The following is a 72,089-nucleotide window of genomic DNA, read 5'->3' on the forward strand; positions in this document are numbered from 1 at the left end:
GTCAAGCAAAATCAAAAAAAAATTAAAAATTAAAAAAAATTGTAACATACCTAATTGCAAAAACAACTGACTTGGAAAATAGATCTAGGAGAGACAATTTAAAGATTATTGGACTCCCTGAAAACCATGATGAAAAAAAGGGCCTCGACACCATTTTTCAGAAAATCATCAAAGAGAACTGCCAGGATGTCATATAATCAGAAGATAAAATAACCATTGAAAGAATTCACCAAACACTTCCTGTAAGAGACCCCAAAATGAAAATTCCAAGGAATATCGTGGCTAAATTTCAAAACTATGAGACCAAGAAAAAAATATTACATGCAGCCAGAAAGAAACAATTCAAATACCAAGAAGCCACAATAAGGATTGCTCAGGACCTGGCAGCTTCCACTTTAAAGGATCGAAGGCCCTGGAATCTGATGTTCCAAAAGGTGAAAAAACTTGGAAGGCAGCCAAGAATAAATTACCCTACTAAACTGAGCATTTTCATTGAGAAAAGAAGATGGACATTTAATGAAATTAGTGAATTCCATTTATTTTTTATGAAAAGACCAGAACTAAACAAAAAATTTGACCTCCAAATGCAGAACTCAAAAGAAGCATAAAAAGGTAGAATAAAAATCCCTTGAGAATTATATTTCTGTTACATAATGTTAGATAAAAACCATGTTATAATAACATATCATGTTATAATAACATGTTACATAGAGAGTACACATATAATCTAATTTTGCTGTTATAATATAAACAAGAAACTAGAGCAGAAAAGGAATTGTATCAGAAAAAAAAGTGGAAGTAAAGTGGAAGTAAAATGAGGGAAGTTACATTTGAGGAAAAAGCAAAGAAAACCTATTATAAATGTGAGAAAGAAAGGTGGATGATGAATATTGTTGTAAATCCTACTCTCATCAGATTTTGCTCAAAGAAATAATATTAGATATATTTAGTTTCAATGAGAAACTTCTATCATCTTTTAGAAAAGTGGGAGGGGAAAGTGGAAAGGGGAAGATATGGGCTAAATAGAAGGGAAAACAGGAACAGTAAAAAAAAAAAAAGGTACAAAAAGAGGGAGGGACTCTAAAGGAGGAGGAGTACTTGAGGCAAGTAGTGCTCAAAAGTAAAATGTGGCAGAGGAGGGAAAGAGGAAAAGGAAAGAGAAAAATACACTTTGGAATTAAAAAGATATCAGGATTTATAAAATTAGTAGGGATTTTTATTATAGCTTTTAATTTGCAAGATATATGCATGGGTAATTTTTCAGCAGTAACAATGGCAAAACCTGTTGTTCTATTTTTTCCCCTCTTTCACCCCACCCTCTCCCCTAGATAGCAGGTTGAACAATATATGTTAAGTATGTTAAAGTATAAGTTAAATACAATATATTACTGTTATTACAATATATGTATATATGTCCATACATTTATTTGCTGTACAAAAAGAATTGGACTTTTTAAAATATTTTTATTATAATAACTTTTTATTGATAGAACCCATGCCAGGGTAATTTTTTTTACATCATCCGTTGCACTCACTTCTGTTCCAATTTTTCCCCTCTCTCCCTCCAGCCCCATCCTAGATGGCAAACAGTCCTATATATGTTGAATATGTCGCATTATATCCTAGATACAATATATATGTGCAGAACCAAACAGTTCTCTTGTTGCCGAGGGAGAATTGGATTCAGAAGGTAAAAATAACCTGGGAAGAAAAAGAAAAATGCAAACAGTTTACATTCATTTCCCGGTTTTCTTTTTTTTTTTGGTGTAGCTGCTTCTGTCCATCATGGATCAATTGAAACTGAATTAGGTCTCTTTGTCAAAGAAATCCACTTCCATCAGAATACATCTTCACACAGTATCGTTGTTGAAGTATATAATGATCTCTTGTTTCTGCTCATTTCACTTAGCTTCAGTTCATGTAAGTCTCTCCAGGTCTCTCTGTATTCATCCTGCTGGTCATTTCTTACAGAACAATAATATTCCAAAATTCATATACCACAATTTATCCAACCATTTTCCAACTGATGGGCATCCATTCATTTTCCATTTCACCACTAAAAAGGGCTGGCACAAACATTTTGGCACAAACAGGTCCCTTTCCTTCTTTTACCTCCTTAGGTATAAGATATGCCTACAAAAGGATCACAATTTGATTACTTTTTTTTGGGCATAATTCAGATTGCTCTAGTGGTTGGTTTTCACAACTCCCCAAAAATGCAGCAGTAAGTTTTCCCCTTTCTCCTCAACATTCCTCATTATTTTTTTCCTTCTTAGCCAATCTGACTGGTGTGGTGGTATCTCAAGTTGTCTTCATTTGCATTTCTGTGATTAATAGTGATTTGGAAACTCTTTCATATGAGTGGTAATGATTTCAATTTCATCATCTGAAAATTATCTTTTTCATATCCTTTGACCATTTTCAATTAGAAATGGCTTGGTTTTCTTATAAATTAGAAGTGTACTTTATATATTTTGGAAATGACCTTTATAGAACCTTTAACTGTAAGATGTTTTCCCAGTCTTTGCTTCCTTCTAATCTTGTTTGTTTACTTTGTTTGTATAGAAGCTTTTTAATTTGATGTAATCAAAATTTTCTATTTGTGATCAATAATGGTCTCTAGTTCCTTTGTTCACAAATTTTTTTTCCTCCACAAGTCTGAGGGTAAACCTCCTTGTTCCTCCAATTTTTTATAATTCTTCTTTTCCTAAATTGGACCCATTTTTTGTCTTATTTGGTATACTGTGTTAATTTGGGTCCATCCTAATTTCTATACTAATTTAGTTATCCCAAGTTTTTAAATAATAATTATCCCAAAGTTGGGTCTTTGTGTTTGTCAAAATAGGTTGCAATAGGTGACTATTTTTTGTGAACCCTAACTTGTTCCACTGATCAATTAATCACTTAGCCAATACCAAATGGTTTTTACTGCTGCTTTGTAATGTAGCTTTTTGATCAGGTCCAGCAGGCCACCTTCATTTGATTTTTTTCATTAATTTTGATTCTTGACCTTTTATTATTCCATATGAATTTTGTTTTTATTTTTCTAGATCATTAAAATATTTTCTTGGAAGTCTGATTGGTATAGCACTAAATAAATAGATTAGTTTAGGGAGTATTGTCATCTTTATTATATTCACTCAGTCTATCCAAGAGCACTTAATATTTTTCCAATTATTTAAGTCTGGCTTTATTTGTGTGGAAAGTTTTTTTTTTTTTTGTAATTTTGCTCAAATAGTTCCTGACTTTCCTTTGGTAGATGGATTCCCAAATATTTTATGCTGTCAACAGTTATTTTGAATGAAATTTCTCTTTGTATCCCTTGCTGTTGGATTTTGTTGGTGATATATAAAAATGCTGAGGATTTATAGGGATTTATTTTATATCCTGCCACTTTGCTAAAGTTATGAATTATTTCTAATAGCGTTTTAATAGAATCTCTGGGGTTCTCTAAGTATACCATCATATCATCTACAAACAATGATAGTTTGGTTTCCTCATTGCCTACTCTAATTCCTTTAATCTCTTTCTGGACTCTTGTTGCCAAGGCTAGTGCTTCTATTACAATATTGAATAATAATGGTGATAGTGGGCAACCTTGCTTCACTGAAGATCTTACTGGGAAAGGTTCCAGTTTTTGCCATTGCAAATGATGATTACTGATGGTTTTAAATATATGCTCCTGATTATTTTATGAAAAAGTCCATTTATTCCTATACTCTCAAGTGTTTTTATTAGGAATGGATGTTGGATTTTATCAAATGCTTTTTCTGCATCTATTGAGATGATCATATGGTTTTTGTTAGCTTGGTTATTAATATCGTCGATTATGCTAATAGTTATCTTAATATTAAACCAGCCCTGCATTCCTGGTGTAAATCCTACTTGGTCATAGTGTATTATCCTGGGGATGATTTTCTGCAGTCTTTGAGCTAATATTTTATTTAAGATTTTTAGCATCAATATACATTAGGGAGATTGGTCTATAATTTTCTTTCTCTGTTTTCAGCCTAACTGGTTTAGGTATCAGTACCATGTCTGTGTTGTAAAAGGAGTTTGGTAGGACTCTTCCCATCCCTATTTTTCAAATAGTTTATATAGCATTGGAGGTAATTGTTCTTTAAATGTTTGGTAGAATTCATATGTAAATCCATAAGATGCTGGGGATTTTTTCTTAGGGAGATGGTTAATAGCTTGTTCTATTTCTTTTTCCAATATGGGACAGTTTAGGATATTTACTTCTTCCTATGTTAATTTGGACAAGCTATATTTTTGAAGATATTCTTCCATTTCATTTACATTATCAAATTTATTGGCATAAAGTAGGGAAAAGTAATTCCTAAGGATTGCTCTAATTTCCTCTTCGTTAGTGGAGAATTCTCCCTTTTCATTTTTAAGACTAACAATTTGATTTTCCTTTTTCCTTTTTTTAATCAGATTTACTAAGTGTTTGTCTATTTTGTTGGGTTTTTTCATAGAACCAACTCTTAGTTTTATTAATTAATTTAATAGTTTTTTTTTTACTTTCAGTTTTATTGATCTCTCCTTTTATTTTTACATTTTCAAGTTTAGTGTTTGACTAGGGTTTTTTAATTTGTTCTTTTTTCTAGCATTTTTAGTTTCAAGCCCAATTCCATGACCTTCTCTTTCTCTATTTTATGTAAGTATGTGTCTAGAGATATGAAATTTCCCCTTATTACTGCTTTGGCTACATCCCACACATTTTGGTATGATATCTCATTATTTTCGTTTTCTTGGGTGAAGTTATTAATTATGTCTATGATTTGCTGTTTTAACCAATAATTCTTTACTATGAAATTATTTAGTTTCCAATCATTTTTTGGTCTAATTTCCCCTGGCTTTTTATTGATTGTAATTTTCACTGCATTGTGGTTTGAAAAGGATGCATTTACTATTTCTGTGTTACTGCATTTGAGTTTGAGGTTTTTATGTACTAATATATGGTCTATTTTTGGTTCCATGAACTGCCAAAGAAAGTGTACTCCTTTTGTTCCATTTCATTTTCTCCAGGATTATCATATCTAACTTGTCTATTCTTTACCTCTTGCTTTTTCTTATTTATTTTTGGGATTTGATTTTAATTTGACAGTGCAAGGTTAGATCTCCCACTATTAGTTTTTTTTCATTTCCTCCTGCAACTCTCTTAATTTCTTAAGATTTGATGCTCCCACTTGGGAATATAGTTCAATTTGTTTGCTTCATTATCTATGCCACCCTTGAGATAATCCCTTCCTTATCTCAATTAGTTAATTTTGCTTTTGTTTGATCTGAGATCAGGATGGCTACCCTTTTTACTTCACCTAACATAGCAGATTTTCCCATCCGTTTCTTTTACTATGCATGTATCTCCTGCTTTGGTTGTTTCCTGTAAACAACATTTTGGTTCTGGCAATAAATTCTGCTAACTCTTCCTTTTTGGGGGTTTACCCCATTCACATTTAGGTTAAAAGCCAACTGTATTACGCCATCTTGTTAACCCGTTTTGCTTTTTCCTTTCCCCCCTTCCCTCCCCATATTAAACTTTGGGCTTGCTTCTCACAGCCCTCCTTTTGTATTCTTCCCCCCATGGTTCCTCCCCATCTTCCCTTTTCCTCCAGCTTCCATATTCCTTCTGTAACTTATTCCCTCCCTTTTCACTTTTCCCTTCTCACTTTTCAATGACTTGGAAGTTTAAATAAATTAATATTTAAATTTTTTTCTTAAAAATTTGATGGCAAAGATACCCATATTTTCCTCCTCCATTCTTTCTCTCAGATATAAAGGTTTCCTTTGCCTCTTTGTGAGATTTTTTAAACACCCTTTTTCTGGTCAATGTCCTTTCCACCCAATTTCTAGAACAAGGATAATGTATTCTTTTACATCTTATGAAAAATGTTTCAAGATTTCTATTTATCTTTTTAGATTTCTCTTGAGTTCTATATTTGTAATCAAATTTTTTGTTAATTTCTGTTTTTTTTTCATCAAAAATAGGTGAAATTCACTTATTTCATTGAATGACCATCTTCTTCCTTGGAAAAAAGATGTTCATTCTGGCTGGGTAAGTTATTTTTGGTTGCATACCAAGTTCCTTAGCCTTTCAGAATATCATATTCCAGGCCCTTCGATCTTTTAATGTGGATGTTGCTAGATACTGAGTTATCCTTATTGTGGCTCCTCTATATTTGAATTGGGTTTTTCTAGCTGCTTGCAGTATTTTTTCCTTCATTTGAGGGTTCTGGTATTTGGCCACTATTTTTCTTGGTGTTTTGATTTTAGGATCCCTTTAGTAGGTGATCGATGAATTCTTTCAATATCTATTTTACCCTTGTTTTCTATGACTTCTGGGCAGTTCTCTTTGATAATTTCCTGGAAAATAGTGTGCAGGATCTTTTTTTTTTTATCATATTTCTGCGAATCCAATAATTCTGAGATTGTCTTGCCTTGACCTATTTTCCAGGTCTATTGTTTTCCCAGGAAGATATTTCACATTTTTCTCCATTGTTTGATTTTTTTTTTTTATTTTGCTTGACTGATTCTTGTTGTCTCCTCAAGTCATTCAATTCCATTTGTTAGATTCTGATTTTCTATGAAGTATTTTCTTCTCTCACTTTTTTTATATATTTTTCTAATGTCCAATTGAGTTGTTTTGTTCTATGGAATTTTTTTCCTTTTTGTCAATTTTATTTTTTTAACGAGCTATTTTCTGTTTCCAGTTCACTAATCCTATTTTTCAAGGATTTGCTTTCTTAATCCACTTTGTCTTTAAATGAGTGGGATGACTTCTCCAGACTCTTTTGCCAAGCCTCCCTTGCCTTTTCCCATTTTTCTTCTAGCTCTCTTGTGAGGACCTTTTGAATTTCTTCTATGAGATTCATCTGTGCTGAGGAACAGATGATCTCCTCCTTCGGAGATTCACCTGGAGACTGTTTGTTTTTAGTCTCCTCAAGGTTTGGAGTCTGCTCTCTATCCATATAAAAGCTGTCATTGGTTAAGGTCCTTTTCATTTCTTTGCTCATTTTGTCAGAGAAGAATCAGAGACAAACTAGCAAAGAAAAAAAGAAAAAAACTCCAAATGGAATCTGCTTTTTTTGTGGGAGCGACTGCGTGGTGTTACCAAGCTTCCTCTACAGACTGAGGGGGGGGGGCAGCAGCGAGGCACTAGCCGGACTCTGCTGTGCCTGCACTCTGAGACTCTGAGAATGTGCTGGGACACTGTGGGGGAGGGGGTGGTCAGGTCCCAAGAAACTCCAGCTGTTTGGGGTTGTATTCTTTACCCCCAGTGTTTTTACCTTCTCTGCTGGGCTACTGACTTGCTGCCAGAGCAAAGTATTCAATCCTGTAGCAGAGCTCTCCCTGCAGAGATGGATGAGATCACACCCCATCCCACTCCAGTCTACTTGGCTGTGAGCTGCCTCCCGTGCTCTTGCTGCTGCTGCCCTCAGCCTGTGCCCGATCTAAAACTGTCCCTGCCCTCTAGCAAAAACAGAACTTTCCTGTTGAATCTCAAGGATGTCTTCTCTTGGTAAGTATTTGTGTTTTTTTTCCAGTCAAGCATTTATTCAGAGGCTTGTCATAAAATGAATTCTGAGAGAAAATGCGGAGCTTACACAGTTGTGTGCCTACTCTCTGCCATCTTGGCCAGAAGTCCAAGAATTGGACTTTGAAATAGTGTAAAATTAACCTGCGAAGGAAATCAAAAATGCAGGTGGACAAAAATAGAAGGATTTGTTATTCTATGTAGTGGTTCATAGTTCTTTCACTGGGTGTAGCTTCATTACTGCTCTATTGGGACTGATTTGTTTCATCTCATTGTTGAAGAGGGACATGTCCATTTGAATTGATCATCATGTAGTATTGTTGTTGAAGTATATAATGATCTCCTGGTCCTGCTCATTTCACTAAGCATGAGTTCATGTAAATCCCTCCAGGCCTTTCTGAAATCATTCTGCTGGTCATTTCTTACAGAACAATAATATTCCATAATATTCATATACCACAATTTATTCAGCCATTCTCTAATTGAAGGCCATCCACTCAATTTCCAGTTTCTGGCCACTATAAAGAGGGCTGTTACAAACATTCTTGCACATACAGGTGCCTTTCCCTTCTTTAAAATCTATTTGGGATATGAGCCTGGTAGTAACACTGCTGGATCAAAGGATATGCATATATATATATATATATATATATACACAATGAGTGGACTTTTCTTTATATATGACTATTTTAAGTCTCTCTCTCTCTCTCTCTCTCTCTCTGTATATATATATATATATATATATATATATATATATGAGCAAATATAATAAAAATGATAAAACAACCTAAACTAATCTATTTATTTATTTCTATACCAATCAAACTTCCAAGAAATTATTTTAGTGACCTATAAAAAATAATAAGAAAATGCTTCTGGAAGAACAAAAGATCAAGAATTTCCAGGGAATTGGCAAATGAGGGTGGCCTAGCTATACCATATCTAAAACTACATTATAAAACAACAATCTTCAAAACCATTTGGTACTGGCTAAAGAATAGAACAATCAATCAGTGGAATAGGTAAGGTTCACAGGACCAAATATTCAATGATTAGGGTAATTAATGTTTGACCAACCCAAAGACTCCAGTTTTTGGAATAAGAACTCATTATTTGACAAAAACTGCTGGGAAAATTGGAAACTAATATGGCAGAAACTAGGCATTGGCCTACACTTAACACCATATGCCAAGATAAAGTTGAAATGGGTTCATGATCTAGAAATAGATCATGATATTATAAAGAAATCAGAAGAACATAGGATAGTTTACCCCTCAGATCTGTGGAGGAAGAAGGAATTTGTGAACAAAGAAGAATTGGAGATTATTATTGGTCAGAGAATAGTTAATTTTCATTAAGTTAAAAAGTGTTTGTACAAACAAAATTAATGCAGACAATTTTAGAAGGGAAGGAATGAACTGGGAAAATATTTTTACTTTTAAACTTCTGGTAAAAACTTCATTTCTAAAATATATAGATAACTGCATCAGACTTATAAGAATTCAAGCCATCATCCAATTGATAAATGGTAAAAGGATATGAACAGACAATTTTCAGATGAAGAAATTGAAACTATATTAATCATATGACAAGGTCCTCTAAATCACTATTGATCAGAGAAATGCAAATTCAGACAAATCTGCGATACCACTAAACACCTCTCAGAGTGGCTAAAATGACAGGAAAAGATAATGGCAAATGTTGGAAGGGATGTGGGAAGAATGGGACATTAATACCTGCTTAGTGGAATTGTGAATGCATCCAGCCATTCTGAAGAGCCATTTGGACCTATGTTCAAAAAATTTTCAAACTGTGCATACCCTTTGATCCAGCAGTGTCTTACTGGACTTATATACCAAAGATATCTTAAAGCAGTGAAAGGGACCCACGTGTTCAAAAATGTTTGTGACAGCCCTTTTTGTAGTATCAAGAAACTGGAAATTGAAAGAATACCCAATCAATTGGAGAAAGTCTGAATAGATTATGATATATGAATGTTATGGAATATTATTGTTCTTTAAGAAATGACCAGCAGCATGATTTTAGAGGGCCTAGAGAAACTTATATGAATTGATGCTTAGTGAAATGTGCAGAAGCAGGAGATCATTATCTAAGGCAACAATAAGATTATGTGATGATTAATTCTGATGGATGTGGCTCTCTTCAACAATGAGATACTTCAAACCAGTTCAATCATTCAGTCATCAAGAGAGCTATCTACACCCAGAAAGAGGACTGGGGGAACTGAGTATGATTCACAACATAGCATTTTCACTTTTTTGTTTTAATTTGATTCCATTTTATTTTGCTTCTCTTTTTTTAAAACTGATTTGATTTCCTTTTTCTTGTGTGGCATAATAATTGTATAAATATGTCTGCATATATTGGATTTTGCATATATTTCTATCATGTTTGATATGTATTCAACTACTTGCCATCTCGGGGTGGGGGAAAAGGGTAGAAGTTTTGCAAGGGCTAATGTTGAAGAATTGTCCACACAAATGTTTTGAAAAATAAAAAGTTTTAATAAAAAAAAAGTCTCCTTAATCAGATACTTATGATGGTCATTGGCCATTGTTCTTAGCTGTAACTCCCCATCCAATTGCCATGATGTGAGATGTAGGGGAAAATGTAAAAAAAAAAAACAAAAGATACTGTTTGTAACAGTCTTTTTATCAAAGTCCGATTTATCACTGCTAGGATCCCATATTCATTGAATGGACTTTTGGTCCTAAAGGATATCCAGCTCCCAGAACATTCCCTAGAAATTATATTAAATGATATGTTTAAAAATACTCTAAACTAAAAAATACTACATCATAACCAAACATGCTTCATCTCACTTATAGACATCTAGTCATAGAAAGGAGTTGAGAGTAGGAGAGGTGATATCTTTAGTTAATAAGTCACAGAATTATAACTCAAACATATCTTCTGGTGGCTAATTTTGGCTTCCTCTCTATCATGAAAAAAAAAGAATCAAAAATGTTTTCCTACCCTAAAACAACATAAAGATAAATATGTAAACAAAATAGGTGATTTTGGAGAAGAATTAATATCAGTACATTTAGCTACTTTAACAGCCAATTTGGATTACAGAATAATCAATCTAATTGATTGTTCCATTTAAGGTAGCCAAGAAAGCCAAATTGACAGGGGAAAAAAGTTAATTAGGTGGCTATTTTGTAGGCATATTGCTAATGATTAATTCTATTGATTTTACTTCCGTAAGTAAGCCATCAAAGTTGAAACAGGTCAACACCAACTCAAATAGTGCAATACTGTTGATTCAAAAAGTCAAAGTGAGAAAGTGAAAAATTAACCAAATACCAATTACTTTATTGTCTATTAAGTACTCTAAACTATAGGAATTTTTTTCAAATTACTGAATATAACCAGAAATTATTTTTCCAGGTATAAGAAATATATATATATATATATATATATATATATATATATATATATTTCATGTATACACACATGTACATATATGTTTGTGTATGCTTGTGTACATAGAACTCACCCTTTAAAATTTAGAAATTCCATTCATAGAAAAAACCCTGAGGTTGTCATTCAGAAGCTATTTAATACTCTTTTTAAAAATTGTGTTTGTAAATTTTTCTATCTAATTTCTTGGCCTTCAGTAGATTAAAAACTACAATCAGAAGCAGGAAAAAGTTGTGTTGTGTTAATGGTATTCAAACTAAAAACAACAAAATTTTAAAAGGGAAATAAATGTTCAGTTGCTTTTAGTTATGTCTGACTCTTTGTGACTTCGTCTTAAGGTCTCTTGGTAAGTCACTGGAGTAGTTTGCCAGTTCCTTCTCTAGTTCATTTTTCAGAAAAGGAAATTAAGGAATATACATTTAAGTGAGTGGTCTGGGGTCATATAGTTCAAATGCCTTGAGACCAGATTTGAACTCAGGAATATGAGTTTTCCTAACTGCAGGTCCCTAACTCTATCCACTGTGTCATCTACTTGTACTAAAAGTTAAATAGGAAAGAAAGAAAAACCACCCATGTAAAGAAAACTATACCCCCCTCCAAAAAAAAAAAAAAAAAAAACACATGCAGGCATTTTATTTAAGAGCAACAATGTCACTAGAAAAGGTTGTACTATTGAAATTCAGACAAAAAACTTCTTGATAGAAGATTAAACACATTAAATGCCAATACTGATAAGGTCCCATTCAGGTAATCATAAATAAGCTATGTATTCTGACGTCTTCAAGACAAATCTTATTCCCAAATAGAAGTTGAGATTTTTTATATTTCCTTTTTAGAAGTCACAAGTCTTTGATAGCCTAGGATGTTACATTACTTTTTGGATAATGATAGAAACTAAACTCAGTGCTTTGGGACCTTGTATAGATTTTTTTCAACATCATAAGGAGCCCTGAATGAATAGAGGTATCAAACAGTGAACTGAATACATGGTAAGGAAGCTAAGTAAAGAAGTTACCCATAACTTTAAAATATGTCAGGGTAAACTTTGTGAAGGAGAGTTTAAAGTTTTCAAACTCTGTTTTTGTTTTTCATTTATTTAATTATATATGATTTTCCTTTTAAATTTTGAACTTCAAATTCTCTCTTTCCCTCCTAAATGTCATCCTTACCACTAAGAAGGCAAGCAATATATCAATTACATATGTGAAATCATGCAAAACATATTTCCATATTAGCAATATTTCTGAAAAAACAAGAAAAAGAAAGTGAGAAAATGGTACCTCAGTTTAAACTCAAAAACAACAATTTCTCTCTGTAAGGTACACGTGATTTTTTTATTTTTATAAAGTGTTCTTTGGAATTGTTTTGCATCATTATATTGGTCAAAGTAGTCAAGTCTTCCACAGGTAGTCATCATTATAACATTGCCGTATCTATGAAAAATTATCTGATTCTTCTTACTTCAATTTGAATAAGTTCATAAAGGGTTTGCCATGATTATCTGAAGTCACATTCCTTCTATTTTTTATAGCACAATAGCACTCCATCACAATCTTATGCCTTCAATCATTCCCTGATTAATAAGTATCCTATTAATTTTCTTTCTTTCTTTCTTTTTTATTATTATATCTTTTTATTTACAAAACATATGCATGGATAATTTTTTCAACATTGACCCTTGCAAAGCCTTCTATTCCAAATTTTCCCCTCCTTCTCCCTATTCACTCTCCTAGATGGCAGGTATTCCAATACATATTAAATATGTTAAATTATATGTTAAATCCAGTATACATACATATATATATATATATGTATATATATATATATATATATATATATATATATATATATGCGGTTATCTTACTGCACAAGAAAAATCAGATCTAGAAAGAAAAAAAAAAACCTGAGAAGGAAAGCAAAAATGAAAGAAAACAATATCAAAAAGCGTGAAAATGCTATGTTGTGGTCCACATTCAGTTCCCAGAGTCCTCTCCCTGGTAATAGACGGCCCTTTTCATTATTGGACAATTGGAATTGGTTTGAATTATTTGAATTATACACTGGTATAATGATCTTCTGGTTCTGCTCATTTATTTCACTTAGCATCAGTTCATATAAGTTTCTCCAGGCCTCTCTGAAATCATCCTATTTGTCATTTCTTAGAGAAAATAATGTTCCATAACACTTATATACCATAATTTATTCAACTATTGTCCAATTGATAGGCATCCATTCAATTTTCTCTTTCTGGACACAACAAAAAGGGCTCTCACAAATATTTTTGCACAGGTGGGTCCCTTTCCCTCTTAAAATCTTTTTGGGCTATAAGCCCAGTAGTAACACTGCTGGATCAAAGGGTATGCACAGTTTGATAACTTTTTGAGCATAGTTCATAATTCCTCTGCAGAATGATTGGATTCGTTCACAGTTCCATCAACAATATATCAGTGCCCCCGTTTTCCCACATCGCCTCCAACAGTCATCATTATCTTTCCTTATATTCTTAGCCAATCTGAAAAGTATGTAGTGGTATCTCAGAGTTGTCTGAATTTGCATTTCTCTGATCAATAGTGATTTGGATCATCGTTTTATATAACTATAAATAGTTTCAATTTCTTCATCTGAAAATTGTCTGTTCATATCCTTTGACCATTTATCAATTGTAGAATGGCTTGAACTATTATAAATTTGAGTCAATTTCTATATATTTTGGAAATGAGGCCTTTATCAGAACCTCTGGATGTAAAACTGTTTTCCCAATTTGCTGCTTCCCTTCTAATGTTGTCTGCATTAGTTTTCTTTGTACAAAAACGTCTTTAACTTAATATAAACAAAATTACCTATTTTGTGATCAATAATGATCTCTGGTTCTTCTTTGGTCACAAATTCCTTCCTCCTCATGAGTTCTGAGAGGTAAACTATCCTATGTTCTTCTACTTTATTTATGATATCATTCTTTATGTATTTATGAACTCTTTTTGACCTTATCTTGGTATATAGTGTTAAGTGTGGGTCAATATCCAGTTTCTGCCATACTTGTTAACAATTTTTCCAGGAGTTTAAGCTGGGTTCTTTAGGTTTCTCAAACACTAGATTACTATATTTATTGACTATTTCATCCTGTGAACCTAACCTATTACACTGATCAACTACCCTGTGTCTTAGCCAGTACCAAATGATTTTGATGATTGCTGTTTTATAATATAGTTTTAGATCTGATATAGCTAGGCCACCTTCATTTTATTTTTTCATTAATTATCTTAAAATTCTTGACTTTTTATTCTTCCAGATGAATTTTGTTATTTTTCTAGGTCACTAAAATAGTTTCTTGGGACTTTGATTGTTATAACACTAAATAAATAGGTTAGTTTAGTTAAATAGATTAGTTTAGTAAGTATTGTCAACTTTATTATATTTGCTTGACCAATCCAAGAGCATGTGATATTTTTCCAAATGTTTAGATATGACTTTATTTGTGTGGAAAGTAGTTTGTAGTTTTTCTCATAGAGTTCCTGACTTTTCCTTGGCAGATAGATTCCCAAATATTTTATACTATCAACAGTTATTTTAAATGGAATTTCTTTTTGTATCTCTTGCTGTTGGATTTTGTTAGTGATATATGCAAATGATGTTGATTTATGTGGATTTTATTTTGTATCATGCAACTTTCTTAAACTTGTGGATTATTTCTAATAGCTTTTTAGTTGATTCTCTTGGTGTACCATCATATCATCTGCAAAGAGTGACAATTTGGTTTCCTCATTACCTACTCCAATTCCTTTAATCTGTTTTTCATCTCTTATTGCTAACACTAACATTTCTACTATAATATTGAATAGTAATGGTGATAGTTTCACCCCTGATCTTATTGGGAATGGTTCCAGTTAATCCCCATTATATATGATGCTTGCTGATGATTTTAAATAGATGCTAATGATTATTGTAAGGAAAAGTCCATTTATTCCTATACTCTCTAGTGTTTTTAATAGTAATGGGTGTTGGACTTTCATCAAATGATTTTTCTTTATCTATTGAGACAATCATATCATTTTTGTTAATTTGGTTATTGATACAGAAAATTATGCTTACAGTGTTCCTAATATTGAGCCATCCCTGCTTTGCTGGTATAAATGTTACTTGGTCATAGTGTATTATCCTGGGGATGATTTTTCTGTAATCTCTTTGCTAATATTTTATTTAATATTTTTGCAGCAATATTCACTAGGGAAATTGGTCTATAATTTTCTTTCTCTATTTTCATCCTGCATGTTTTAGATATCAATATCATGTTTTTGTCATAAAAGTAATTTGGTAAGAGTCCTTCATTCCCTATTTTTTAAAATAGTTTATATAGTATTGGAGTTAATTGTTCTTTAAATGTTTGGTAGAATTTACATGTAAATCTATTTGGTCCTTGTTTCTTTTTTTTTCCTTAGGGATTGATTGATAGCTTGTTCTATTTCTTTGTTTCTGAAATAGGAATATTTAAGCAATTTCCTTTCTCCTCTGCAAACCTGGATAGTCTATATTTTTGTAGTTATTCCTTCATTTCACTTATGTTATCAAATTTATTGGCATCAAGTTGGGCAAAATAATTCCTATTTATTGGGCTAATTTCCTTGTCATTGGTGGAAAGTTCTCACTTTTCTTTTTTAAGACTAACAATTTGATTTTCCTCTTACCTTTGTCTAATCAAACTTACAAAAGTTTATCTATTTTGTTGTTGTTTTTCATAAAACCAAAAACAATTATTAATTCAACATATTTATTTTAGTTTCAATTTTATTGATCTCTTCTTTTATTTTTAGAATTTCTAATTTGGAAGTTTGGGATTTGATTAAGGTTTATTAATTTCTTCTTTTTCTAGTTTTTTGTTTTTGTTATTGTTAGGGTTGCAAACCCAATCCATTGATCTATTCTTTCTCTTTTTTATGCTAAGGAGAATCTAAAAATATAAAATTTTCCCTTATTGCCACTTTGGTTGCATGCCACTCATTTTGGTATGTTGTCTCATTATTGTCATTCTCTTGCATGAAATTATTTATTGTGTCTATGATTTGCTGTTTCACTCACTCGTTCTAGGTTGAGATTGTTTAGTTTAAATTATTTTTTGATCTATTTTCCCCTGGCTGTTTACTGAATGCAATTTTTATTGCATTGTGATTTGAACAAAAAGCATTTACTATTTCTGCCATTGTGCATTTGATTTTGAGGTCTTTATGTGCTAATATATGGTCCATTTTTTTATAGCTTCTATGAACTGAGAAGAAAGTGTACTCTTTTCTGTTTCCATTTAGTTTTCTCCAAAGATTTATCATATCTAACTTTTCTAGTATTCTATTTGTCTCTTTAATTTCTTTCTTATTTAATTTCTGTTTTTATTTATTTAGTTCTGAGAGAGCAAGGTTGAGATCTCCCTCTATAATACTTTTGCTATCTTTCTTCTTGCAACTCTCTTAACTTCTCCTTTAGGAATTTCCATGCTATACCACTTAGTGCATATATATTTAGTATTTAGTATTTATATTGCTTTATTATCTATGGTATCCTTTAGTAAGATATATTTTCTTTCCTTATCTCTTTTAATTAGATCACCATGGGCTTTTGCTTGATCTGAGATTAGGATAGCTACCCCTGATTTTTTTTTTTTTTTTTACTTTACCTGAATCATAATAGTTTAGGCTCCAGCCTTTTACCTTTATTTGAATGCATCACTCTGCTTTAAATGTGTTTCTTGTAAACAACATATTGTAGGATTCTGGCTTTTAATCCATTCTGTAATCTGTTTATGTTTTACAGGAAAGTTCACCCCATTCACATTTACAATTAAAACTACTAATTCTGTATTTCCTACCATCTTATTATCTCTAGATAATACTTTTCTCTTTCCTTTTCCCCTTCCCCTTTTTCCCAGTATTTAACTTATAAATACCACTTGCCTCAAACAGCCCTCCCCTTTTAGAATCCCTCCCCCTTTATAGCACTTCCCCCTTTCTTATACCTTTCTCATACTATTTCTGTTTTCCCTTCTATTTAGCCTCCCCTTCCCTTTTTGTCTCTCCTATCCCACTTATTAATAAGGTGACACAAGTTTCTTTGTAAACCAAATATGTCTAATATTTCCTCTTTGAACCAAATCTGATGAAAGTAAGATTCACACAAGGTTCATCCCCCTCCCTTCTCTCCCTCAAATGTAATAGGTTCTTTTTCCTCTTCATGAGATGTAATTTCTCTCATTTTACCTCCACTTTTCCTTTTTTCTGGTTCAATCCCCTTTCCACCTCTAGTTCCTTTCTTATATTATAACAGTAAAATCAAATTATACATGCACTCTCTCTATATACCTATAACAGAAATACAATTCTCAAGATTTCTTTTTACTTTTTTATGCTTCCCTTGAGTCTAATATTTGGAGGTCATTGTTTTTTTTTTTTTTTTTTTTTGTTTAGCTCTAGTCTTTTCATCAGAAATAAATGGAATTTACCTGTTTCATTGAATGCTCATCTTCTTCATTGAAAAAAAATGCTCAGTTTAACAGAGTAGTTTATTCTTGCCTGCATTCCAAGTTCCTTTGCCTTTCAGAATATCAGATTTCAGTTTCTTTGACCTTTTATGGAAAAATCTTCTATATCCTCAGTGATTTTTATTGTGCCTCCTCAGTATTTAATTTTTTGTTTGTTTGTTTGATTGTTTGTTTGTTTTTCTGGTTGCTTGTAATATTTTATTCCCTTGGTACGATAATTATGAAATTTAGTCATGATATTCCTTGGAGTTTTAATTTTGGGGTCTCTTTCAGGAGGTGATTAGTGAATTCTTTCACTGGCTATTTTACCTTCTGATTCGAAGATATCAGGGCAGTTCTTGTTGATGATTTCCTGAAAAAATAGTGTTTAGGATCTTTTTGTCATCATGGTTTCAGAGAATCTAATAATCCTTGGATTGTCTCTTCTAAATCTATTTTCCAGCTCAGTTTTTTCCCAAATAAGTATTTTACATTTTTTTTTCCTTTTTTCACTTTTTTGGTTTTGCTTGACTGATTCTTGATGTCTCATCAAATAATTAATTCCCATTCGTTCCATTCTTGTTTTTAGTGAATTATTTTCTTCATTTACCTTTTTTTACTTCTTTTTGTTTTTGTCCAATTAAATTTCGAATTTTTGTTTTGTTCTATGGAATTTTTTTCCATTTAACATATTTTGTTTTTTAAGGAGTTATTTTCTTTTTCCACTTCACAAATTCTGTTTTACTGGGAGTTATTTACATTTTGCAATTCACAAATTTTGTTTTCCTGGGAGTTATTTGGCTTTTCCATTTCACCAATTCTGTTTTTAGGGAGTTATTTTCTTTTTCCATTTTGTCAAATCTATCTTGTAATGAGTTATATGCCTTTTCCAAACCCTGTTGCTAAGTTTTTCTTTCCTTTCCCCATTTTTCTTCTAGTTCTCTTTTGAGATCCTTTTTGATTTCTTCTAGGAGAACCTTATGTGATGGGGACTAAGTTATATCACCTTTGGGGGCTTCAAAAGGAGACAATCTGTTTTTAGTCTCCTCAGGGTTTGAAATCTGTTCTCTTTCATTATAGAAAATATCTACTGTTAGAGTTCTTTTTGCCTTTTTACTCACTTTTTCTTTTAAATAAAAGTTGGGATCTGCTTTTTGGGCAAGGGAGACTTTCTAAGCTTCCTCTATAAGCCACAGAGACTTGGCAACAGCTGTGCTGGGATTTTGCTGACTCACTCCTGCTGTTGAGTGAGCATGGTCAGGTCCAGTGAGATTCTGGAATTTTGTGGTTCACTATTTACCTTTGTGTTTGTGTTCAATGTTTTATAACTTTTCTGCTGATCTACTGGCTTGCAACCAGGGCAAAGTAGCCAACACTTTGGTAGAGTCCTCCCCACAGATTCTCCACTGCATGGAGATTGCATCCCACCCCAGGTCTGCACAGCATGTGCTGTTGTTCTGTGCTTGACCATCTCCCTCCGTGCCCAACTGAAAAAGACCTTTTATGGTTATTTTTGAAATTATCTGCTACTGGTAATTTGCTGCACTCCCAATATTCGTGACTTCTGCCAGTCCAGAACTAATGCAGAAGCTGAATTTGTTAATCAGTTGAAGGTCATTGGAGAAGGTCGGAAAGAAACGTGTGTCTGTGGAATCTTTTAGCAAATGTAGATTTCTCATTATTTTATTTTGGTCTTTTTGCTTTTGCTTTTTCTATGATCATAATTGCTTAACCAATCTTTTTTTTTTTTTTAACTTTTTCAGCCAAAACATATTAGCTTCTTCTCTGCCCCCTTATTTTAACTCATTTATTGTTAGGATCTGGTTTCACATTCACTTTTCTGTTTCCATTTTATGGGTAAAGTAATCACATTCACATTTACAATTAGGAATACTGTGTACAATACACCTTGTTTTATTGTGTTTCACTTTACTGTGATTTTCTCTCTCTCTCTCTCTCTCTCTCTCTCTCTCTCTCTCTCTCTTTCTCTCTCTCTTTCTCTCTCTCTCAATAAATTTAAGGAGCAATCCTGAATCAAGGAAATCTATTGATGTCAAATAGCATTAATTGACAATATGTTCCTCTGCAATTCGAATAATATTTCACACTTTTCCATTACCATTTTCTTTGTTATGATAGTTTGTTACAAATGTAATTTTTCTGGAACACCAAAAACCATAATAAATTAATGTTCTCTGTGTTCTTTCTTACTTCTTAGTACTCCATCTACTAGCCATTCTTCCTTCTCTCTTCTCAGGTTTCCCTAGTTTCTGAGATATACTATTGAAATTAGATCAATTAACAAATACCCCTACAATCACCTCAAAATATGTAAGTGAAGAGAAGAGAGTGTGTCCATTTTCATTGCTGTGCTACTCTTAGATATTACTATAGCCACCCAAACCTTCAGTAATCACTGCCAAAGATCATGCTTCTAAAATTTTCATCCTGACTTAAGTTTTGACTCCATGTCTGTGTCTGTGTCTGTGTACACACACACACGCAAGTTTGTGTCTGCTCTTTGTCTCAAATATTTTTTTCTTCTTAAGTGAGTAATGCTGCAACAAAATGTCATAGCTGGTGTAGGTGAATAAGAGGGAAAATCTGTTCTTATGTGTTGTCTTCTCATACAGTTCTAGGGCCTATGTTCCCCATAGCTTCTCCTTACTTTAAATTGCTTCATTTTTTTTCTTTTTTCTAGAGTTTATAATATATGGCTACTTAAAAACTATTTGTGGCAGATAAATCTTCACTCAAACAATGTCACATTTTCTTTACATATCCATACCAGGACACAAAACCAGTTTTTGTAGTCTTCTGTAAATTACTTCATATTTTACTTTCTATCACTGCATGAACTAATTGGAGGGAAAAGAGGAAAACCCACCTCAACTACTTTATCCTTCTAATCAAACATTTGTTATCCATTGAAATCAACCATTTACTATGGGAGCAAATTCCTTATTCCTAAAAGCAGATAGTTCCCTAGGTATTGTTATATCTGGACTCAGGCAGAGTTTTTATAGGACCAGGATTCAATGGTCAATATCCTAGATGTAAAATTTGAAATCCATTTTATTTAAAAGGAATTAATAAATCAGAGCAATGACTAGAATGTGAGAGCTTCTTCTAGGATATATTTGGCCTCTCTGCTAGTGGCTTTTCTTTGAGATTACATTCTATTTACTCTGCATATATTTAGAATGTGCATAGCTCTATAAAAAGTGTCTTTTAGATTATAGAGTAATGTTCTGGAAGGTTTTCTTTGTATCCTCAGGATTTAGCATAATGCTTAGCATAGTAAGAACTTAATGCTTTTTGACTGATTGATAACTAATCTTCTAACAGAAGATCAGAGTATGCTGAACGGATTTAAATGTTTATTAATCAATGAGATAATATCTGGGGACAGATTATCAGAACTAATATAGAAAGAAAAGCCAATTAAAAGGCCAGAAACAGCTGTAGTCACTGATTAATCTTCATCCTCCCCAGTATTAGATACTAAGCCAGGATCTCAGTGGATCCTAATATAAGAGATTCAATAAGAAAAACTACAGTACTTTTAAAGGAAGAAATTCTTCTGGAAAAAAATGAAAGTTACTTTGGATCCCATGATAAATATGCTGCTAGTATGATACAGAGGTGATAAAAGACTCAGGTAAAAGTAAATGCAATTATCAGAAAATATCTAGTTGTACATTCATTGAGGTAGTACATGCTGAAAATATAATTCTCAGAGATTGCAGCATTTAAATATTTGCTGTATTAGAGAGTCAATTTAGTAAGACAGAAAGAACTTACATTCCTGTCTAACTTCTAGTAAGAGGGAAATATTATTTCTAGTTTTTGTGAAAATTATACAAGTGATGCACAGGGCTATGATCAAGAGTGCAGAATATTGATACACATGGGTCAAGCCATATTGACTCAAATTCTTAGAAGGATATTGCATGTTATCTTACTATTAATTCTATTATAGCTCTAAGAACAAATGAAATAGATTGTCATGCTCTTACATTCAGTATGGGGAATTGATATAATTGATTTTGCCTAAAGATGAAGCTAAGTGATACAGTGGATAAAACACTGGGCTTGTAATTTGGAAGACACATCTTCATTAATACAAATCCAGTTTCAGACACTGATGAGCTGTGAGACCATGTGCAAATCACTTAATTCTTTGTGCCTCAGTTTCCTTATTTGTAAAATGCCCTGGAGAAAAATATCGCAAATTACTCTAGTATCTTTACCAAAAAAATCTCAAATATAGTTACAGAATGTCAGAAACAATTAAAGGGATTAAATTACATGAGATGAAGAGTTATCTTCAGGTTGGTCCTGTAACACCATTTACAAAGAAGTCTAAGATACCTTTAGAGATAAGAGCCATTGAAATCAAATAGTAGCCCAGGGTCAGCCATATTCCACTACACTACAAGGGAGGTCTATTAGAATATGGCCTAATGGCATAACTGCTCTTCATAGAATAAACATTTCTCTTGGTAGTGAAGTGAAAATAGCCTCAGGAAATAAAAGCTGTAACACAATTCCCAATATTGAGATGATTCATATTACAACTGTTCTTGAATGAACATATGTGTAATAAGAGAGAATAATGGAGAAATGCTGTGCAACACTTTAAATTCAAAAACTAAAGAGCATTTGAAAACAGTTGGTGGCATATATGGAGATTTTTCTGGATACCCCCAGATGATAAATTTGACCAATTGTGATAAATTTGATCAATTATTTATTAATCCAGCTTAATTGAGTTTCTAGTGAAAGGGACAATGAAAATTGAGAACGTAAGATCTATCAGTACATTTTACTGCTATCTTATGTATAATAGATATCAAGGGACCAATGTATTTAGTTCTGTTATAAAATACATTTAAGGAAAATTTCTATTCAGACTCTAAAAGGGCTAGGATTGTATGGTTTAAATGAAATAGGGTATTCATATATGGCTCACAATAGAATGAATTAGAGTTTAAAAACTCTTGGTCTGGTGTTAAAGGGAAGCAGACATTTTGGACCAAAATATCCAAATTTGGATACTAAATTCTGTATGTCAGCACTGATGGGGATTGACACTAGTTTATTCAATATACTAGCAATGTATTGCAAATAAAAAACAAGAATTTCATATTTGAACATTAACCCATGGAGTTTAGACTGTTTTATATAACCATGATTGTTGATAGTAAGACACTATATGTTATTCACTAACTGAAATTCTTAGCTCCAAGAGGAGCTGTCAAAGGAAGGAAACTACATTTTGCTAAAAGATTACATAAAGAATGAAGTAATAATAATACTAAACAAATATGTTTAGTGCAACATGTGCAAATAAATATGCACCAGGTGGTATAAACATCTAAATTCTTAGAAAATAAGTTTAGTCTGTTACAGGAAGAAATAAACAATAAAAGTCTACTAGTGGGGGAACTTAAACTCCCCCTTTCAGAATTAGATAAATCCAAAAACAAAATAATAATGAAATTAAGAAGGGAATCTTAGAAAACATAAATATGATGAATCTCTGGAGAAAACTGAATGGGATTAGAAAAAAATAAATCATTTTTCCTGGTGGTATATAGCAGCTATACAAAGAGTGACAGTGTATTACAACTTGAAACACAAACTAAAATGCAGAAAAGCATCAGATTATAATGCAATAAAAATTGCATGTACTAAAGAGCCATAAAAATAGACCAAAATTATTTTGAAATAAAACATTCTGGGAGGGGAAAAGTCGGAACAGAAGTGAGTGCAAGGGATAATGTCAAATAAGTACCCAGGCATGGGTTCTGTCAATAAAAAGTTATACTTTAAAAAAAAATTATGATAGCATAGAACAAGATTTGTCAGATCCTATTGAATTGAAAAAGCCCAGTGATAGACTAAATATTTTTGATACTTGATTCATCCTTATTTGATTTTCCCTTCCTATACGGAATGGCATATGAAAATGGTATGTTATGACATAGGCACATTGAAGTCTGAATTAATGGTAGAAATTTCATTAATAAAAATAAATATACCTTAAAAAAAGAAATAAAACAATACAATCCCAATGAATGAATGGATCCAACAACAAATAGTAGAAACAATCGGTATTTTTATCCAAGAGAATAATGATAAAAATACAACATATCAAAACTTATTGGATGAAGCTAAAGCAGTTCTTCTGAAAAAATGTATATCTCTTAATTCTTACATGGATAAAATAGAGAAAGAACACATATATGAATTTTACATGAAGCAAATAAAAACCTAGAAAAAGACCAAATTAAAAACCTCCAATGAAATACCAACTTATAATTTCTGAAAATCAATGGAGGTATTAATAAAAATTGAAAGTAAGAAAAGTTTTGAATTAATAACTAAAACTAAGAGTTGGTTTTATAGGAAGAATGAACATCAGTAAAATAAATAAATGTTTTGTTTAATTTGATTAGAAAAAAATGAAGGCAGCAGCTAACTAGTGTACTGGATAGAGCACTAGGCCTGAAATCCAACTTGCGTTCATATCTGGCCTCAGAGACTTAATACTTCCTGGCTGTGGGACTTGAGCAAGTCATTTAACCTCAATCACTTCAGCATACAAAGAAGAAGAAAGCCAAATTACCAGTATCCAAGATAAAAAGAATGTATTTAACAGCAATGGAGAGGAAATTAAATCAATAATTAGGAGTTACTTTGTCTGCCTCTATAATAAAAAATCTGACAAGTTAATTCAAATGGATTTATATTTATAAGAATATAAATTGCAAAGATTAACAAAAAAGAAGTAAAATACTTAAATAATGCTGCTTTTGAAAAAAAAATTGAACAAATTATCAATGGCTTCCTCCCAAAAAATCTTCAGAAACAGATGAATTTACAAGTGAATGCTATCAAATGGATAAAGAACAATTAATGCCAATACTATATAATATATGTAGAAAAATAGGCAAAGAAAGAGTCCTGCCAAATTCTTTGGGGGGGGGGGGGAAGTGAAGCCAAGATGGCAGAGAGCAGACATGATTTTCTGTGATTTCCTCTGATCTTCCCTCACAACAGCAGAAGGTTAAGTCTCTAAACTGGTTTTGGAGTCAAAGAACCCACAAATATTTGGAATATAATGCATTTCTGGAAGAAGGTAACCTTATAAGAACTTCAGAACATCTCTATTTCAAATGGGCAGAGAGACAGTCTGCTAAGCCCAGATAGCACAGAGAGAATGGGGCAAAGAACTGGGGTGGGGAGTCAGAGCTTTGCAGCTTCCACACACCTGGGAATCTTCTGTAAGCCTATTAGGTTACACTGTTCTGGTTACAAGCATGTGGTTTGGCAGATTTGCTACAAAAGTCAAGTTGTAAACCACTGAGCCTTGGAAGAAGAAGGGACCCAGCTGATTACCCAGAATTAGAAATCAATCAGCAGAACTTCCCCAGGGGAAACTAAAGTAGCTCTCTCTCCTTTTCCTTAAAAGCAGACCAAAAGCTTCTAAAATGAGTAAAAAAACAAACAAAAAAAATAACTCTCACCATAGACAGCTTTTATGGGAAGAGAGAGAAGAATAAAGCCCAAATCCTGAAGTTCCTAAAGACAAATCAACTCTAGATAAAGCCTGAAATGGAGATAGGAGCTGGTCCCCCTTTCACAAGGCTTTTTTGCAAGATTGCATAAAGGACCTTAAAATGAGATCTTTGAGAAAAGAATTGGAAAAGCATATAACTAATTAAAACTACAAGGAATATCATGATTAAATTTGAGAATTATTACACTAAGGAAAAGGTATTGCAAACAGCAAGAAATAAATAATTTAAATAGTGAGGAGCCACAATTAGGATTACCCAGGATTTAGCAGCTTCCATTTTAAAAGACTGAAAAGCCTATAATCTGATATCTCAAAAGGCTAAAACTCTAGCTAAAATGAACATTATCTTTCTTTTTTTCATAGCTTTTTATTTACAAGTTATATGTATGGGTAATTTTACAGCATTGAAAATCACCAAACATTTTGTTCCATTTTTCCTGTCCTTCCCCAGACCCCTTCCCCTAGATGGCAGGATGACCAGTAGATGTTAAATATATTAAAGTATAAATTAGATACACAATAAGTATACATGACCAAACTGTATTTTGCTGTACAAAAGAATTGGACTTTAAAATAGTGTACAATTAGCCTGTGAAAGAAATCCAAAATGCAGGCAGGGAAAAAAATAGAGGTTAGTTTGTAATGGTTCAGTCATCTCCCAAGGTTCTTTCCTGGGAGTAGCTGTTCGTTCATTACTGCTCCTTCAAACTATTTTGGTTCATCTCATTGATGAAGATGGAGTCCATCAGAATTGATCATCATATAGTATTGTTTTGAAGTATATAATGATGATCTGGCCCTTTTCCTCAGCATCAGTTCATTAAGTCTCTCAGGCCTTTCTGAAATCTTCCTGTTGGTCATTTCTTACAGAACAATAATATTCCATATTCATATACCAAATTTTTAGCCATTCTCAATTGTGGGCATCTATTCAGTTTCAGTTTCTAGCCACTACAAAGGGGCTGCCCACAAACATTCTTGCAAACAGCCTTTCCCTTCTTTTATCTCTTTGGGATATAAGCCCAATAATAACACAGCTGGATCAAAGGTATCACAATTTGTCTTTTTAGCCTAGTTCCAAATTGCTCTCCAGAATGGTTGGATGTATTCACAATTAGACCAACAAGGTATTAGTGTCCCTGTTTTCCCACATACTCTCCAACATTCTGCATTATCTTTCTCTATCATTCTAGCCAGTCTGACAGGCATGTAGTGGTATCTCAGAGTTGTCTTAATTTGCATTTCTCTGATTAATAATGACTTGGAGCATCTTTTCATATGGCTAGAAATAATTTCACTTTCTTCATCTGGAATTGTCTGTTCATATCCCTTGACCATTTATCAATTGGAGAATGGCATGATTTCTTATAAATTAGAGTCAATTCTCTATATATTTTGGAAATGAGGTCTTTATCAGAACCTTTGACTGTAAAAATATTTTCCCAGTTTATTGCTTCCCTTCTAATCTTGTCTGCATTAGTTTTGTTTGTACAAAAACTTTTCAATTTGATGGAATCAAAATTTTCTATTTTGTGATCGATAAAGATCTTTAGTTCTTCTTTGATCATAAATTCCTACCTCTTCCACAAGTCTGAGGGATAAACTATATTATGTTCCTCTAATTTATTTATAATTTCATTCTTTATGCCTAGGCCATGAACCCGTTTGTACCTTATCTTGGTGTACAGTGTTAAGTGTGGGTCGATGCCTAGTTTCTGCCATACTAGTTTCCAATTTTCCCAGAAGAAAAGAAAAGGGAAAAAAAGAAAATCATTTGGAAAAATTTAAAAAAAGAAAATATTTTGTTTCTATGTAGTTTGTGTTTTATTTGTACTAATAACTTTTATAAGAAACTCAATTGATGTAAATGATGGATGCTATTTTCCAACCTGTTGTCATTTTTTCTCAAAGAGGACAAAAATGGCATGACTGTTCAAGCCAGGTTTACAGTGTGTCTGAGAAAATTGGGGGGGGGGTGGAATCAAGATAGTTGAGAGTATATGCAGCATTAATGAACTCTTCTGACTTTTTCTCAAAGCAATAAGAAATTAAGCTTCTGAACTGGTTTTATAGTGACAGAACCCATAAATATTTGGAGTATAACAAATTTCCAGAATAAGATTTTTTTTGTTTCTTGTTTTATTTATTAAAGCTTTTTATTCACAAGATATATGCATGGGTAAATTTTCAGCATTGACAATTGCAAAACCTTTTGTTCCAACTTTTCCCCTCCTTCCCCCCACGCCTTCCCCTAGATGACAGGCTGAACAATATATGTTAAATATTTTAAAGTATAAATTAAATACAATATATGTATACATATCCTAACCGTTATTTTGCTGTACAAAAAGAATTGGACTTTGAAATAGTGTACAATTAGAATGTGAAGGAAATCCAAAATGCAGGCAAACAAAAGTATAAGGATTGGGAATTCTATGTAGTGGTTCACAGTCATCTCCCAAAATTCTTTGGCTGGGATTAGGTGGTTCAGTTCATTACAGCTCTATTGGAACTGATTTGGTTCATCTCATTGATAGAGATGGCCACATTCATCAGAATTGATTATCATCTTGTATTGTTGTTGAAGTATATAATGATCTCCTGGTCCTGCTCATTTCACTCAGCATCAGTTCATGTAAGTCTCTCCAGGCCTTTCTGAAATCATCCTGCTGGTCATTTCTTACAGAAAAATAATATTCCATAATATTCATATACCACAAATTATTCAGCCATTCTCCAATTGATGGGCATCCACTCAATTTCCAGGTTTTGGCCATTACAAGAAAGGCTACCACAAACATTCTTGCACATACAGGTCCCTTTACCTTCTTTAAAATCTCTTTGGGATATAAGCCCAGTAGAAGCACTGCTGGATCAAAGAATATGCCAGTTTGATAACTTTTTGAGCATAGCTCCAAATTGCCCTCCAGAATGGCTGGATGTATTCATAATTCCACCAAAAATGTATCAGTGTCCCTGTTTTCCCACATCCCCTCCAACATTCTGCATTATCTTTCCTTGTCATTCTAGCCAATCTGAGAGGTGTGTAGTGGTATGCCAGAGTTGTCTTAATTTGCATTTCTCTGATTAATAATGACTTGGAGCATATTTTCTTATGGCTAGAAATAGTTTTAATTTCTTCATCTGAGAATTATCTGTTTATATCCTTTGACCATTTATCAATTGGAGAATAGCTTGATTTCGTATAGATTAGAGTTAATTATCTATATATTTTGGAAATGAGGCCTTTATCAGAACCTTTAGCTGTGAAGATGTTTTCCTAGTTTGTTGCTTCCTTTCTAATCTTCTTTGCATTAGTTTTGTTTGTACAAAAGCTTTTTAATTTGATGTAATCAAAATTTTCTATTTTGTGATCAGTAATGGTCTCTAGTTCATCTTTGGTCACAAATTTCTTCCTTCCCCACAAGTCTGAGAGATAAACTACCTTATGTTCCTCTAATTTATTTATAATCTTGTTCTTTATGCCTAAATCATGGACCCATTTTGATCTTATCTTGGTATACAGTGTTAAGTGTGGGTCCATACCTAATTTCTGCCATACTTATTTCAAGTTAACAAACACTATTTAAATTTAAATGTTACTCAAAAGAGGGACAACTCTTTTGATATGTAGACAAACTTTCCTAGAAGATAATCAAATATACACAAAACATTGTAGTCCTAAAAGCAGCCATCAATTAAGAAAGTATTAAAGCTCAAACTTACCTAATATTTAATACCGACAATTAATCAAAATCCCTAACCCTATATTACACAATTCTATAACTATTTAGAAGATATAATGCTAATATGAGTAACCTGAACACATTCTCCTTGCACAAGCATAGATATAGATCGGAACAACCTCTTACACTTAACCAAACAAATAACTATAACCACACACTAGTACCCTACTACAAATTTTGTTAACCCAACCCAGGCGTGCATATAAAGGAAAGATTAAAAGGAATAAAAGGAACTCAGCAAACATGAGCCCTGCCTGTTTACCAAAAACATCACCTCTAGCATTTACCAGTATTAGAGGCACTGCCTGCCCAGTGAGTTGTGACTTTAATGGCTGCATTATCCTGACCGTACAAAGGTAGCATAATCACTTGTCTCTTAATTGGGGACTAGTATGAATGGCATCACGAGGGCTCAACTGTCTCTTATTCCCAATCAGTGAAACTGACCTTACCTTGCAGAGGCAGGAATACTTATACAAGACGAGAAGACCCTGTGGAGCTTAAGTCGCATAACTCAACAAATACTAACACATAACCTACTGAAACAACCTGTATAAGCCCCTGAGTTATAGTCTTTGGTTGGGGTAACCTTGGAGCATAAAATAACCTCCGAATGAATATAACCCAGATTAACAAATCTAAGTGTAACAATACCAGTCATTGACCCATCTCTTGATCAACGGAACAAGTTACCCCAGGGATAACAGCACAATCCTATTTGAGAGCCCATATCGAAAATTAGGGTTTACGACCTCGATGTTGGATCAGGACACCCAAATGGTGCAACCACTATTAAAGGTTCGTTTGTTCAACAATTAAAGTCCTACATGATCTGAGTTCAGACCAGAGAAATCCAGGTCAGTTTCTATCGGTAAATTCATTCCTCCCAGTATGAAAGGACAAGAAAAATAGGGCCAACGTCCCCAGTAAGCCCTCAAACCAACATATGAATCAATCTAAATATACTAAATCAATTTATGTGCCCCCCAAGAACAGAGTTGTTAAGATGGCAGAGTTGGTAATTGCATAAAGTTTAAGCCTTTACTCCCAGAGGTTCAAACCCTCTTCTTAATAAATATTTACAATAAATCGTCTACTCTATATTATCCCGATCCTCCTAGCAGTAGCTTTCCTAACAGTTATTGAATGCAAAGTGTTAGGCTACATACAATTCCAAAAAGGACCAAACATTGTAGGTCCCTATGGCCTCCTACAACCATTCGCTGAAGCAGTAAAACTATTTACAAAAGAACCTCTTCGTCCACTAACTTCTTCCATCTCAATATTTATTATTGCCCCCATTCTATCCCTCTCCATCACCATAACAATTTGAACCCCACTACCTATACCCAACACCCTATTAGACCTAAACCTCAGACTTATCTTTGTCCTTTCCCTATCTGGCCTATCAGTTTACTCAATCCTATGATCAGGATGAGCCTCTAACTCAAAATATGCCTTAATTGGAGCTCTACAAGCAGTTGCACAAACCATCTCATACAAAGTCTCCTTAGCTATTATCCTCTTATCGATCATGCTAATCAACAGATCATTTACACTAAAAACACTATCAACCACCCAAGAAAACTTCTGACTAATCGTCACAACATGACCCCTTGCCATAATATGGTATATTTCTACACTAGTAGAAATAAACTGAGCATCCTTTGATCTAACCGAAGGAGAATCCGAACTAGTATCCGGCTTTAATGTAGAATGCGCTGCTGGCCCTTTCGCTATATTATTCCTAGCAGAATACGGAAACATCATTGCTATAAATGTCATCACAACTATTCTATTCCTAGGGCCCTCTCTTACACCAGGCTTATCCCATGTAAACACACTATCATTTATACTAAAAACACTCCTCCTCACCATAGCTTTTCTATGAGTACGAGCATCATACCCACAATTCCGCTACGATCAACTAATACACCTTCTATGAAAAAATTTCTTATCTATAACTTTGGCAATATGCTTATGATTTATCTCCTTACCAATTGCTCTATCCTGCATTCCTCCACAAATATAGAAATATGTCTGACAAAAGAATTATCTTGATAGGGTAAAAAATAGGGGTGCAAGCCCCCTTATTTCTAGGATAACAGGACTAGAACCTATACCAAAGAACTCAAAACCCTTTGTGCTCCCATTACACCACATCCTAGTAAGGTCAGCTAAATAAGCTATCAGGCCCATACCCCGAAAATGTTGGTTCACACCCTTCCCATACTAATGTCTCCCTATGTACTCATCATTTTAACCCTAAGCCTCTTTATCAGAACCTGCCTGACCCTTTTCAGCAACCACTGATTCACAGCCTGAATAGGATTAGAAATCAACACTCCCAGCAGTTTTTGTCAAATAATGTATTCTTTTCCCAAAAGTTAGGATCTTTGTGTTTGTCAAACACTAGATTGCTATAGTTGCTATATTGTCTTGTGAACCTAATCTATTCCACTGATCAACTAATCTATTTCTTAGCCAATACCAAATGGTTTTGGTAACTGCTGCTTCATAATATAGTTTTAGATCAGGCACAGTTAGGCGAGTAAGCCTCAAGAGATATGAAATTTCCCCTTATTACTGCTTTGGCTGCATCCCACATATTTTGGTATGATATCTCATTATTTTCATTTTCTTGGGTGAAGTTATTAATTATGTCTAAGATTTGCTGTTTCACCCAATCATTCTTTAGTATGAGATTATTTAGTTTCCAATTATTTTTGGTCTACTTTCCCCTGGCTCTTTGTTGAATGTAATATTCATTGCATTGTGGTCTGAAAAGGATGCATTTACAATTTCTGCCTTACTGCATTTGAGTTTGAGGTTTTTATGTCCTAATATATGGTCAGTTTTTGTATAGGTTCCATGAACTGCTGAAAAGAAAGTGTACTCCTTTCTGTCTCCATTTCATTTTCTCCAGAGATCTATCATATCTAACTTTTCTAGTATTATATTTACCTCTTTGACTTCTTTCTTATTTATTTTGTGTTTTGATTTATCTAATTCTGAGAGTGCAAGGTTGAGATCTCCCACTATTATAGTTTTGCTGTCTATTTCTTCTTGCAGCTTTCTTAATTTCTCTTTTAAGAATTTAGATGCTACACCACTTAGTGCATATATATTTAATATTGATATTGCTTCATTATCTATGCTACCCTTTATCAAGATAATAGTGCCCTTCCTTATCTCTTTTAATTAGATCAGTTTTTGCTTTTGCTTGATCTGAGATCAGGATGGCTAGCCCTGCTTTTTTGACTTCACCTGAAGCATAGCAGATTTTGCTCCAACCGTTTACTTTTACTCTGCATGTATCTCCCTGCTTCAGGTGTGTTTCCTATAAACAACATATTGTAAGATTCTGGCTTTTAATCCATTCTGCTAACTGCTTCCTCTTTATGGGGGAGTTTACCCCATTCATATTTATGATTAAAATGACCAATTCTGTATTACTTGCCATCTTGTTAACCCCTGTTTATGCTTTTCTCCCTTCTTTCCCTCTTACTCCCTCCCCAGTATTAAACTTGTGAGCACCACTTGCTTCTCACAGCCCTCCCTTTTTAGTATCCCTCTCCCCCCAAGCCTTAAAGTTCCCCTATCTTACTCCTTTTCCTCACAGTTTCCGTATTCCCTTCCACTTGGCTTATTTCTTCCCTTTTCGCTTTTCCCTTTCCACTTTTTAATGAGGTAGGAGAAGTTTCTCCATAAATTGAATGTCTAAAATTTTTCTCTTAAATCCAATTCTGATGTCAGTAAGATACCCACTATATTCTTCCCCCTCCATTCTTTCTCTCAGATATAAATAGTTTCCTTTGCCTCTTTGTGAGATGTAGTACCCACACTTTACCCTTTTCCAGGTACATTGTCCTTTCTACCTCTAGTTTCTAGAACAAGGTATACATGTATTCTTTATAGTGGAAATATAATTCCCAAGATTTCTTTTTACTTTTTTAGGTTTCTTTTGAGTTCTATATTTATAGATAGAACTTTTTGTTAAGTTCTGGTTTTTTCATCAAAAATAGGTGAAATTTGCATATTCCATTGAATGTTCATCTTCTTCCCTGGAAAAAGATGCTCATTCTGTCTGGGTAAGTTATTTGTGATTACATACTGAGTTCCTTAGCCTTTCAGATATCATAATCCAGGCCCTTCGATCTTTTAATGTGGATGCCGCTAGATCCTGGGTACTCCTCCTCTATACTTGAATTGTTTTTTTCTAGCTGCTTACAGTATTTTTTCCTTCGTTTGAGGGTTCTGGCATTTGGCGACTATGTTTTTTGGTGTTTTGATTTTAGGATCCCTTTCAGTAGGTGATCGATGAATTCTTTCAGTGTCTATTTTATCCTCTGTTTCTATGACTTCTGGGCAGTTCTCTTTGATAATTTCTTGGAAAATGGTGTTCAGGCTCTTTTGTTCATCATATTTTTCTGGGAGTCCAATAATTCTCAGATTGTCTCTCCTAGATCTATTTTCCAAGGCTGTTGTTTTCCCAAGAAGGTATTTCACATTTTTTCCATTGTTTGATTTTCTTGGTTTTGCTTGACTGATTCTTGTTGTCTCCTTGGGTCATTCAATTCCATTTGTTCGATTCTGATTTTCAATGAAGTATTTTCTTCACTCACTTTTAAAATATATTTTTCTAATTGTCCAATTGAGTTTTTAAGTGAGTTGTTTTGTTCTATGGAATTTTTTTTCCATTTCACCAATTTTATTTTTTAGAGTCCTATTTTCTGTTTCCAATTCACTAATTCTATTTTTCAATGATTTGATTTCTTTATCGACTCTGTCTTTAAACGAGTGATATTACTTCTTCAGACTCTCTTGCCAAGCCTCCCTTTCATTTTCCCATTTTTCTTCTAGCTCTCTTGTGAGAACCTTTTTGATTTCTTCTATGAGATTCATCTGTGCTGAGAAATAGATGATCTCCTCCTTTGGGGATTCACATGAAGACAGTCTGTTTTTAGTCTCCTCAGGGGTTAGAGTCTGCTCTCTATCCGTATAGAAGCTGTCAGTGGTTAAGGTCCATTTCAATTTTTTGCTCATTTTGTCAGAGAAGAACCAAAGACAAACTAGCACAGAAAAAAAGAAAAAAAAAAAAAAACAAAAGGAATCTGCTTTCTTTTTTGGGCTGAGTGGTGTTACTGAGCTTCCTCTACAGACTGGGGTGCGGGGCAGCAGGGAGGCACTACCAGGACGGTGATGTCTGTACAGCACCTGTGCTCTGAGACTCCACAAGCATGCTAGGGCACTGTGGGGGAGGGGTGGCCAGGTTCCAAGAGACTCCAGCTGTTCCGGGTTGTATTCTTCACCACCTGTGTTTACATTCCTCTGCTTGTCTGCTGGCTTACTGCCAGGGCAAAGTATCCAATCCTGTAGCAAAGCTCTCCCCCAGAGATGGATGAGATCACACCCCAAACCCCCACTGGTCTGCTTGGCTGTGAGCTGTCTGCTGTGCTCTTGCTGTCACTGCCTGCCCTCAGCCTGAGCCCAATCTAAAACCGTCCCCGCCCTTGAGCGAAAACAGACCTTTCCTTGAGAATTTCAACGATGTCTTCTCTTGGTAACTATTTGTGGCGTCTTTTTCAGTCAACCATTAATTCAGAGGCTTGTCATGAAATGAATTCTGAAAGAAAACATGGAGATTATGCAGCTTATTCTTATGCCTAGGTCATGAACCCATTTTGACTGTATCTGGGTGTATGGTGTAAAGTGTGGGTCAATGCCTAGTTTCTGCCATACTAATTTCCAATATTCTCAGCAATTTTTGTCAAACAGTGAGTTCTTATCACAAAAGCTGGGGTCTTTGGATTTGTAAAACACTAGATTATTAAAGTTATTGATTGTTTTGTCCTTTGAATCTAACCTATTCCACTGATCAACTAATTATTTCTTAGCCAATACCAAATGGTTTTGGTAACTGCTGCTTTATAATATAATTTTAGAGCTGGTACATCTAGGCCATCTTCATTTGATTTTTTTCTATTAATTCCCTTGAAATTCTTGACCTTTTGTTTTTCCATATAAACTTTATTGTTATTTTTTATAGGGCATTAAAAAAGTTTTTTGGGAGTCTGGTTGGTATAGTGCTAAATAAATAGATTAGTTTGGGTAGTATTGTCAGCTTTATTATATTTGCTAGCCATATCTAAGAGCACTTAATATTTTTCCAATTGGTACCTCTGACTTAATTTGTGTGAAAATGTTTTGTAGTTTTCCTCATATAGTTTCTGATTTTCCCCTGGCAGATAAATTCCTAAATATTTTGTACTATCGGTAGTTACTTTAAATGGAATTTCTCTTTGTAACTCTAACTGTTGGATTTTGTTAGTTATATATAAGAATGCTGATGACTTATGTGGGTTTATTTTGAATCCTGAAACTTTGCTAAAGGTGTGGATTATTTCAAATAACTTTTTAGTAGAATCTCTGGGGTTTTCTAAGTATACCATCATATCATCAGCAAAGAGTGATAATTTGGTTTCCTCATTGCCTATCTTATTCCTTTAATCTCTTTCTCAGCTCTTATTGACAAAGCTAGCATTTCTAATACAATATTGAATAGTAATGGTGATAGTGGGCAAACTTGTTTTATTACTGATCTTATTGGGAATGATTGCAGTTTGTTCCCATTAAATATGGTGCTTACTAATGGTTTTAAATAGATGCTACTGATTATTTTAAGGAAAATTCCATTTATTTCTATGCTCTTAAGTGTTTTTTATAGGAATGGATGTTGGATTTCATCAAATGTTTTTTCTGCATCTATGGCTATGATCATATGATTTTTGTTAATTTGGTTCTTAATATGGTCAATTATATCAATAGTTTTCCCAATACTGAACCAGCCCTCATTCCTGGTATAAATCCTATGTGATCATGGTGTATTATCCTGGGGATGATTTTCTGTAGTCTTTTTGCTAATATCTTATTTAAGATTTCAGCATCAATATTCATTAGGGAGATTGGTCTATAATTTTCTTTCTCTGTTTTCAACCTATCTGGTTTAGTTATCAGTACCATACCCATGTCATAAAAAGAATTTGGTAGGACTTCTTCATTCCCTAATTTTTTCCAATAGTTTTTATAGCATATGGGGCTAATTGTTCTTTAAATGTTTGGTAGAATTCACATGTAAATCCATCTGGTCCTGGGGATTTTTTCTTAGGGAGTTGATTAATAGCTTGAAGAACAAGATATTTTGCAAGGACTTTATAAAAGGTTTGTTTCAGTTGGGCAGGGAGGAGGCTGAAGAGCACAGACCACATGCAGGGAGCTCAAAGGAAGGATCTGGAGTTGTGACCCAGAGTGTTGTGGCATCCATGCTACAGGGAAACTACTGGGAGGCTCTAAGGCTACTCTGTCCTAGTTTCAAGCTGGTGGTTTAGCATATTTCCTGCAAAATACAAAAGAGCAAATAGAAGAGGAAAATTGTAAGCCACTGAGGCTTGGAAAAGAGCAGGACCTGGCCCCTAACCAGGGGCCTCCTCTCTCATTCCTTTGCTTAATGGCAGACCTGAATCATTAAAAATGATGAAAAAAGCAAAAAGAACTCTGACCACAGAAAGCTTTTATGGAGAGACAGAAGAACAGACCTCAAACTCTGAGGTTCCTAAGACAAACCAATGTTCTAAATGAAACTGCAAAATGTGATATAAGTTGGTCCCCATTTTACAAGGTTCTCTCAGAAGAATTCAAAAAGGATCTTAGAAAAGAGTTAGAAGAAAAATGGGGAAAGCAAACGAGATGTTTGCAAGAGGATATATAAAAGGAAAAACAAATTATCTGAAGAAAACCCATTAAAATAGATATGATGAAATAGGAAAAGCATATAACTCCTTACAAAATAGATTTGATGAAATTGAAAAAGCATATAACTCCTTACAAAATAGATATGAAAAAGAAAACAATTTATTAAAAAACAGAATTTGTGAAATAGAAAAAAATCAATGAACAAAACAACTCATTTAAAAATTCAATTCGCCCAATACAAAAGGAACTAAAAATGGTAACTGAAAAAAATTCACTAAAAATTAGAATCAAACAAATGGAAATGGACTCAATAAGACATCAAGAATCAGTAAAAAAAAAAAAAAAAAAAAAAAACTAACAATGAAAAAATAGAAGAATATATAAAATTAATCATTGGAAAAATAACTGACTTGGTAATTGGGTCTAGGAGAGATACTCTAAGGATTATTGGACTTCTTGAAAACCATGTTGGAAAAAAAGAGCCTAGACATCACCTTTCAGGAAATCATTCAGGAAAATTGTCCTGATATTCTAGAACCAGAAAGTAAAATAGCCATTGAAAGAATTCACTGATAACCTCCTGAAACATAACCCAAAATTCCAAAGAATATCATAGGTAAATTTTAAAATTAAAGGACCAAGAAAAAATATTTAAAAAGGCAGAAAGAAACAATATAAATATTGAAGAGCCACAATCAGGATTACCCAGGATCTAGCAGCTTCCACCTTTAAGGACTGAAGGACATGGAATCTGATATTCCAAAAGACAAAGGAACTTGGATTACAACCAAGAATCAATTATCTGGCTAAATACACAAAATAAATAAGAAAGAAGTTAAATAGATAAATAGAATTTTAGAAAACTTAAATATGATAGATTTTTGGAGAAAATTGAATGGAGACAGAAAGCAGTACACTTTTCCCCCCTGGGAGTTCATGGAACCTATACAAAATTTGACATGTATTAGGGCATAAAGACCTCAAAATCAAATGCAGAAAGATAGAAATAGCAAATGCTTTTCTTTCAGATCATGATGCAATAAAAATCACATGCAAAAAAAGGCCAGGGGAAAAATTAATCAACTAAATAAGCTAATCCTAAAGAATGAATGGTCAAAACATCAAATCATAAACATATTCAATAATTTAATCCAAGAGAATGATACTTATAAGAAAACATACCGAAATTTGTAGGATATAGCTAAAGCAGTTATTAGAGAAAATTTTATATCTTTAGATGATTGCTTACATAAAATATAGAAAGAGAAGAACAATGAATTGGGCTTGAAACTTAAAAAGCTAGAAAAAAAATTAAAAACCCTAAATTAAATAACAAATTTGAAATTCTGAACATAAAAGAGGAAATTAATAAAATTGAAAGTTAAAAAAAATGAAATGGGCTGAAACTGAGTTGATGCACTGAGGTTGGAACACTTAAGGCTAATTTCCAATTGAACAATACTGTATTAGCATATGCTTGGAGAAAGAATGGCCCTGTCCACTACTCTGTGCAGGCTTGATCTGTTGTATAGAAAGATTGGGAAAAGGATTTAGAGGGTGCAGTAGGATGCTCCAGGTGGGAAAAGAAAGAGGAGATTCCTGTGAACACTTCCACTCCTCTCACTTCAACAAATAATCAAGATTAAGGACTTTTGCTTCTCCTGATTCTAAAGTTTCCAGGGTGCTAGCAAGCTCATCACCAAAAAAAACAAAAAAAAAAAAAAAACAAAAACAAAACAAAACAAAAAAAACTATTGGATTAATAAATAAAACTAAGAGTTGGCTTTATGAAAAAAACAAACAAATTAGATAAAACTTTAGTTAATTTGATTAAATAAAGAAAAGAAGAAAATCAAATTGCTAGTCTCAAACCTGAAAAGGTAAAACTTTGATCAATGAAGAGGAAATTAGAGCAAAGATTGGAGTTACTTTGCCCAATTTAATGCAAATTTAATAATCTAACTAAAATGTTGGAATACTTACAAAAGTAGAGATTTCCCAGATTAACAGAAGAGCAAATACATTACTTAAATATTCCCTGTTGGAATCCTTATGAAGTGTTAACTCATTAGAGTTGATAGAGACAATAATTATCTAATTTAGCATGGTTCAGTATGATTGATCTGATCCCCAGAGGAGATGTTATGGGTCAGAACTTGAAATAAGGTACTAAGTGGAATTGAGGAGACATTGTTTAAATCTAATTTAGCACTGATTTAATCATACAACAAATTATGGTTTCAAAGTGATATAATGATTGGTGTTTACTCAATGAACAGCATATAAGCAAGAAACTCTCAGGACCAAAGAGCCCTCTGGGAGATACAGAAGCCTACAAGCCCACCCTCAGAGGCAGAGTCAGATTCATTCCATCTTCCACCTTTGTGCTGCCTGGAGGCTGAAGAAAGCAGAGGCAAAGGACAAGCTGCAAGAGCTCTTGGAACCAAGCAGAGAGATAAGCCTCTAAGAAAGCTACCCAGGCCCAATGAAAGAGAAAAAAAAATGTTTGGATTTTATCAACTGGCTGCATTTGGACTGATTATATCTTTGAAGCGAAACTAAGGCTACCTCCTGAAAACCTCCGCAAGAAACCCGCGAAGCAAGTTGGTCCAAGAGGACCATCACATATTATAAAAAAGAAGAGAACTTATAAAATAAATCCCCATAAATCCTTAGCATTTTTATACATCACCAACAAAATCCAACAGCAAGAGATACAAAGAGAAATTCCATTCAGAATAACTGTCAACAGCATAAAATATTTGGGAATCTATCTACCAAAGGAAAGTCAGGAATTATATGAGCTAAATTACAAAAAACTTTCCACACAAATAAAGTCAGACTTAAACAATTGGAAAAATATCAAGTGCTCCTGGATAGGTCGAGCGAATATAATAAAGATGACAATACTCCCTAAACTAATCTATTTATTTGGTGCTATACCAATCAGACTTCCAAGAAAATATTTTAATGATCTATAAAAAATAACAACAAAATTCATATGGAATAATAAAAGGTCAAGAATCTCAAAAGAATTAATGAAAAAAAAATCAAATGAAGGTGGCCTAGCTGTACCTCATCTAAAACTATATTATAAAGCAGCAGTCACCAAAACCATTTGGTATTGGCAAAGAAATAGATTAGTTGATCAGTGGAACAGGTTAGGTTCACAAGATAGAATAGTCAACTATAGCAATTTAGTGTTTGACAAACCCAAAGATACCTTTGGGATAAGAACTCATTATTTGACAAAAACTGCTGGGATAACTGAAAATTAGTATGGCAGAAATTAGGCATGGGTCCACACTTAACACCGTATACCAAGATAAGATCAAAATGGGTCCATGATTTAGACATAAAGAATGAGATTATAAACAAATTGGAGGAACATAGCATAGTTTATCTCTCAGACTTGTGGAGGAGGAAGAAATTTGTGACTAAAGACGAACTAGAGACCATTATTGATCACAAAATAGAAAATTTTGATTACATCAAATTAAAAAGCTTCTGTACAAACAAAACTAATGTAAATAAGATTAGAAGGGAAGCAACAAACTGGGAAAACATCTTCACAGTCAAAGGTTCTGAAAAAGGGCTCATTTCCAAAATATATAGAGAGCTGACTCTAATTTATAAGAAACCAAGCCATTCTCCAGTTGATAAATGGTCAAAGGTTATGAACAGACAATTTTCAGATGATGAAATTGAAATCATTACCACTCATATGAAAGTGTTCCAAATCATTATTAATCAGAGAAATGCAAATTAAGACAACTCTGAGATACCACTACACACCTGTCAGATTGGCTAAGATGACAGGAAAAAATAATGATGAGTGTTGGAGGGGATGGGGGAAAACTGGGACACTGATACATTGTTGGTGGATCTGTGAATGAATCCAACCATTCTGGAGAGCAATCTGAAATTATGCCCAAAAAGTTATCAAATTGTGCATACCCTTTGATCCAGCAGTGTTTCTACTGGGCTTATACTCCAAAGAGATAGTAAAGAAGGGAAAGGGACCAGTATGTGCCAAAATGTTTGTGGCAGCCCTGTTTGTAGTGGCTAGAAGCTGGAAACTGAATGGATGCTCATCAATTGGAGAATGGTTGGGTAAATTGTGGTATATGAATGTTATGGAATATTATTGTTCTGTAAGAAATGACCAGCAAGATGAATACAGAGAAGCTTGGAGAGAATTACATGAACTGATGCTAAGTGAAATGAGCAGAACCAAGAGATCATTATATTCGTCAACAACGATATTGTATGAAGATGTATTCTGATGGAAGTGGATTTCTTTGACAAAGAGACCTAATTCAGTTTTAATTGACCAATGATGGACAGAAGCAGCTACACCCAAAGAAAAAACACTGGGAAATGAATGTAAACTGATTGCATTTTTGTTTTTCTTCCCGGGTTATTTCTACCTTCTGAATCCAATTCCCTGTGCAACAAGAAAACTGTTTGGATCTGCACACATACATTGTATCTAGGATATACTAGGACATATTCAACATATATAGGAGTGCATGCCATCTAGGGGAGGGGGTGGAGGGTGGGAGGGAAAAATCGGAACAGGAGTGAGTGCAAGGGATAATGTAAAAAAAAAATTACCCTGGCATGGATTCTGTCAATACAAAGTTACTATAATAAAATTTAAAAAAAAAGGAGAGAACACCACAAGTCCCCCTTTAGAAAAAGAAACAAAACATGCTATTAATTAACTCCCTAAAAAAAGTATCTGAGGCCAGATAGATTTACATGTGAATTGTACAAAACATTTAAACAACAATTAATGCCAATAGTATGCAAACTATTTGAAAAAATAGGGAAAGAAAGAGTCCTACCAAATTCATTTTATGACACAGATATGGTGCTGATACCTAAACCAGGTAAGATGAAAACAGAATAAGAAAATCATAAACCAATTTCCCTAATGAATTGCAAAAATCTTAAATAAAATATTAGCAAATCTTCCTAAGACAAACCTTAAGAGTATTCTTGTATTGCTTTTTCTAACCATTTTGTGAATGCTTTAATGTGTAAAAGGAAAAAGAGGATCATGTCCTGTAATTCATATATAAAAGCATCACTGATTCCAATCTAACAGTTGAGAGTTAGGTAAGCTAAAAGTGGAAAAACACTCCAGAGCTAAACCTACAAGAGAAAATCTCTTTGGAATCAGGGGGAGAAAAGAGTGTTACCATAAGAGAAGATGTCCTGCGAGTTAGTTTGTTTGTCACATGTCTTCTATAAGTTGAATTTCCTTTGTACATCACTCTTCTTAAATTTATGAGAGGAAATCACACTATTTTGTAGGGATGTTTTTACCAATTTGAATATGATTCTAGTAATCAATTGAGAGTGCATTTCTGGAGATTGCTGAACATTAGACTTGAAAACAAAATCTTAAACATCTCAGAGTTATTTCTAAAAGTATAACTTAGTAATTGTATAGAGTATTTAAGAGGTCAGAGTCAGACCCAGAGATAGACTCAGAGATAGAGAAGACAGAGGACTGGAAGCTGGAGGACAGACTTCAAGATAAAGACCTTTGTAGTGGCTGTCCTGTCTCCTTCAATCTCCCAGTCTGTGTCTGCAGTCTCAGTCAGTCAGCCAGACAGCAGTCTGCACATATCAATGTAATGTCCTGCATTCTAGAGCCCCCAAATTGGGGTGACAAAATGTACTGTTGTTTTCTAAAGTGCCCCAAACCGGGATGGATTAAAATATAGTGTCTAGACTAGCTCTCTGGAGGATCTCAGGACCAGCCTGAGTCCTTGGTCTTAGTGGAGAAATGATGAAGGCACAAACAATTTTTCCCTTTTGTTCTGATTTTCCTCTCTCAACATGATTCATAAAGTAATGTATATTAAAAACAAAAAAAAATTACTAGAAAAAATTATATACCATATCTTGTTCACTATTCCCCAATGGATGGATAAACACTCAGTTTCTAGTTCTTTCTAGTTCTTTGCTACTGCAAAAAGGGTTGGTTCAAACTGCTTTGCACATATATGTCATTTTCCTTTTTTATAATTTCTTTGGGATAAAGACACAGAAGAAACACTGCTGGATCAAATAGTATACATATTTTTATAACTCTTTGAGCATAGTTCCAAATTGCTCTCCAGAATGGTTGGTTAAGTTCACCACTCCACCAATAATATATTGGTGTCCCAGTTTTCCCACATCCCCTCCAACATTTATCATCTTTTCCTGTTATCTTAGCTAATCCGTGAAGTATGGAATGGCACCTTGTCATAATTTCCATTTCTCTGACAAATAGTGACTTAGAGCATTTTTATATGACAAAATGGCTTTACTTTCTTCATCTGAAAATTGACTTCATATATTTGGCCATTTACATTTGGAAAATATATTGTATTACTATAAATTTGATTCAATTCTCTCTCTCACTCTCTCTCTCTCTCTGTATATATAACTATATATAGTTATATATATAATTGAGGGCTTTATCAGAACAGTTAGATGTAAATTCTTTCCCATTTTTCCTTCTTCCCTTCTAATCTTGTTTACATAGTTTTTTATTCATACCATTTTCTTCAACAACAATGTTAGGTCTGTGTCCCAAAGAGATAAAAGCAAATGGGAAAGGATGTATTTGTACAAAACTATACATAGCAATTATTTTAATTGTGGCAAAGAATTAGAATTTGAGGGGATGCTCATCAAATGGGGAATGACACATTAAGCTGTGATGAAATGTTGTGTTACTTGAAATGTTAGCAAGATGATTTCAGAGAATCTTAAAAGACTCATATGAACATTTGATACTCAGTGAAGTAAGAAGAACCAGAAGAATGCTGTACACATAGAAAGAAATATTTTAAAAAAGATCAGCTATAAAAGACTTAGCTACGCTGATCAACATGTTAATCCAAGGTAATTATAAAAGACTCATGATTAAAACTACTTTCTACCTCCAGAGAACTGATGAATTTTGAGTGAAGATTTTTTTTTTTTTGCTTTTTAATTATTTTGCAACTGGTAATACGGGAATATGTTATGTATGGTTTCATATTTATAATTTATATACTGTTTGCCTTATCAAAAATTGAGTGGTGCGTGAGCGGTAAGAAGAGAATTTGGCACTAAAAGCTTTTATGAACATGTGAAAACTTATTTGCACATAATTAGAAAATATGTAGTAAAGTAATATATATGTAAACATATATATATATATATTTTAAAATAAGTATATTTCTTACAGCATTCATTATTTGCCTAACCTCTTCACAACTTTGATATACCTCTTATTTGACTTGCTTGTGATATTACTTATCATTTCTGTTGTCATTCACCACTCTGCATTCTTGGCTTTTCTCTTCTTTTTAATGCCAAATCAAAAAAGAACAAAGTATTATTACTTCTTGTGGTTACTCTTCTTCAGTTTCCTCAGTACAGAATCACTATACTGTGGTTACCTACAACTTCATGATAATTATTGTCTTTTTGTCTCAATTAGTCTTTTCTCCTTAGGTCCAGGCATCCTAAGAAAGAAAAAATTGTTATTAAACCCTACATTTTCTCTCTCTCTCTCTCTCTCTCTCTCTCTCTCTTTCTCTCTCTCTCTCTCCATTTGTAAAAATCTGTGTATATATAAACATATACATAACATCAACTATTCAGGTTTCTTATAATTGCTACAAGTGTTCTTAAAAAAAAAACTATAACTTATTTCAGAATGTCTTTTTTAAAGAAGGTTGAAACTTTACATTCCTAACTGATAAGATTAGGGTATTTTTTCTATAATTTTTGGCAAATAAAACGTCTCAGTTGGCATCTTCATTGATTTTTAGATTTTATCAGCATAATTGTTTTATTCATTAAAAGTGCAAAGACAGAATTTTGAAGTAGGATTTTAAACTGCCCATCTGGGAAAATATAGATAAAAGCTTTATGATTCATTTTTATGGCAGCTGTGTTGAAAAGCAGACTCCGTATATCCCCAAAGATATGTCTTTTCAAAGAATTAAAAAGAGAGTACAACTAAAAGATTTCAATAGACTTTTGAAAAGTCTCTTTTTTCCGCCCCATGAAAACAAGTATCAATTTTCACATAGACTAACCAGGAAATTGAACTTGGTTATGTGTTCTGGGTGCATGTGCCTGTGTTTCTGGATTGTGTGTACATATTTCTAGTTGTCCTTCCAATCTGTCCCTAAACAAATCTATACCTAATATGACAAAATATTTATTGCATAATCACCATCATTTTCACACAGAAATTTATGAAATACTCATTTCATTTGGGAATAACTAAGTTTTGGTATGTTTTTTTCTTTATATCATTTTTAAATATATAATTTTGTGACATATCTGTTCCTCCTAATTCTTCCTCCTTTAACTAATGAATAATTTTTCTTCCTAATGACACTTTCACTTTTTTGAAGCAACCATATACTCATCAAGTATTCTTTATTCCAAACATCCCAATTCATTTAGTCCTTATATGATTTGGGTCTACTCACTTGAAAATCCTCTCTAGCTTGCCAATGTCCTTCTACTATTTGGTGAATAATTATAATAAATAGATTCATTACAAAATAGCATGTATTTATTTGTTATAGAAGACTATCATGCAATCTCAGTGAAGGGAATTTCTCAGACTTCTATTTTTTTAGTTTATTTTTAATACACATCATTTTATAATTTTTTGGAGGGAAAAAAGTCATGGTAAATGGGAAAAGCCATTGGAGAGATTAACAAAACAAAAAAAGAAATGAACATAACATATGTTGATTTACATTCAGTATCTTTAGTTCTTTCTCTGGTTGCAAATGACATTTTCTGTCCATAGTCTATTAGGATCCCTTTGGATCCCTTAACTACTGAGAAGAATAAAGCCTTTCATAGTTGATCATTGTACATTCTTGCTGTTATTGTGTGTACAATGTTTTCCTTGTTCTACTTGTTTTGCTCAGTATCAGTTCATGTAAATTTTCCAGGCCTTTCTATAATCAACTTGTTCATCATTTTTTATAGAACAATAATATTCCATTACCTTCATGTGCCACAACTTGTTCAAAGATTCCCCGATTGCAGGGCATCCATTCCTTTTTTAATTCTTTGATGCTACAAGCATTTTTGAATATGTGGGTCCTATTCCCTCTTTTATGATTTTCTTGGGAATGTAACTAGTAATGTTACTGCTGGGTCAAAGGGTATACACAGTTTTATATCCATTTGGGCATAGCTCCAGATTGCTCTACAGAATGGTTGGATCATTTCACAATTTTACCAACAATGTATTAGTGTCCCAGTTTTCCCACATCCCCTCCAACATTTATCATTATTTTTCCCTGTCATCTTAGTCAATCTGAGAGGTATGAGGTGTTACCTCAGTTGTTTAATTTCCAATTCTCTAGTCAATTGTGATTTATAACATTCTTTTCATATAACTATAAATGGTTTTAATTTCTTCATCAGAAAATTTTCTGTTTTTATCCTGTATCCATTTATTAGTGGTGAATGATTTGTATTCTTATAAATATGACACAGTTCTTTATATATAAATATATAACATTTATATGTTTTAGAAAAGAGAACTTTATCAGAAATCCTGGCTGTGAATATTTTTTCACAGCTTTGTAATTGCCTTTTAATCTTGTTTCTGTTGCTTTTGTTTGTGCAAAACCTTTTTAATTAAATATAATCAAAGTTTTCCATTTTGTCTTTCATAGTGATCTCTAGTTCTTGGGTCATAAAATCCTCCCTTCTCCAAAGATCTGATAGGTAAATTATCCCTTATTCGCCTAATTTGTTTATAGTATTATCCTTTATGTCAAAATCATGTTTCCATTTTTACCTTAGTTTGTTATGAAGTGTGAGATGTAGGTCTATGTCCAGTTTCTAATATACTATTTTTCAGTTTTCCCAGCAATTTTTGTAAAACACTGAGTTTTTATTCCAGAAGCTGGAGTTTGTATGATTCTCAAATATTAGATTCCCATAGGCCTTGTTTATTGTATCATATATATCTAATTTATTCCACTGATTTAACATTCTATTTATTAGCCAGTACCAAATGGTTTTGATGAATGTCATTTTATAATATAGTTTTAGATTTTTTTACTGCTAAGCCACCATCTTTTGTATTGTTTTCATTAATATCTTTAATATTCTTGATATTTTCTTCTTCAAAATTTTTTATTATTTTTATCATTGTATAAAATAATATTTTAGCAGTTTAATTGGTATGGCACTGAAGAAGTATACCAATTTAGCCAGAATTGTCATTTTTATTATATTAGCTTGGCCTAGTCATGAACAATTAATATTTTTTCCAATTGCTTAGATCTGATATTATTTGTGTGAAAAGTAGTTTGTAATTGTGTTCATATGGTTCTTAGATTTGTCTTGGCAAATAGACCCCCCCCCAACTATTTAATTTTGTCTACATTAATTTTAAGTGGAATTTCTCTTTCTATCTTTTGGTGATGGAGTATATTATTAATATATACAAATGCGGATGATTTGTATGGATTTATTTTATATCCTGCAAATGTGCTAAAGCTATGAATTGTTTCCAGTAGAGTTTTGGATAATTTTCTAGGATTTTCTAAATATATCATCATATCATGCATAGAGTAATAATTTTATTTCCTCATTGCCTATTTTAATTCCCTTAATTTCCTTTCCTTTTCTATTGGTAAAGACAACATTTCTAGTACAATGTTGAATGATAGTAGTGATAACGGGAATCCTTGCTTTACTGCAGATCTTATTGGGGATTCATCTGGCTTTTCTCCATTACAAATAATGCTTGTATGTCTCAGATTGATAATGCTTATTATTTTAAGGAAAACTCTCTTTATCCCTATGCTCTCTAGTAAGACTGGGTGCTGTGTTTTGCCAAAAGCTTTTTTTTTTTTGCATCTATTGAGATTATTATTTGATTTCTGTTGGTTTTTTTAATTGATTTGTTCAAATATGATAATAACGTTCCTGGTATAAATCCCACTTGTTCATAGTGTGTTATCCTACTGATATGTTGCTGTAATCTTTCCTAAAATTTTATTTTTAAATTTTGTATTAATATTCATTAGGGAGATTGGTCTATAATTTTCTTTCCCTCTTTTGGATCTTCTTCATTTGGGAATTAATACCATATTTGCGTCAAAGAAGGAATTTGGAAGTACTCCTTCTTTTGCTATCTTTCCAAATAATTTACATAGTACTAGACTTCATTGTTCTTTAAATGTTTGGTAGAATTCACTTGTGAATCCATCTGGTTCTGGAGATTTTTTCTTAGGGAATTTATTGATGACTTGTTCAATTTCTTTTTCTAAAATGGGACTATTTGAAGCAGTTAGGCGGTGCAGTAGATAGAGCACTAGCCCTGAAGTCAGGAGGACCTGAGTTCAAATCTGGCCTCAGACATTTAATACTTCCTAGTTGTATGACCCTGTGCAAGTCACCTAACTCCAATTGCCTCAAAAAGAAAGGGACTATTTGTGTATTTTATTTCTTCTTCTGTTACCTTGGGCAGTTCATATTTTTGTAATCAATCTTTTGTAAAGATTGTCAGACTTGCAGAGTTGGGCAAAATATGTCGTACTTATTTCTTTTTCAGTGGTGATTAAGTTCTACATGGGAAAAACAAAGGAAATTTTTGATGCTGATGTTTTGTTTTGTTTTGTTTTTTCTTTCTTTTTCTGGTCAAATTAACCAAGGTTTATCTATTTTGTTAATTTTGTTAATTTTTTTCATAAAATCAACTCTAAGTTTTGTTTATTAATTCAATCGTTTTGTGAGTTTCCATTTTATTAATCTGTCCTTTGAGTTTAAAAATGTCTAATTTGATATTTAAAGGGGGGTTATTAATTTGTTATTTTTCTAGTTTTTTATTTGCATGCCTAATTCATTGATCTCCTCTTTCTCTATTTTATTTATATAGTTATTTGGAAACATAAAATTCCCCTAATAACTGATTTGGCTGCATCCCCAAATTATTGCCATTTTCTTGGAAGAACTTATGGATTGTTTCAGTGATTTTTTTTTTGTTTTACCCACTCATTCTATACAATTATATTATTTAATTTCAAATTGGTTTTTAGTCTAACTTTCCCTGCCCCTTTATTGAATAAAAATTTTATTGTATTGTGGTCTGAAAAGAAAGCATATTGTATTTCTGTCTTTTTTATTTTATTGTGAGGCTTTTAAGCCCTAATACATGGTAAATTTTTGCATAGGTGCCATTTGCTGCAGAGAAGGTGTATTCCTTCCTGACTCTATTCAATATTGTCCAGAGGTCTATCATATCTAGATTTTCTTAGCATCCTATTAACCTTGCTAATTTCTTTCTTGTTTGTTTTGTGGTTATGTTTGTCTGATTCTGAGATGAAATGTTATGCTTCCCAATAGAATAGTTTTGCTGTCTATTTTTTCACTGTAACTGGCTTAAAATCTTCCTTAGGAATTTGTCTGCTCTACCACTTGGTACATGCACATTGAATATCATTTCTCTTTCATTATTTACAGTATCCTTTATCGAGATGCAATTTCCCTCCTTATCTCTTTTAGCAAGATCAATTTTCATTTTTGCTTTATCCCTGCTTTTTTTGAAATTCAGCTGAAGTATAATAAATTCTGTTCCAGACTTTTACTTTTACTCTGTATGTGTCTCTCTGTGTCAAGTGTATTTCTTGTAAACAATATATTGTAGGATTCTGTTTTTCAATCCACTGGGCTATTTGCTTCTGTTTTATGGGAAAGTTCATCCCAGTCACATTAACAGTTATGATTAGCAGCTCTGTATTTTCCTGCATTCTATTTTCTCCCTTGTATGTACTTTTGTTTTCTCTTTCGACCTTATCCTTATTCCTTTGTTTGTTTGTTTTTTTTAATCCATGCTACTCACTACCTTATCTTCTATTAACCCTTCCTTCCTACTCTTATCTTTTCCCCTAATGCTTCTGTCCTACCTTCTGTTTTGTCGCTCCTTTTTCTTTTAATTGTTCTCCTCCACTTTCTTTATATGGTTAGATAAATTTCTATACCCAACTGAATGATTAAGTTATTCCTTCTTAAAGCCAAAACTGATGAGATCAAGTTTCAGCCAATACTCATCCCACTCCCTTTTTCCCCTCAATTCTAATAGATTTTTTGTACCTCTTCATGTGAACTAATCATCCTATTATACCTCCCCTTTCCTTTTTTCCAATGTAGACTTTTTCCCACCTCTTAATGCCTTTTTCTTTGATGTCATCAGGTCAGAGGCCATTCACAACCACACTCAATTAATTCCTTGTATTCAGAACTGATTTTGGAATGCTTTTCTTAACATTAAGCTGAAATAAGTAATAGAAAGAAAAGTCAGATTATTAAAGGTGTTGCTGATCAGTTTGATGACTTATCCATGCAATTTATCAAATTTTAAGAATGAGAAACTATGCAGTATTTCTCCAAGGAAGATGGGCATTTCCACTGCTATTATTCTAAAATATAAGGACCTTAACATAATTCATTTAAGTTTTATGTAGTCATTTTCACCTGGAAAATACTTCTCATTTCCTTTGTTATGTAAAAGCAAGCTATAAAATTAGTTTTCCTTTGTTCTCTCATTTGGACTTTGAGAAGATAGATCAGTTTTGCAGTGCATTGCATCTGCATTCAGGGAGTCAGATGGTGGAGCATAGTGGAGTTAAGACTTTGCTCATTTAAGATTTTCTCCCTGTTAGGAATAGTTAGTGATGACTTGTTTCAGAAGTACTCCACAGAAGTACATATGTAACACTCCTGACAGTAAACTTGAACACATAACTTAATACTTCCTAGCTGTATGACCCTGAACAAGTCACTTAATCCCTCAACAATTGCCTTAAAAAAATGTACAATTTGTGTAGTCCAGTTTCCTCTCACCAGGAACCGGCAAATAGAAACTCTTGGCAGGATCACCCGGCAAATTGCATACACTTACTCAGACAGCTGTTTGAAGGGTTATATTGCCTCAATTTCCTGGTCACTTTCTGCCTTTCTCCTTCTCTGTCAGAGAATAGACACTTGGGAATAAACTTTGTCACTTCAGTAGGAACTGAGACATTGAGAAATGTCCAGTATAAGTATTTGCCAAAACACAGAGACTGTTTCCACAAGCTAGGAATGATACCTGATTGGAAGCATCATTGACACTCCTGTTTTCAGGGCCCCAAATCCAATAAATGCTAATTAGTCTCTGGTGAACTTTTCATTCATAGAAATAGATTTCCAGTGGAGGTGAATATATAGGGAATGATGTAGAATAGGAGAGACGGCTATATTCTATGCTATATATTCTGTGCTGTATAAAAAGGGGCTGTATGGCCCTTTATATATTTATATAAACCTATTTTCTCACCCCCCCTAGGTAAGATAATAAAGCTTTTTATATAGAATTCACAAACCATGTATGTCATCATTCTTAAATTGTTTCCAAGTTTTTTATATGACCCTGGATATTATTAAATAGATGTACAAATAAAACATTTAATGACAATAAATCATAATTTTGTGACCCATCTCCAAAAAAAAAGTATGTAGCAAAAGCAGATATTCCTTTATTTGACTCCAGTTTTGGTACTTGCAGTGTGGGAAAACTGAACTCTGATAGGGTATAAATTTGAGATTCTGTTGAAGACAAGGGGATAATATTTTTTAATGAAATAGGTGAGGTGAGAAAGGAATGTCCTAGGAGAAAGAGAAAGGATGTAAAATGGTGCAGATTATCTGCCACAAAAAAGGAAAGAAAAAGCTTAACATTGGAGGGAAATAGGAGGATGATGGGAGAAAGTAAACCTTATTCACATCAGAATTGGCTCAAAGAGAAAATAACATACATACTCAATATGGATATAAAAATCTATCTTACTCTGTAGGAAAATAGGAGGGAAATGAGATATGGGAAGGAGGGGAGGGTGATAAAGAGAGGACATATTGAAGGAAGGAATGGTCAGCACCAAAACACTTTTGAGGAAAGACAAGGTGAAAAAAGAAAGAATTAATAGGGGGGATACAATTAAAAATAGTAATTTTAAAAAGAAAGTTTAAGCAAGTTTCTCTGATAAAGCCTCATTTTTCAAACATACAGGAAACTGAGTCAAATTTTATTAAAACCAAGCACCATGCCTCAGTTGATAAATAATTAAAAAATAAGATCTGTGCCTAAGCATATCCTTTGATCTAACAACACTACTACTTTGGTATGAATACCAAAAGAGATTTTTAAAAAGGGAAATGACATGTATTTACAAAATATTAATATCAGCTAACTTCTCATTACAAAAAAATGGAAATTGAAGGGATGCTTACTTGGGGTAGAGCTCAATAATGTGGAATATATTTGTAATGGAATATTATTGTTCTATGGAAAAGGAAGAAAAGGATGCTCTCAGAAAAAAAGAAGAAACAAACCTGGAAAATTCTCGATGAATTCAAGCAAAGTGAAATGCACTCTATACAAAGTAATAGCAATGTTCTGGAATGACCAGCTGTGAATGACTTTGCTGTTATCAGTATTATAATTATCTATGACCACTCTGAAGAACTTAAGATAAAAAAATATTCTTCATACACAGAGAAGGAAGTGATTGTGTCTGAACATAGACTGATGAATTTTCTCTCTCTCTCTTTTTTTAACTTAATTTTTCTTGAGGGTTTCTTTTACAATTTGACTTTTACAGAAATGTTTTGCATAATTTTACATGTGATTTCTTAATTGTGAGTGGGGATAAAGGAAAGAACTTAGAAGTCAAAAATTCTAAAAACAAATGTAATAAAAACACTTTTAAATGTAATTGGTGGAAATATTAAATAAAATAAATAAAAAAAATAAATGTTTCACTTCTCACACACATAGGTAACTGAGTTGAATTTGTAAGAATATGAATCGTTCTCCAAACATAGTCAATGTTTATGAATAGGTCACTAGAAGAAATAAAATTATCTACAGTCATATGAAACAAAATGTTGAAAATAATAGAGAATTAAAAATGTAAAAAACTTGTTAATTTTTTCCTCACAAGCATTAGATTGGCTAACACGATTGAATTGGAAAATGGCAAATGTTAGAGAAAATATGGGGAAATAGGTACAGAAATTTTCTCTTGGTGAGAGCTGGGAACTAGTCCAAACATTTTTTTTTTATTATTATAGTAACTTTTTATTGACAGAATCCATGCCTGGGTAATTTTTTTTTACAACATTATCCCTTGCACTCACTTCTGTTCCGATTTTTCCCTCCCACCCTCCACCCCCTCCCCTAGATGGCAAGCAGTCCTATATATGTTGAATATGTCCTAGTATATCCTAGATACAATGTATGTGGACAGATCTAAACAGTTTTCTTGTTGCACAGGGAGAATTGGATTCAGAAGGTAGAAGTAACCCGGGAAGAAAAACAAAAATGCAAACAGTTTACATTCATTTCCCAGTGTTTTTTTTTTTTTTTTTCCTTTGGGTGTAGCTGCTTCTGTCCATCAATGGTCAATTGAGACTGAATTAGGTCTCTTTATCAAAGAAATCCGCTTCCATCAGATTACATCTTCATACAGTATCGTTGTTGACATATATAATGATCTCTTGGTTCTGCTCATTTCACTTAGCATCAGTTCATGTAATTCTCTCCAAGCTTCTCTGTATTCATCTTGCTGGTCATTTCTTACAGAACAATAATATTCCATAACATTCATCACCAAATTTCCCAACCATTTCAATTGATGGGCGCCCTCAGTTTCCACTTCGCCACTAAAACAGGGCTGCCAAACATTTGGGCACATGCAGGTCCATTTCCTTCTTTAGTATCTCCTTAGTTTAAGCCAGTGAAACACTTGGATAAAGGTATCAATTTATAACTTTTTGGGCATAATTTCAGATTGCCTCAGAATGGTTGGATTCATTCAAGCTCCAACAATGTATCAGTGTCCCAGTTTTCCCACCCTCCACCACTCATTTTTTTTCCGTTTTAGCCAATCTGACAGGTGTTTATGTATCTCAGGTTGTCTTAATTTGCATTTTCATTAATAATGATTTGGAAACCTCATATGAGTGGTAATGATTTTAATTTCATCATCTGAAAATTGTCTTTCATATCCTTTGACCATTTATCAATTGGAAATGGCTTGGTTTCATGAAATTAAGTCAGCTCTCTATATTTTTAAATGAGGCCTTTATCAGAACCTTTAACTGTGAAGATGTTTTCCCAGTTTTTTGCTTCCCTTCTAATCTTGTTTATTAGTTTTGTTTGTACAGAAGCTTTTAATTGATTAATCAAAATTTTTCTATTTTGATCAATAATGGTCTCTAGTTCGTCTTTATCACAAATTTCTTCCTCCTCCACAAGTCTGAGAGATAAACTATGCAATGTTCCTCCAATTTGTTTTAATCCATTCTTTATTAAATCATGGACCCATTTCATCTTATCTTGGTATCGTGAAGTGGGGTCCATCCTTTCCTCCTACTAATTTCCAGTTATCAGCAGTTTTTGTCAAATAAGAATTTTATCCCAAAAGGAGGATCTTTTTTGTCAAACACTAAATTTAGTTGACTATTCTGTCTTGTGACCTAACCTGTTCCAATGATCAACTAATCTATTTTTAGCCAAACAAATGGTTTTGGTGACTGCTGCTTTATAATATAGTTTTAGGTCAAGGTACAGCTAGGCCACCTTCATTTGATTTTTTTCATTTTCTTTGAGATTCTTATTTTATTATTCCATATGAATTTTTTTTTTTTTTTTCTTTAAAAAATCATTTAAAAAATAAATTTTTTGAAGTCTTTATTTTTGGTATAGGGCATTTATAAATTGTTTAATTTTTAGGGGGAAAGTTTTTGTAATTTAATTATAATTCTAACTTTCCGGGAAATTAAATATTTTATCTTAAGATTTTAATTTTCATCTCTTCTTTTTTGGGTTTATTATAAAATCTAGGGTTTATGGGGATTTTATTCCTATAAAGGTTATTTCAATAGCTTTGTAACCTCTAGGGGTTCTTAATACCATCATATATTCCAAAGGGATTTGGTTTCACTTCCTATTCGTTCCTTTAATCTTTCTCGACTCTTATTACCAAATATGTTTCTAATACAAATTAAAAATGACGTGGGTTGCCACTCCAGATCTTTTGGAAAAGATTAGTTTTCACCATTATAATCTTACGATTTTTAAATATATGCCCTGACATTTTTAAAAAGTCCATTTTTCCTTCCCGGTTTTTTTAGGAATGGATTTATTTTATCAAATGCTTTTTCTGCATCTATTAGATGATCATATGGTTTTTTTATTTTGCTTATTGATTAAGTCAATTATGCTAATAGTTTTCCTAATATTGAACCAGCCCTGATTCTTTTATAAATCCTACTTGATCATAGTGTATTATCCTGTGGATGTTTTTTAATCTTTTGCTAATTTTTATTTAAGTTTTAGCATCGATATTCATTAAATTGGTCTATAATTTTTTCTCTGTTTTCAGCCTACCTGGGTTTATATCAGTACCATTCGTTATAAAAGGAGTTTGGTAGGACTTTCAGTCCCTATTTTTCAAATGTTTATATTCATTGGGGTTAATTTTCTTTAAATGTTTGGTAGAATTCAATGTAAATCCATCTGGTCCTGGGGATTTTTTTCTTGGGGAGTTGGTTAATAGTTAGTTATTTCTTTTTTCTAAGATGGGATTTTTAGGATATTTACTTCTTCCTTGTTAATCTGGGCAAGCTATATTTTAAAGGTATTCTTCCATTTATTTAAGTTGTCAATTTATTGCCATAAAGTTGGGCAAAGTAATTCCTAATTTTGCTCTAATTTTCCTTTCATTAGTGTTCCCCTTTTTTTTTAAGACCAAAATTTGTTTTCCTTTCCTTTTTTTATCATTTTTACTATGGGTTTTCATTTTGTTGGTTTATAACCAACTCTTAGTTTTATTAATTAATTCAATTTTTTTTACTTTAATTTTGTTGATCTCTTTTTATTTTTAAATTTTTTGGTTTTGGGGGTTTTAATTTTTCCTTTTCAGATTTTTTAGTTGTCCCCTTTTTCCTTTTTTTTTTAGAATTCCTAATTAAATTTCCCTTATTACCCTTTGGCTGCATCCCTTTTATTTTTCTTTTTTTTTTTTTGGGTAATTAATTTTCTTTCTTTTAACCCCTTTTTTAGTTGAGATTCTTTAGTTTCCAATTTTTTTGGTCTAACTTCCCTTTTTGTTTAGTGTAATTTTTATTGCATCGTGGTCTGAAAAGGATGCATTCTTTTCGCCTTACTGATTGGGTTTGGGTTTATTGTTATTGGGGTTATTTTTTTAAAAGGAGAATGCTAAAAAATTTTTGTCTCCATTTTTTTTCTTCGACTTCATTCCTCTTTTTTTTTTTTCTTTTACCTTTTTTTTTTTTTAGGTTTTTTTTCTTTTGGGTTCAAGGGTTGGTCTCCCATTTAATAGTTTTTACATTTCTTCTTGGTTTCTTTTTGCTTTAAAATTTTGTCCCCTTTTTTAATATTTTTTGCAACTTCTTATTTACAAATTGCGGTTTTTTCTATTTTTTAATTTAATTTTTTTTTTCCTGTTAGTGGTCTACCCCTGTTTTTTCCCCTTTTAAATTTTTCCTCCTTTTTTTATTCCATTATTTGTTATTTTTCAAACCATTTGTTGGGCTTCTTTTTCCTTCTCCCTTCCCTTTTGGGGGTTTCCCCCACTTTTTTTTTCCTTTTATTCTCCACTTGTTCCTTTTTGCTTTTTCCCTTCCCCCCTTTTTTATTCGGGCCTTCCTTTCCCCCTCCCTTTTAGGGATCCTCCAAATTTTGATTTCCCTTTTTTTTTTCCTCTAGTTTCTTATTCCCTTTTTATTCCTTCCTTTTCATTTTTCCCTTCATTTTAAGGTTTTTTCAATATATTTAAATTTAAATTTTTTCTTAAAGTCTTCTTATCTAAACCCAAATTATTTCCCTTATTTTTTTCTCAAAATAAATTTTTTTTTTTTTAAATTTAATTTCCCTTTTTTTAAAAATCCTTTTATCTGTTTTAAAAAGGTAACATTATTTTTTAAAATCTTTTCCCAAAAAAATTCCCAAATTTTCTTTTTTTTTTTTTAGTTTATTTTGAAATAAATTTTGGCTGGTTTTTTAAAAAAGGGAAATTCCTTATTTTTGTGACCTTTCTTCCCTGAAAAGATTTTTCAGTGGGTTTTTTTTCTTGTAAAGTTCCTCTTTTGGAAACATATTTCCAGGTTGATCTTTTAAGTGGTGTGTAGTTTGGGTATTTTTTCCCCTCTTTTTAATTGTTTTTAGTCCTTGGATATTTTTCCTTTGGAGGTTCGGCTTTTTTCCACTATTTTCTTGGTGTTTTGATTTTAGGATCCCTTTCAGTGGGTGATCGGTGAATCGTTTCAATGTCTATTTTACCCTCTGTTTCTATGACTTCTGGGCAGTTCTCTTTGATAATTTCCTGGAAAATAGTGTCCAGGCTCTTTTTTTCATCGTATTTTTCTGGGAGTCGAATGATTCTCAGATTGTCTCTTCTAGACCTGTTTTCCAGGTCTGTTGTTTTCCCCAGAAGGTATTTCACATTTTTCTCCATTGTTTGGTTTTTTTGGTCTTGCTTGACTGATTCTTCTTGTCTCCTCGAGTCATTCAGTTCCATTTGTTCTATTCTTATTTTCAGTGAAGTGTTTTCTTCACTCACTTTTTTTATATCTTTTTCTAATTGTCCAATTTGTTCTATGGAATGTTTTTCCATTTCGCCCATTTTATTCTTTAGTGAGCTATTTTCTGTTTCCAGTTCAGTAATCCTATTTTTCAAGGATTTTATTTCTTTATCCACTCTGTCTTTAACTGAGTGGGATGACTTCTCCAGACTCTCTTGCCAAGCCTCCCTCTCCTTTTCCCATTTTTCTTGTAGCTCTCTTGTGAGAGCCTTTTTAATTTCTTCTATGAGATTCATCTGTGCTGAGGAACAGATGATCTCCTGTGGGGATTCACCTGAAGATAATCTGTTTTTAGTCTCCTCAGGGTTTAGAGTCTGTTCTCTGTCTGTATAAAAGCTGTCAGTAGTTAAAGTCCTTTTTAACTTTTTGCTCATTTTGTCAGAGAAGAATCAGAGACAAACTAGCAAAGAAAAAAAAGGAAAAAAAAACACAAGTGGAATCTGCTTTTTTGGGGGAGGTGCTGGGTGGCGTTACCAAGCTTCCTAGCTTCCTCTACAGACTGAGGGGGCAGCAGCGAGGCACTAGCAGGACTGTGCTGCGCCTTAGCTCTGAGACTGTGCTGAGATGCTGTGGGGGAGGGGTGGCCAGTCCCAAGGAACTCCAGCTGTTTGGGGTTGTATTCTTCACCCCTGGTGTTTTTAGCTTCTCTGCTGGGCTACTGACTTGCTGTCAGGGCAAAGTATCCAATCCTGTAGTGAAGCTCTCCCCGCAGAGACGGCTGAGATCACACCCCAACCCCCTCCGGTCTGCTTGGCTTTGAGCTGCCTGCCGAGCTCTTGCCATTGTCTGCCCTCAGCCTGTGCCCAATCTAAAACCGTCCCGCCCTCAAGCAAAAACATACCTTTGCTGGCAAATCTCAAGAATGTCTTCTCTTGGTAACTGTTTGTGGGTTTTTTTTTTCAGTCAGGCATTAATTCAGAGGCTTGTAATGAGATGGATTCTGAGAGAAAATGTGGAGCTTACACAGCTGTGTGCATCCTCGCCGCCATCTTGGCTGGAAGTCCTAGTCCAAACATTCTGAAAAGCAATTTGGAACTAAGACTATACTAGGTAGCCTCAGGTTTTTTGGTGAAGGGTTCGATGGGATGCCATCTGAGACTACCTATCTATAGTGAACTAGATTAATTTTCAATCCATTGTACATCAATCAGAATAGTATTTAGTTAAAATTGAACACAAGGGTAAGTAATCCTTGCTAAATAAAGAAATACAAAAATGTCACATTAATATAACATAACTTGTCAAGCCATCCTCCAATTAATGTATATCCTTTCAATTTTTGAGTCTTTGTTACCACATGAAGAGCTGTTATAAGCATATTTTTGTACATATGAATGTTATTCCTACTTTTGATCCATTTGGGATATAGATATAATCACAATATTATTGAGTCATAGGGTATACACAATTCAATAGCTTCTGTAGTATGACTCCAGCTATGTTCAGATAAGCTATATACATTGTATATGGGAAATAAATCAATAGAAGAAAAACATCAAAATTAAGGAAAATGATAAAACATTAAGTCTCTTGAAAGTATCTCTATAAATAATTAAATGTGCATTGAAAGAAATGCATACATTTATCTTTCAATATGTCCTTTTGAAACACAATTTTTGGAGGAGTTGATTCCTTTGCAGATAAAGCAAGAAGCATCAAGGAAATAGTTAAGCATGCTAGGATTTATAGTCCAATGGCCTGCAGAAAACTGAAAATTCATCATGGATGCTGAATGTTAAAATAACACAGAGGATATTTTGAAAGTATCTACGAAAGATGGAACAGGGTGGGCAAAGATGGAATTGGATGGAGATAAAATGAAGTGCAGAGAGAGCTGAGTAAAATTTCAGTTGAGGAACTGAATATAAATGTTATAATAATCAGTTATCTTTGGATGGCTTGTTGTGTATACTCTGGCATTAAGCACTAAATATAGCAAACTGCCTTCCAGTAAACATCTGCTCTATGAGTGTCAGAACTTTAACTAACCTTGGAAAATTGCTAGGTTTTATTTATTTAGATAATAGAGAAAAGTTCCCAAAAGTTTCCAACTCTACTCATTTCCTTCCTAATCCTATGGATCACCTAGCTATTTATTCTGATATTCTGATTTGCTTCTTTCTTGCACTCTAATTTGTTATTTTAGTCTAATTCTATTTCTGTGTGTACATGTGTTGTGTGTGTGTATATGTGCACGTGTGTACAGGAATGTAGTGAAAAATACAGTAATTAGCTGAAAGTTTCAAGGAAATAAAAAATAAAAATAAGAAAATAGATGAATGAAATTCATTTTCTTCTAGTTAGCTGACCTATTAATTTGATGCCTTCACTTACTATATTGTATTGTCAACCAGTATTCACTTCTAACTTCTCCAAATTAGGAAAAAGAAGAATCTATGGATTCAGGACACCTATCCATAGTAAAAAATCACAGTATTAACTTTTTATCTCTATCCAGTTAGGTTGCTTAGAACTCAAGAGACTTGAAAAGTTCCCATCTCCTACACACACCATTGAGATGATTCCAAACAGAAAAGAAGACTTTGACCAAGTCATGTCCTTAGCTTAACATGGTTTTGTGCAGGGGGGTGCTGATAAATTGTTAATTAGTTCTGGGTTGGAGGGATGATTTTTTTCCTAGTAATAAATTGACTTTTAAGTTTAATCAACCTCATTTGCCAACCTATTAATTCTCTTTTGATATTTTTTCTTCCATAACTCTTATTTCTTTTATTTTATTTCTTTTTTTTTATTTTTGCTGAGGCAATTAGAGTTAAGTGACTTGCCCAAGGTCATACAGCTAGGAGGTGTTAAGTGTCTGAGACCAGATTTGACTGAGATCTTCCTGACTTCAGGGCTGGTACTCTATCCACTAGTTGCCCCTATCACTCTCATTTCTTTGCTCAACTTTTCCTCTATCACTCATTCCATTCTTTAACTCCTTCCTGAATTATTATTGGTCTTCTGGCCAATTAGCATTTTCTCTGAGGTTCTGCTTGTAGCTATTTTCATATTGCTAACACTATCTAATATGTATTTTGATTTTTCTTGCCACTGTAGTAATTTTTATGGTGAGTTGCCTTCTTTGTTGTTTGTTGATTTTCCTAGCCAATTTCTTTTATTTGAACTTTTTATAAAAGTTAGCCTCTGCTTACCTAAGATTGAAAAGCATTTGCCAAGCTTTTGTTTTGTTCTTGCTGCTCTTTTCAGAGCTAATTGTGAAAGTATCCATGTTTTTCCTTGATTTCATGTCGGTGCTATTCTGGGGAAAGTGGGGTAACTGCTCTTCCAGTCTGAACTGCCATCTTTATTCAGAAATGAACCTTAGTTCCCCAAAGCCAGAAATACTATATTTTAATGAAACTGACAACCTAGAGGTAATGGATAAATAGAAACAAAAATGTAAATTACCTATTAAATTAACAAAAAAGGAATATGGCAAATATTATAACAGGTATCAGAAAAGAGACAAGTGAATGCATTGTTTATAAAGCTCTCAATTGCAATAGCCATTCTGTAAAGTTATTTATAACCATACCCTAATATTGACCCCATAGTGATCAAAGAAACCAAAAAAGATCATTGTATATTGATCTGTAATAGCTTATTTTTAATAGTTTGCAAAAAATAAATAAAGTAAAACTAAGAGATGGAAAGTGTTATCCTACTGGATAATGATACAATCATTATGAATGCATTATTGCAGCATATGAGACAATGCAAAGGGAAATTACAGAGGATTCAAAGATTTCTATGAACTCATCTAGAAAGAACAAAAAAAACTAGGACAACACTTTTTATAATAAGAACATTATAGAAAATAAAATAACTGAAAGAATTTAGAAAACTGACCACTGAAGAGAGATACCAATGGTTCTGTAATACTTATAGGACCATCAGGACAAACTTCTGTTCCTAAATTATTGCATCATTTCATCACATTTGATTCAATTACAAATCCATAAGCATTTAATTATCTATATCAAAGAATTCATAAACTGATTGATATAAATATCCTCTTGAATATATATCATATTTTATTTTTGTACTATTCTTATTTGTATATTTCTGTAAATAGATGATGAGTCTAATATTTTTTGCATGTTATTTTGTTTTATTTTCTTAAATATTGATTATCAGTTAAACATTTGAAGTATCCATTTCATCCTTCAGTACCAATATGACTAGGTCTTTTTCTTTTCATAAATATCTTTGATTTCTTTTATCTTTTCATATATGTTATTGTCAATAATATGCTGAGGTATAGATTTTAACATTACTAAATAGGTTAATCTACTATTTGCATGTTTCTAAGATCAAATTCTTTGATTCATAAACATAAAACATTACTGAGCAAAATAAGAACAAAAATAAATGTCAGGGTTCACAATATGTATTTTAAAAATATGACTGTAGGAAATGCCAGATAAGTGTTACCAAATCACTATTAAAAACTCTTAGTGGCAGAAAAAAAAGATTAAAACAATAATACAAATACATTAATGATGATTTAGGAATGAGAAAATCAACCCAGTCAAAAAAAAACACTTGGTGGAAAAGCTTTCCTTTCTTTTTATATTTTCATCTTTATTTCTGAATCACATTTTTCATTGGCATCATCTAACAACTTTGTAGAACTTTTAAGGACAAATTAAGATGTAATCTGTGTAAGCAATTTAAACAACTGGTACTGAGATTAAATTTCCACTCTAGTAATTATTTCTGATCCATCATCAGGGCAGAAATTGACTTTATTATTTCATATCAAATCATTTTTTAAAAGATAAGAATAAAGTTGCTTAAAAGTTAAATTTCAAAGCTATTTAACATGAAAACATAGGTGTCAGATATTCACAGGAAATATTTCTTAAATATCAGTTACTTGATCACATTAAAATAAAAGATTATTTTTAAGTTTGCAAAAAGATGAAATTGGAAATTAAACACCAATACCAAAATTTCCATTTGAACTTATGTTTAATTGTTGGAATACACAGGAGAGCTGCTGAAATACACGGGAGCCACCTGACAGTGGCTGCTAGATATCCAATCCAGAATGGATCTTCTCTTGTGAAAGGATGATGCGAGGAGACTGAGAGGCAGTTGCCGTTCTCTGACCTCTCTGACTGAGAGGCCATTGTATTGTCTGACCTCTCTCTTCTTCCCTCTGCCTCCAACTTATCTCTTCCCAATCGACAACACCTGTGTCAGCAAAGGCTGCCTTGCAACCTTTCTGAAGTTATGATCCAAAACTGTGGAGGCCCTCATAGAATTGACCTGTCCCTTAACATTTAATTATCAGTCATTTAAAAGTATACTAATTTGAGTTTATTTATTTTCCTTTTAACAAAATAACATTTTAGTTATTGGATAAAAATTTAATTTTGTTTTCAATTTTCTTTTAAGAAGTTAAATGCTGAGATAGTAACTTAAAGAACAGTTTTTCTCAGTGTGATTATATCTTTCAGCACACATAATTTCAAAATTTTTGTATTCACCAGTAGTTTTATGCATTTCAAAAACACTTTGTGGCAGATAAATTTTTAAAAATTGTAGACTATATTCTCTAACCCAAAATTAAAAGAAAATTTTAAACTATTAAAGGACAACAATATATGGGGAAAATCTTATATGTGATATGAAAAGTAACATTGCAGTCAATTCTCTTTTCTGTTCATGATGGCATAGGAAGTAAAGGTAGGGATTCAGTACCTTAGAATTCTGGGCTACACTAATTAGTTCTACAAATCTTGTCAAACATTACTCTTCTACAATAATAAAAATAAATCAAAATAATGAAAAAAAGAATGTTTCCAACACCAAAGAATTTTGCATTATGAACAATGATTTTTCATTGGCAGTCCCCTTAAAGATTGTTGCTATTAGTATCCAACATTTCCCTTATATATTTGATTTTCTTATTATTAAAAAAGCAAAATGTTTATGACAAAAAGTTAAACAATATCTCTTGCTCATTCCCTAGCATTTAATTAGAAGAGCTCTCTGAATAGATGCTATATAGTAAAGGTTATCATTATATGCATCTATTCTGTAAAATATATTGTATATCTCTGTTTATATATTGAGCTTACAATTGCTCCTTGAAAGCAGGAATTACTTCTTTGCTTTTCTTTGTATCATCATAATGTACAGCATTGTTTGGCTCATAATAATAGCTTAATAATTATTTGCTGACTCAAAACTGTCAGCAGACTCAACAACAATAACAAAAACTCTTGTGTATCTAATAGAAATTTATTTCATTTTCTATTTAGATACAAACTCAGAGTTTTTAGACACTGTAAGTTTTTATGACAAGCCTAAGATCACATTGCCACTATATGTCAGAGGCGAGATTTGAACTCATCTTCCTGAATTCAGTTGATCTATTTCTCCTACAATGTGGTAATTAAAGGAAAATAAAATCAATTTTCATGTGAAGTTGAAGGTTTGGGTGGAAAGAGTGTTGATTGGACACCATAGAAGGGATAATTTATGTGCGGTCTTTTGTATGTTTTGTTTTTTTTTTGGCAAAGTTACAAAATGACCTTCCTCTGCAAGTTAACTTTCAGTACTTCTGCAGGTACCTGATACTGGATAAGAGAAACTGGTCCTATTTCTGTAATTGGCCAAATCTAGCCTTAAAAGAAATCATCATTAAGTTATAGTATTAGAAATATGGAGAGGCAAGAAGTATGCTGATGATTAGGGCAAAGAGAGAAGAATTATTAGAATTTGTGTAACCAAACTTATTAACCAATTTGCATTTCTTAAGCATCTGCTATATACTAGTCACTTTCATTGGTGCAGCAGATAAAAAGACAAAACAACAATCTGTTCTCAAGAAATTCACCATTAAGGTAGAAAGCATATGTAAATATAATAATAAACATGTTATGTTCAAATATGCATATGTATTAAAAATAAATACAACCAAGAGACTATATTTCAAATAATTAACTCCTACATTTAAACAAAAAATAAATATACATTAAACATAAACATATTCCTTCTACAAAGAAAGGCAACCTTCTCAAATAGAGTCTATAGTAGCACTGTCAGTATATCATAATAAATGTATCCAGTCCCACACAGGGGCTTGGTCCATCACTTATCCTTACTTCTACAGGCAGAAATTCAATAACAGTAGCATCTTGAATTATGGGATAGAAAGGCCAGTCAGAACAGTATACTGATACATAAAAGAATATTGAATGGAATCATCAGAGAAGGACCTTGAGATTATGTAGTCATCTCTCATTTTAAAGGGAAATAAATTGAGAAATTAACTTAAAAATTAGGAAACCCTAAAAGTAAGATTCAAATCCAATTCCTCTAATTTAAAAGGTAGCATTTTCCTCATTATGTTCCATAAGAGAGAATTTTATTCTGGACCCAGCAAATCAATATTCTCTATCACTGATTGAATTTTTTCTGTGTATTTATAATAATCTCTATGGTATTTTGGGAGCCTTATATATTCAATACACATATTACATGCTTATTGAAAAGTTACACTAATTATTGAGATGGGTTTGTGAAATGTCACAATGTCATAATCAAATACTTTCTTAAGCAGTTTGTTGAAGAATTACATCATACAAATTTTCTTTTACTTGTATGTTTCAGAAAATATTGTAAGTCTTTTATTCTACCAGGAGTTTAACCTGTAATATCTTTGATTTCACTAGGGATTAAAATTTGTTTGGTTTCAAAATGTGACAGTGGTTAAAATCAAGCTATTGAGAAGCAAAAAAGAATGATGGTCACATTATATACTATAAAATTGTTTGAGTACTTTAAGGATTTATATGTTTTGTTTTGTTTTGTTTTTTCCCATGTATGCATTATCTTGAGGACATTACTTAAACAACTGTGAAATAAATGGGTTGGATCAGATGACCTCTTAGATTTCTTTCAGCTCTAATCATATGGTTTTTTGGGATCTCTAAAGTTCTCCCTCTGCCAAAGCAAAGCAGAATCCTTTTGCCAAAATAGGACAATAAATGACTGATTACCCTCAGTATAGTTCATAACCTAGCAACCAACTTTCTGAACCTCTATGAACTCCTTAGACTGGTCCTCAGGGAAAAGAGAGTATGCTATAGAGGATATGAAGCCTATCTAGTCTGGTAGATACTATGTGTGAAACGTGCATTAATTTTTCATTTATTTCATTATCTGAGGTTTGCCTTCATTATATTCCTCATAAACATTTTATTTAAAAATTAAATACAGAATAAGAAAAAGAAAAATAGAAAGCGGCAGCAAAAGGAAGAGAAAAAAAATTTCCATGTGCCCACAATAGCTCAAAGAGGATTCAAAATATGTAATAATGTATTTACTTTTCAAGAAAGCATATATAATAAAAGACATTGTATTTGTAACTCTCCACCTCTTCTTTGCTTCTTTGTACAATAATTTTGTTTTCTGTTTGCATTTTTTTACTTCATTTGTTTTCCCCTTTCCTTCCCTCCACTTCCCCCAAGAAGGCTATAATTAAGCACTGGTATATTTATATGTATATGTTAAATGCATATATATACACAGAGATAGACACACACAGACACACCCCATAGATAGATATAGACAGACATCTAAAACTATTAATATGGCTAACACATAATGCAGATTTTTCTTAGTTGAATATTTTTTTTTAATTTTACTTTGTCTGACTTCAATGATTGCTACTCTACTTTTTTTTTTTAAACAAATTCTATGCCAGATCATTCTTATTGTGTTTGTGTATATCAAGTATTTCCAATCACTGCTAAGTTGTCTACTTTACTTTTGCACTTTAATTTATTTTGCTATTACTTACTCTTCTTCCTGCACCCTCCATGAATTCCTCCCTTTCCTTCTTCCCCATTCTTTCTCTTCCACTTTATCCCTTTCCCATTAATCCACATACCTTATCATATCCCTGTAAATCTAGACACTCTTCTATATCCCATTTTATCTTCTCCTCATCTTATTTCTTTATAGGTTGTGAAGTATACTATACTTTTCTCAAGATATAAATATTGCTCCCTCTTTAACCTATTCCCAATGTGAGTAGGTTTTCACAACTACCAGTACTCCTCTCTCTTGATTTCTTATCTCATTCCCATAGCATAATTTATATTGTTACCTTTTTCTATATAGTTTTGTATTTTAGAATCACATCATATTTTACTCTAATATTTCTTTTGGAGTACCCAACTATTGATGTAAAACATGGACATACATTTGATGTGAAAACATATTTCTTAAATTTCCTATTGATTTCAGGTGTGTTTGAGACACAATGAAAATCTGAAAGTTCATTGAATGTCCATTTTTCCATTCAATATTATATTTAGGCTTTTTTTGAACTTATTATTTGCAGCTGCAACTCTATATTTTTGTTAGTTGCTATATAGTATTTCAGGAGTTATAGTCTTTTATTGTAAACACTGATAAATCTTATGCAATTTTTTAAAATTTTAGTTCAAGCATATTTGAATTGTTTTGCTGTCATTGCTTGTAAAATTATCTCCTTCATCTAGTATTTTTGAAATTTAGCAATTATTCATATAGATTTTCCTTGTAAGATCTCATTGAGGTGGTGATTGTTAATTTTTTTTCTATTTCTACTTTCCTCTTGTGTTCTCTCACTTCAGATCAATTTTCTTTGATCATTTCTTGTATTGTGTCAAGGTTCTCTTTTTGTTCACAGTTTTCAGGTGGTCCAATTATTTTTATGCTTTCTCTTCATTTGCTCTTTGTATCTGTTGTTTTCCTTATAGGAAGTTTCACATTATCTTGTATTTTTTACTCTTTATATTTTGTTTTATTATTTCTTGATCTGTTATAACTTCATTGAATTTCCCTTGCTCAATTATCATTTTCAAAGAAGCATTTTCTTTTTTTAAGACTCTGGATTACTTTTCTATTTGGTTGATTTTCATTTCATAATATTCTTGTTTTCTTGGATTGTTTTTCATTTTGTTTTGTTTTGGCTTTTACTCAGTCTTTCTAATTTGATTTTTGAAGTCTTATTAAAGAGTTATTCTATAAATTTTTAGGCATATAACCATTTATTTTTTTATAGCTTTTTATTTATCAGATATATGCCTGGGTAATTTTTCAGCATTGACAATTGCAAAACCTTTTGTTCCAACTCTTCCCCCTCCTTCCTTCCATCCCCTCCTCCAGATGGCAGGTTGATCAATACATTTCAAATATGTTAAAGTATAAATTAAATATAGTATATGTATACATGTCCAAACAGTTATTTTGCTGTACACAAAAGAATCAGACTTTGAAATAGTGTATAATTAGCCTGTGAAGGAAATCGAAAATGCAGGCAGACAAAAATACAGGGATTGGGAATTCTATTTTATGATGACCACATTAGCACCTAGGATACCCCAGAATCAGCCAGAGTCAAGATAAGCAAAAGTCCTTACTCTTTATTCTTGGTCTTTAGACGCAGGTTTGAACAGGATGGAAGCAGAATCTTGTCGACCACGTTCTTCCTTGAACCAGCACAGGATAGTGAGAAACACCTTATCCAACTGGTAATTAGCTCTAAGTGCTTGAACCAACCTCAGTGCAAATACTCAGGAGTTTCAGCCCTTTACACTATGTAGTGGTTCATAGTCATCTCTCAGAGTTCTTTCATTAGGTGTAGCTGGTTCAATTCATTACTGTTCTATTGGAACTGATTTGGTTCATCTCATTGTTGAAGAGGGTCACATCCATCAGAATTGATCATCATATAGTATTGTTGTTAAAGTATATAATGATCTCCTTGTCCTGCTCATTTCACTCAGCATCAATTCATGTAAGTCTCTTCAGGACTTTCTGAAATCATCCTGTTAGTCATTTCTTACTGAACAATAATATTCCATAATATTCATATACCACAATTTATTCAGCCATTCTTGAACTGATGGGCATCCACTCAGTTTCCAGTTTCTGGCCACTACAAAGAGACCTGCCACAAACATTCTTGTACATACAGGTCCCTTCTTTAAGATTTCTTTAGGATATAAGCCCAGTAGTAATACTGCTGGATCAAAGGGTATGCACAGTTTGATAACTTTTTGAGCATAGTCCCAAATTGCTCTCCAGAATGGCTGGATGTATTCACAATTCCACCAACAATGTATCAATCTCCCTGTTTTTCCACATCCTCTCCAACATTGCTCATTATCTTTCCATGTCATTCTAGCCAATCTGACAGATGTGTAGTGGTATCTCAGAGCTGTCTTAATTTGCATTTCTCTGATTAATAATGACTTGGAGCATTTTTCATATGGCTAGAAATAGTTTCAACCTCTTCATCTGAGAATTGTCTGTTTATATCCTTTGATCATTTATCAATTGGAGAATGTTTTGATTGGCAGATAACCATTTTGTATTTTTTTAGGCTAGGAGAGGCTTCTTCTAAAGATGAATATGCTGCAGGGAATATCGCAGACCCTGTCTTCTTATTAAAAGACATATATAATCAGATAGGACTAATTAGGAGCTCCCTTAATTTATTAAGGTCAAATAATATGTGCTGCCATAAAGTGTTATAGAATCTATGCCTGATCTAAGGGCATTGACCTTGTCAAGCATATCTGGCAGTGGTTTTCTTATCTTCCTGATAATATACATTTGAAGTATCAAAACTAAGAATCTTCTTTTCTGTAACAAGGCGTAATGTAATTATTTGTAAAGGGGATGTAAGTTGGTGAAAAATACACTATTTTTTGTGATGTTTCTAGAGCTAATAAAGTATTTTGAAAGTGAGATTTTTTAAAAAGATAACAATTTCTTCCAACCCCCCCCATAGCAAAGTTGTAAAAATAATTACCAAAATACTAACCTGAAAATTCCAGCATAACCATCCCTTAAGCTAAAGTGATTTTCTTAGGAATATGAGAGAGAAAAAGACAGACTGAGAGAAAGAGAGGGAGACAGAGACAGAAATACAAAGATAGAGCTAAAGAGACAATGAGAGAAATTATTTTAGAGGCCTGGTATACAAATATGCATATTATAATTCTTTTCACAAAGCAAAAACTAGTAACCTAACTAACAAACATCAATGAGAAAAAATATTACTACAGTTCTGAAATATAATAGCTTGAACATTAAAAATCTAAATTGCTTAGTTTATGGGCCTTTTTACATATGCAGAGAAAATATAAGGTCAATTTATCAAAGTGAGATAGAATTCATTAAATATTCTTAATCATCATTAAGCCTTAAATGACATGTGAGATCAATCTGATTGCTAAGAAAATATGATGAATTACTTAATGCCACCATCTACATATATAAATATTAGGATATTGGTAGCTTGTGGAATATTTTACGGAGCATAAAATACTTCATCTCTAAGACAATATGTAATATAGCTTTACAAATAAGTATATGGGTAGAAAATGAGAAAGGTAATTGTACAATTTAAAAAATTATGCCAATTAGTTTACATTGTAGATGCCAACTTTCAACAAATAAATAAGTCATTTAAAAGTGAGCTGTCATTGGAGGTAGAAAAAGTTTATGCAGTGAAACTATAATAAAAAAGTACTTCACAGAAAGTACATCATGGTCACTCATTTACCATTTTACTGAATTCATGACTGATGTACATAAATGCAGAACTTATCTAGAGTATTACTTAATTGAAGATTTTGCTTAGGAATATCCTTGCTGTTAAGGATTTCTAAATTTTTGCATGTTACTGATGTCTTGGACAGACTGGAGAAGATATAAAAATATTTTTTAGGAAGCCTAGAGCTTATGATTGGCAAATCTTTATGGGCTAGCACCCTTCTATAATCTCAAGTCTTGAATTATTCCACTTCTTTCAATTCCCTCTCATCATTGTTTGATGGAAGTCATAATTCACTGAAATCTGCTTTTATTGGGAACAGAAAGTGGACTCTCAGATGATTCCACTTTCCATTCTCTGACTGTTTTAAATTTCATGCAACAAAGTATCCTATGGTGCATTGTCTCCCAATCACTGTTCTGATTCCTTCTATGTATTATCTGCCCCTTTAAATTGTAAGTTTATTGAAGACAGACAATCTCTTTCTTTTTATTCATTTTATCTCCAGCACTGAAGAGTGCCTGGCAAGATCATATCTGCTTAATAAATGTTTATTGGATTGAATATGATATGGTGTCATCCATTATGAGAGAAGGGGTTAGAATGACATTTGGAAACTACCAGAAAGAAGATATTTGCAACATCTATCATCTATCAGAAATTAATCAAGCGTGATTAAATTTCCAAGAAGCTGTGTAGTTCTAGTTATTAGACGATGTGGATGTGTAATGAATCACCTTGGCCCTATTGTGTTACTTCCTCTAGTACTCTTTAGGAAACCTATTGTAAATAATGGAATTGAGCAATGAAAAAATATGAGGGGCAGACTGGGAGCCCAAGAAGGAGCAAAATAAACAAGCATCATGATAAAACAGAGAATTGGCTTAGGAGTGAGGATAAGTGCAATAGGACAGAAATTGTATCTACAAAGTATAATTTACAAGTTCAAGGTTAGACTAAAATGTTTCTACCATTTGACCTTGAAATGCCAATCTCTCTCACACACATACACACACACACACTGCCCAATGAAGTACAAATCTAAAAAAGGAATTTCACATAGATATGTAAATATTCATCTGTACCCCTTTGGAAGGTAATGAGGAATTAAGAAGAAAAGTATCACTGACATAAAGAATCACATATTTGAATTAAAGGGACTGCTATAGTGATTTGGTCCAACCAATGCCTCTTTTATAGCCATTGATTATATATATATATATATATATATATATATATATATATATTCAAATCAGTGATTATAATGATAAATATTACAGTGCCAAACAGAGATTCCTGCAGTATTACATTGGAGATATTCAGGTATATTGACATTATATCATTTCCAAATACATATTATTTGAATCAAATAATCTAAGAAGTTATGAATCATGTAATTATATAAACATTGAGGCAAAATCTGTCCATCTTCACCACAAGAATATTAAAGGATGCCTTATCAATTTTTCCCCTACAAAAGCCAGAGCAACTATACCCACAACAGACCTCTTATATAATAGATTATTTTGGCAATTTAGTAATGGTAGAAGAGGAAACAGACTATATAAACAACTTGTGTCATTTAATAGATCATTTACTGAAATGAATGGCAGGGAGATCGGTTTTTCTTTTCTTTTTTTATTTGTTTTTCTTACTTGTCATTGTATAACCTTTTAAAAAAGACATTTTCTGGACTTCTGGCCAAGATAGCAGAGAAGACACACACCTCTATCTAAGCTCCTTTTTGCCCTCAGAATATTTTATTTCATGACAAGGCCTCAGAACTGGGGCTTGACTGAAAAAATCCACAAATAATTACCAACAGAAGATATCTTCGAAATTCTCCAGAAAAGGTCTGTTTTGCTTGCTGGCAGGGATGGTTAGATCAGGCACAGCTGAAGGCAGGCAATGAGCAAGAACAGCAGGCAGTGAGAGGACAGAAGGCAGCTCACACTGAGCAGACTTGAGGGGGTAGGATGTGATCTCAGCCATTCCTGTGGGGAGAACTTTAGCACAGTGTGGCTACTTTGCCCTATCAGCAAGCCAGTAGATCATTAGAGAAGCTATGAAGACAGGGGGTAAAGACTATAATCCTGAAAAGCTAGGGTCTCTCAGGACCTGGCCACACCTATGCAGAGTGACTCAGCATGCTCTCAGAGTCTCAGAGCACAGAGTAATAAAGCAATTGTTGTCCTGCTAGTGCCAAACTGCTGAAACCCTGCAGTCTGTAGAGGACCCTCGGTAATACC

This window comes from Sarcophilus harrisii, chromosome 1, assembly GCF_902635505.1.
Source record: "Sarcophilus harrisii chromosome 1, mSarHar1.11, whole genome shotgun sequence".
In the NCBI taxonomy this organism is placed as follows: domain Eukaryota; kingdom Metazoa; phylum Chordata; class Mammalia; order Dasyuromorphia; family Dasyuridae; genus Sarcophilus; species Sarcophilus harrisii.